Source organism: Cricetulus griseus, chromosome 3 (assembly GCF_003668045.3).
Source record: "Cricetulus griseus strain 17A/GY chromosome 3, alternate assembly CriGri-PICRH-1.0, whole genome shotgun sequence".
NCBI lineage: Eukaryota > Metazoa > Chordata > Mammalia > Rodentia > Cricetidae > Cricetulus > Cricetulus griseus.
This window is the reverse complement of record NC_048596.1, coordinates 93218294-93286447: the sequence shown is the minus strand read 5'-3', so window position 1 is coordinate 93286447 and position 68154 is coordinate 93218294. Positions and strand designations below refer to the sequence as shown.

Below are 68154 nucleotides of genomic sequence, written 5' to 3'. Positions count from 1 at the left end.
TACAGGGATCTGAGATACTACCACTTGACATAACCCATAAGTTTAAATCATATTGGGCCAAAAACCATAGAAAATGGTTTCAAGTGGGAAGCTCACATATAAATGTGAAGATTTTTGAGAATTGTACAATTGTTTATATTCAAGATATGTTGTTTTAATTAAATTATTGAAACTCAATATAACTTTAATGCTTGTTATAGTACTAAATATGTTTAAGACCACAAAACTTGCTGAAATGTTGTATATACAGTGGCAGCTTTGTCTAGAGTTTAGATTCTGTAAATTTCCATCATGTTTTCCCTTCTCTCTTGCCAAGTATCAACCTTTCTAGATGCCCTGATGTATGCTAGTTCCTTGGATCATGTGTGTTTATACTTTTTTATTATTAATTATAGTAATGGGAGGTGTGGCAACTTCTATCCTTTGAATAATAGAAGATAAGAGCAGAATAAAATCCTGCTGTCCCATTTTTTCATGAACACATCTCAGTCATTGCTAAGGGTCCCTATGTTTGGTGCATGGTAACTAACTGAAACATACTATGATATTTATATTGTCAAAACATTTATGGTACTCCATGCTTATGCATATTTTTATGTTTTGTATCAATTCATAATAAAGTTTAGAAAATAGGAGAAAAAACAATATAACTGTTCTCTTGTTAATTTTAATTTGTTGTACTAAAAAGCTGGGTATTGCTGTTTATGGAAATTGACTAATTCTTTCCTGAAACTTTTTATACCCAAAGAAAGGCATTGTAACTGCTTTATTTATAACACTATAACATGTTATTTTAAGCTGATTTCATCGAAATTGGCAATATAATAATTTTAACTACATTATGAAGTGTGTGGCAGTAACAAGAAGATTAGGAAACTATGGATCAATGAGTGCTGCGTCAACAATGGAGACCATCAAGAGTTTCTAGAGTCACACTTCACAACAGGGTTACTATAAAAAACTACAATGTTTAGTGTATTATAAAAGTCAGAAGGAATTTTGAAAGTGTTTGCCAGAAATGATAAATATTTGAGGGGAAAACACACTAATATTATTTAAATATTATATAACATATACATTTCTGAAAACATAATATGGCACATCATTAATATATGTAACTTTTATGTTTTGAAAATATTTTATACATTCTTTGAAGTTTTCATATATTTTGATCATATTCACCCCCTTCCCCAACTCCTCCTAGATTTAGCCCACATCCTTACCCACTCAAAATTGTGTCCTATTAAAAAAAAAAACATGGTGTCCAATATGTGCTGCCCATATACTCCTGTGTTTGTGGTCAAACACTGGAGTGTGGTCAACCTTCTAGGGGCCACTCATTTAAAGGAATGTGACTCTTCATTTCTCTGAAGCTGGAAATTGCCAATACCTTCTCAGCTAGGGGTGGGAATTCATGCCTACTTGCCTCTTCCATGCTGGCATTTTGTCTGACTTAAGCTTGTACAAGCTTATGCATGTTGTCACAACTGTTGTGAGTTCATATATGCAACCTACCTATTGTGTCTAGGAAACACTGTTTGCTGGTAGGCATTCACCACCTCTGGCTCTTACAATCCTCCCCACCTTTTCTGATGATCCCTGAGTATTGTCAGAAAAGGTTATAATCCAGATGTTCCATTTAGAGCTGGGCACTCTGCAGTCTCTTATTCTCTGCACCTTGGCTGGTTTATGTGTCTCTGTGTTAATTGCCACCTAATTGCAAGAATTTTGACAAGGGCTAAAGGATGTAATTATCTATCGGTATAGTGATAAGTCACTAGAAGTCAGTTTAATAACAAGTCCCTGTGTCCTTTCAGCATGTGAATAGCAATGACATGGACTAAATCTAAAGGACTTGAAAACCTTACACAATGAAAATTTTAAAACACTGAAAAATGAAATGAAAGAAGATTCAAGAAGATGAAAATGCCACCTATGCTAATGGATTGGTAGTACTAATATTGTGAAAATGGCCATCCAACCAAATGCAATCTACAGATTCAAACACAATTCCTCCATCAAAATTCCAATGCAATTCTTAACATAAATTAAAAAGTAACCTAAATTTCATATGGGAACATGAGAGATTTAGGATATCTAAACAATTCCTATTAGAAGAAACAAACAAAACAGGTAGAAGTAGCCATCCCTCCATCTTAGATTTCAGTTATACTGCAGAGCTATAGTAATAAAAATATCATTGTACTTACATAAAACATACACACTGATCCATGGTACAATATTAAGAACCCACATATAAAACTAAACTCTCTCAAAATCACTTGACTTTGGACAATGCTGCCAACAATGTATATTTGAGAAAAGACAGCATTTTCAACAAATGGTGTTGGTCAAACTGGATACTTGCATGTAAAAGAATGAAATCCATCCTAATCTTTCACCCTGTCTAAAACAACTCCAAATGGACCTAGGGGAAAGTCGAGCATATACTTGATCATATAGGCACAGGAATTTTTATGGATTTAATTTAATAGTTAATACAAGTAAAATAAGTTACTTTGAAAAATAATAAAAGTCCTTGTGCTAGAAGTAAGCAAATCCTTATACAATGTTACATTAGTATAAGCTCTCATTTAGATGGATTTCCTAATGGACACTTGTCCTGAGGTTCATGTAGAGGTTTCTTGCTCCATTGCTGACAGTGATGATTACCTCCACTGCATTCCCTTGGGCCCTTCTTGTTACCTAGCCTCTCTGTGTCTGTAGATTTTAGCATGGCTATCCTTTACTGTGGTTATATATTGTTTATGATTTAATAAAGCTGGAGGTCAAAATGCAAAGCTAGCCACAGCCATAGAGCCAGGCAGTGTTGATATACTACTTCAATTCCAGGACTTAGGAGACAGGCAAATGGACCTTTGTGAGTTCAAAGCCATGCATGGTTACACAAGAGTGAATCAATCTAAAAGATCAACAAAGCTCAGGCCTTTAATCCCAGCACTACAGAGGTATATAGGGAAGAAGCAAAAGGTCTCATGTGGGAATTAGTATCAAGCTACGTTGAGGAGAGAATTGCAGACTAGGATTCTGAGGCCTGGTGGAGAGCAGTGCAGTCTGGAGAGTCAATCTTAGGATCAATGGATCGCCTCTTTGGTCTGAGCATTGGTAGAGGTAAGAGTTAATGACTGGCTGCTTGGCTTTTCTGATTTTCTGATATTACCCATTCTGAAAGGTGTAAGATGGAATCTGAAAGTGGTGTTGATTTACATTTCCTTAATGGTTAAGGATGTTGAACATTTTATGTGTTTCTCAGCCATTGAGATTCTACTGTTGAAAATTCTATTTAGATCTGAACCCCAATTTTAACTGGATTGTCTGTTTGTTTGAAGTCCAGTTTCTTGAGGTTTTTTTTTCTCTTTTTTGGATTTATTTATTTGAATTAGAAACAGGTTTGTTTTACAGGACAATCCCAGTTCCCTTCTCCATCATGTCCTTCCCCACCCCCACCCCAACTAAAACCCTACCTATCACATATCATTTCTGCTCCCGCTGGAAGGTAAGGCTTTCCATATGGTGTCATCCAAGTCGATCATATCCTGTGGGATAGGGCCTAGGCCCACCCCCATGTATCTTGGCTCAGGGAGTATTCCTCTATGTGGAATGGACTCCGAAAGTCCACACATATGCTAGGGATAAGTACTGAACTACTATAGGAGGTCCTGTAGATTCCCGAGATTTCCTCACTGAAATCCATGTTCCTGAGGTCTGGATAAGTCCCATGCTGGTATTCCAGTTATCAGTCTGGGGAGCAAGAGTTCCCCGATTTTCAGGTCAGCTGTTTCTGTGGGTTTCACCAGCCTGGTCTGGACACCTTGCTCTTTTCTCGTCCTCTGCATCTGGATTCCAGTTCAGTTCGGTGATTAGTTGTGAGTGTCTGCTTCTACTTCCACCAGCTGCTGAGGACTATCGGGAAGCATTTAAGTCAGTTATCAATCTCATTATCTGGACAGGGCATTTAAGGAATCCTCTCCTCTGTTTCTTAGATTGTTACCTGGTGTCATATTTGTAGGTCTCCAGACATTTCCCTAGTGCCTGATTTCTCTGTAAACCTAAAATGTCTCCCTCTATTATGGTATCTCCATTCTTGTAATCTTCTGTTATTCCCCTGACTCAACCTTTCGGCTCCTTCATGTTCTCTACACCCCTCCTCTTCTCTCCTTCTCATTCTCTTAGCTCCCATCCCCCTCTTCCTGTGCTCCCAATTTGCACAGGAGATCTTGACCCTTTCCCCTTCTCCAGAGGACCATGTATGTCTCTCTTAGGGTCCTCCTTGTTTACTAGCTTCTCTGGCAGTGTGGATTGTAGGCTGATAATCCTTTACTCTATGTCTAAAATCCATATATGAGTGAGTACATACCATGTATGTCTTTTTGTGATTGGGTTATCACGCTCAGAATGGTTTCTTCTAGTTCCATCCATTTTCCTGCAAATTTCAAGATTCCATTGTTTTTTTTCCTCTGAGTAGTACTCCATTGTGTAAATGTACCACATTTTCTGTATCTATTCTTCATTTGAGGGGCATCTAGGTTGCTTCCAATTTCTGGCTATTACAAATAGTGCTGCTAGCTATGAACATGGTTGAACAGATGTCCTTGTTGTATGAATGTGCTTCTTTTGGGTATATGCTTAAAAGTGGAATTGTTGGATCTTGTGGTAGACTGATTCCCATTTTCTTGAGGAGTTACCATACTGATTTCCAAAGTGGCTGTACAAGTTGGCATTCCCACCAGCAGTGGAGAAGTGCTCCCCTTTCTCCACATCCTTTCCAGCATGAATTGTCATTGGTCTTTTTAATTTTGGCCATTCTGACAGGAGTAAGATGGTATCTCAGAGTTGTTTTGATTTGCATTTCCCTGATGACTAAGGATGTTGAACACTTTCTTACGTGTCTTCAAGCAATTTTGGATTCCTTTATTGAGAATTGTCTATTTAGTTCTGTACCCCACTTTTTAATTGGATCGTTTGGTGTTTTGGAGACTAGCTTCCTGAGTTCATTGTGTGTTTTGGAGATCAGCCCTCTGTCAGATGTGGGGTTAGTGAATATCTTTTCCCAGTCTGTGGGCTGACATTTTGTCTTGATGACTGTGTCCTTTGCCTTACAGAAGCTTCTCAGTTTCATGAGAGTCCATTTATCAATTATTGATCTTAGTTTCTGTGCTACTGGTGTAATGTTCAGGAAGCGGTCTCCTGTACCAATTATTCCAAGGGTATTTCCCATTTTCTCTTCTAATAGGTTCATTGTAGCTGGATTTATGTTGAGATCGATTTTGACTTAAGTTTTGTGGAAGGCGATAGGCTGGGGTATCTCTGCAGTATTCTACATGCCGGCATCCGGTTATGCCAGCATAATTTGTTGAAGATGTTCTCTTTGTTCCATTGTATAAATTTGGATTGTTTGTCAAAAACTGGGTATTCATAGGTTTGTGGGTTAATATCGGAGTTTTCAATTCTATTGGTCTACCTATATATGTTTGTGCCAATACCAAGCTGTTTTCAGGACTATAGCTCTGTAATAGAGGTTGAAGTCAAGGATGATGATGCCTCCAGAAGTTCCTTTATTGTAAAGGGTTGTTTTGGCTATCCTGGGTCTTTTGCTTCTCCATATAAAGTTGAGAATTTTCTTTCAAGGTCTGTGAAGATTGTGTTGGGAATTTCATGGGGATTGCATTGAATCTGTAGATTGCTTTTGGCAATATTGCCATTTTTAATATGTTGATCCTACCTATCCAAGAGCATGGGAGATCTTTCCATTTTCTGGTATCTTCTTTAATTTCTTTCTATAGAGACTCAAAATTCTTATGGTACAGGTCTTTCACATTTTTGGTTAGTGTTACCCCAAGGTATTTTATGTTGTTTGTGGCCATTATAAAGCGTGATGTTTCTCTGATTTCTTTCTCCACCAATGTGTCATCAGTATATGGTAGAGCTACAGATTTTTTTTTTGAGTAAATCTTGAAGCCTGCCACTTTGCTGAAGGTGTTTATCAGCTGCTAGGAGTTCCCTGGTAGAGGTTTTCAGGTTACTAATGTAGCCTATCATATCATCTACAAATAGTGAGAGTTTGACTTCTTCCTTTCCAATTCGTATGCCCTTTATCTCCTTTTGTTGTCTTATTTCTCTAGCTAGAACTTCAAAGACAATATTTAAGAGGTATGGAGAGAGTGGACCACCTTGTCTTGTCCCCGATTTTAGAGGAATTGGATTGAGTTTCTCTCCATTTAATTTGATGTTGGCTGTGGGCTTGCTGTATATTGCTATTATTATGTTAAGGTTTGTTCCTGTTATCCCTGATTTCACCAAGACCTTTATCATGAAGGGGTGTTGGATTTTGTCAGAGGCTTTTTCAGGATCTAGTGAAATGATCATGTGGTTTTTTTACTCAGTCTGTTTATATGGTGGATTACATTGATGGATTTTCGTATGTTGAACCATCCTTGCATCCCTGGGATGAAGCCTACTTGATCTTGGTGGATGATTTCTCTGATGTGTTCTTGGATTCAATTTGCCAGTATTTTATTGAGAATTTTTGCATCAATGTTCATGAGGGATATTGGCCTGTAGTTCTCTTTTTTAGTTGTGTCTTTGTGTGGCTTGGGTATCAAGGTTATTATAGCCGTTTAAAAGAGTTTGGCAATGTCCCTTCTGCTTCTATTGTGTGGAAAAATTTGAGGAGTATTGGTATTAGCTCTTCTTTCCATTTCTGGTTGAATTATGCATGGAATCCATCTGGTCCTGGGCTTTTTTTGGTTGGGAGACTTTTGATGACTTCTTCTATTTCCTTAGGGGTTATAGGTCTGTTTAAATTGCTTATCCATACTTCATTCAATTTTGGTAAGTGATATCTGTCCAGAAAATTCTCCATTTCCTTTAAATTTTCAAATTTTGTGGAGTACAAGTTTTTAAAGTATGACCTGAAGATTCTCTGGATTTCCCCAGTGTCTGCTGTTATGTCCCCCTTTTCATTTCTGATTTTGTTAATTTGCATCTTCTCTCTCTGCCTCTCAGTTAGTTTGGATATAGGTTTGTCCACCTTGTTGATATTATCAAAGAACCAACTCTTTCTTACATTGATTCTTTGAATTGTTTTCTTTGTTTTGACTTTATTGATTTCTGCCCCCAGTTTGATTATTTTCTGGCGTCTACTCCTCCCGTGTGAATTTGCTTCCATTTGTTCTAGGGCTTTCAGCTGTGATGTTAACTCTCTGGAGTGACTATTCTCTAGTTTCTTCACGTGAGCACTTAGAGCTATGAACTTTCCTCTTAGTACTGCTTTCAAAGTGTCCCATAAGTTTGGGTATGTTGTGTCTTCATTTTCACTGAATTCAATGAAGTCTGTAATTTCTTTCTTTATTTCTTCCTTGACCCAGGAATGGTGCAATTGTGTGTTTTTCAATTTCCATGAGTTGGTAGGTTTTATGCCAATTGTGTTGTTTTTGATTTCTAACTTTAAAGCATGGTGGTCTGATAAGACACAGGGGATTATTCCAATTTTTTGTAACTGTTGGGGTTGCAATATTGCCAAAGTGGTAGATTTTTGAGAAGTTTCCATGTGATGCTGAAAAGAAGGTATATTCTTTTCTCTTTCAATGGAAAGTTCTATCGATAACTGTTAATCCCACTTGGGTCATAACTTCTGTTAGTTCCTTTGTCTCTGTTAAGTTTCTGTCTGGTAGTCCGGTCCAGTGGTGAGTTGGGGTGTTGAAGTCTCCCACTATAACTGTGTGAGGTCTTATTTGGGTTTTAATATTTCTTTTACAAATGTTGGTGCCTTTGTATTTGGGGGATAGATGTTTACATTTGAGAATTCTTCCTGATGGATTTTTTCCTGTAATGAATATGAAATGACTTTCTCCATTTCTTTTGATTGATTTTAGTTTGAAGTCTAGCTTGTTAGATACTAGGATAGCTACCCCAGCTCGTTTCTTGGGTCCATTTGATTGAAATATCTTACCCCAACCCTTTACTCTGAGGTAATGTGTCTGTCTTTCAATTTGAGGTGTGTTTCTTGTATGCAGCAGAAGGATGGATTCTGTCTTCATATTAAATCTGTTAGCCTGTGTCTCTTTATAGGCGAGTTAAGACCATTAATATTGAGGGAAATTAAGGTCCATTGACTGTTTATACATGTTTGTTTTTTATTTATTGTTGATAGTGTTATTGTATGTGGATTTACCCTGCTTTTTCTTTTGGGTTTTCATAAACTGGGATTATCTATTGCCTATGTTTATGTGAGTGTAGTTAATTTCCTTAGGTTGGAGTTTTCCTTCCAATAATTTCTGTAGGGCTGGATTAGTGGTTACATATTGTTTAAATATGGTTTTGTCATGGAATGTCTTGTTTTCTCCATTTATAATGATTGAAAGCTTTGCTGGGTATAGTAGTCTGGGCTGGCATCCATGTTCTCTCAGAGTTGATAGAATATCTATCCAGGTCTTTCTGGCTTTCAGAGTTTCCATGGAGAAGTCTGGTGTAATTCAGATAGGTTTGCCTTTATTTGTTACTTGGCCTTTTTCCTTTGCTGCTCTTAATATTCTTTCTTTATTCTGTGCATTTGGTTTTTAATTATTATGTGACAAGGTGACTTTCTTTTGTGGTCCACTCTATTTGGTGTTCTGTAGGCTTCTTGTAGTTTCATTGGCATGTCTTTCTTTAGGTTGGGAAAGGTTTCTTCTATGATTTTGTTGAATATGTTTTCTGCACCTTTGAGTTGGGTTTCTTTACCTTCTTCTATACTTATTATCCTTAGGTTTGATCTTTTCACAGTGTCCCATATTTCCTGGATATTTTGTGTTAAGATTTGTTGGTCTTAATATTTTCTTTGCTTGATGAATTTATTTCCTCTAGTTTGTCTTCAGCATCTGAGATTCTGTCTTCCATCTCATTTATTCTGTTGCTTATACTTGTATCTGTGGTTCCTGATTATTTACTCAGCTTTTCCACTTCCAGCATTCCATCTTTTCTTTATTTATTGTCTCTTATGTTTTCTTTGTTGTCTCTATTTCAGTTTTCAGGTCCTAAACTGTTTCCTTCAGCTGTTTAATTGTATTTTCTTGGCTTTCCTTAATTTTTTGCATCTTTTGATTTGTCTTTTCTTCCATTTCTCTGAAGGATTTTCTGATTTCCTCTTAGGGTTTCTATTACCTACATGAAGTTGTTTTTAAGGTTGCTCTCTTCTGCTTCTTCTGTTTTGGGATATTCATGTCTTGCTGGTGTAGAGTCCCTAGTCTCTGGTGGTGTCATGTTGGTTTTCCTGTTGTTGGGTGTGTTCTTATATTTTTGTCTTTCCATCTACTGTTGCAATGGATACAAGTGGTATCACTTCCTTTCCTGGTATGTATGGGTCTGGTGTTCTCTTCATGTGGGTGCAATTGGCTCTGATACTCTGATGGGTCTCAAGGTGGGTGCAGGCAGGTCTGAGGCACTTGCTCTCCATGTATGCAAGAGCAGGACTGGTGCAGAGATGTCAGCAGACTCTGGGTTGCTTGGTCCTCAGTGGTTGAGTCGTCCTGTCTTCAGACCCTTTAGCAGGACTGCCCAGAGTGGGCAGGCAGAAGTTGGGCCCAAGACAGGGGCCAAAGCAACTCACTTCTGCACTCTCTGCCCTCTGCAGTCTGCACTGCCAGGGGGTGGAGTAGCCCAGTGTTCTCAGCAGAGTCAGGGTCCCTGGGTCTTCAGGGGCTTATTCACTCTGCCTGCAGACCTTGGGGCTGGATTTCCCAGAATGGGCAGACCAAAGTTGGGCCCAAGGCAGGGGCTGAAGCAGCTCACCTCTGCACTTTGTGGGGGCTGGAATAGCCCAGAGATCTCAGCAGAGTCATGGTCCCTGGGTCCTCAGGGACCAATTCAATCTGCCTCTCTTGAGTTCTTTATATATTTTGGAAATCAGCCCTCTGTAAGATGTGGGGTTGGTGAAGAATTTTTACCATTATGCAGGCTGCCATTTATCCTGTTGACAGTGTCCTTTGCCTTACAGAAGCTTTTCAGTTTCAGGAGGTCCCATTTACTAATTGACTGTCTTAGTGTCTGTGCTCATGCTATTTTATTCTTGAAGTTTTCTCTTGTGTCAGTGCATTAAAGGCTATTCCCCACTTTCTCTCCTATCATGTTCACTGCATCTTGATTTATGTTGAGGTCTTTGATGCACCTGGACTTGAGTTTTATGTAGAGCAATAGACATGGATCCATTTACAATCTTCTACATGTCCACATCTAGTTATACCAGCATTTTTTGTTGAAAATACTCTCTTTTCTCCATTGTGTAATTTTGGCTTCTTCTCCATTGTGTAATTTTGGCTTCTTCATCAAAATTCAAGTATCCACAAGTGTGTAGTTTTATATCTGGGTCTTAGATTATATTCCATTAATCCACCTGTCTGCTTTTATGTCAACACCATGCTGTTTTATTACTATAGGTCTATAGTAGATCTTGAGATTAGGGATGGTGAGACCTCCAGCAGTTTTTTTATTGCTTGTTTCAGTTTTCCTGAGTTTTTTGTTTTTATATATAAAGTCGAATATTGTTCTTTCAAGGTCTGTAAATGATTGTGTTAATTTTCTTGGGTATTGTAATGAATCTGTAGATTGCTTTTGGTAAGATGACCAAATTTACTATGTCAATACTCCCAAATCCATGAGCATGGGAAATCTTCCAACCTTCTGATACCTCCTCAAATTTCTGTTTTCAAAGACGAAGTTCTTGCCATGCAGGTCTTTCACTTGCTTAGTTACTCCAAGATGTTTTATATTGTTTGTGGCTATTGTGAAGAGTGTTATTTCTCTGATTTCTTTCTCAGAACTTTTTTGTTTTTATATAAAAAGGCAACTGATATTTTTGAGCTAATCTTTATCCAACCACTTTGCTAAAGGTATTCATCAGCTGTAGGAGTTCCCTGGTAGAATTTTTGGGGTTGAATATGGAATCTGTCACATCATCCACAAATAACAATACTTTGACTTCTTTTCCAGTTTCTATACCCTTAATCACCATTCCTTGTCTTATTTTTCTAGCCAGAACTTAAAGTACTATATTGAATAAATAATAAAAGAGTGGACTACCTTATCTTCTTCATGATTTTTGTGGAATTGCTTTGAGTTTCTCTTCATTTAATTTGATGTTGACTATAGGCTTTCTATATATTGCTTTTATTGTATTTAGGTATGTTCCTTGTATCCCTGATCTTTCCAAGACTTTTATCATGAAAGGGTTGTTAGATTTTGTCAATGGTTTTTTCAGCATCTAATGAGATCATCCTGTGGGTCATTTCTTTCAATTTGTTTATATTATGGGCTATATTCACAGATTTGGGGGGTATATTGAACTATCCCTTCATCTCTGGGATGATGCCCACTTGATCATGGTGGATGATATTTTTGATGTGTTCTTGGATTCAATTTGCAAGTATTTTAGAGTATTTTTGCATCAAAGTTCATGAGGGAAATTGGTCTGTAATTCTCTTTGTTGAGTCTTTGTACAGTTTGTGTATCAGGGAAAACTGTGGCCTCATAAAAAGAATTTGGCAATGTTCCTTCCGTTTCTAATGTGTGGAACAATGTCAGGACCACTGGTATTAGCTCTTCTTTGAAAGTCTGATAGAATTCTGCACTAAAACCATTTGCCTGGGTTTTTTTTGTTTGTTTGTTTGTTCGTTTGTTTGTTTGGTTGGTTGGTTGGGAGACTTTTAATGACTGTTTCTATTTCTTTAGTAATTATATACTGGTTTAAATGTTTATCTTTTCTCGGTTTAATTTTGGTATGTGGTACCTATCAAGAAATTTGTCCATTTATTTTAGATTTCCCAATTTTTTGGAGTAGGGGTTTCTAAAATACAACCTAATGATTGTCCAGATTTCGTCAGTGTCTGTTATGTCCTGCTTTTCATTCTGATTTTGTGAATTTGGAAATTCTCTGTCTCTGCCTTTTAGTTAGTTTGAATAAGGATTTGTCTATCTTGTTGATTTTTCTCAAAGAACCAACTCTTTCTTTCATTGACTATTCATATTTTCTCTTTGTTTCTATTTTATTGTCTTCAGCCCTCCTTTTGATTATTTTCTGCCATTTACTCCTCTTTTTGTGTGTTTGCTCATTTTGTTGTTGTTGTTCTAGAGCTTTCAGGTTTACTGTTATGTCATTAGAATAAGATTTCTCCAAATTCTTTTTTTTTCCTGGACTTTCAAAATTCAATTTAGAATCAATTTTATTTTATGTATCAATCCCAGTTTCCTCTCCTCTCATCCTTCCATACCCCTCACTAACACCCCAATTTCATCCCCCTTCACTCCTCAGGGAGGATGAGGCCTTCCATGGGGAATCATCAAAGTCTGTCACATCATTTTTGGGAGGGTCTAGGCCTTCCTCCTTGTATCAGGGCTGAGAGAGTAGTCCTCCATGGTGAATGGTCTCCCAAAGCCCTTTTATGCACCAGGGATAAGTACTGATTCCACTTTCAGAGGTTTCATAGACTGCCCATGACTCATAACTGGCACCCACATTGAGAGGGCTTGGTTCAGTCCAATGCTGGTTCCCTAGCTTTATGACTGGGGTCCATGTACTCTCACTTGGTCAGGTCAGCTGTTTCTGTGGGTTTCTACAGCTTGGTCTTGACCCCTTTGCTCATCACTTCTCCCTCTCTACAACTGGATTTCAGGAGTGCAGTTCAGCACTTAGCTGTGGATGTTTGCTTCTGCTTCCATCAGCTACTGGATGAAGGCTCTAGAATGACATTTAAGGTAGTCATCAATCTCATTTTAGGGAAAGGTCATTTAAGGTAGCCTCTCCACTATTGCTTAGATTGTTAGTTTGTATCACCCTTGTATATCTCTGGACATTTCCCTAGTGCCAGATTTCTCTTTAAACCTATAATGGCTCCCTCTATTAAGGTATCTCTTTTCTTGCTCTCCTCTATTCTTCCCTGGACTCAGTCTTTCTGATCCCTAATGTTCTCCTTCCCCCTCCTCTTCTCTCCTCTTTCTATATCTCTTGGGGTTTTTTGTTTTGTTTTGTTTTTTTTGAGACAGGGTTTCTCTGTGGAGCTTTATAGACCAGGCTGGCCATGAACTCACAAAGATCTGCCAGCCTCTGCCTCCTGAGTGCTGGGATTAAAGGCATGCACCACCACCTGGCTCCCTTCTCTTTCTTCTACCTCCCTCCCCCCATGCTTCCAATTTACTCAGGATCTATTGTCCCTTTTTCCTTCTCCAGGGGACCATGTATTTCTCTCTTAAGGTCCTCCTCATTTCCTAGTTTCTCTGGAGGTATGGATTGTAGTCCGGTAGTCCTTTGTTCTATGTCTAATATCCATATATGAGTGAGTACATACCATGTTTGTCATTCTGTGATTGGGTTACCTCACTCAGTATAGTTTCTTCGAATTCCATCCATTTGCCTGTGAATTTCAAGATTTTGTTGTTTTTTTCCACTGAGTAATACTCCATTGTGTATATGTACCTCATTTTCTCCATCCATTCTTTGGTTGAGGGGCGTCTAGGTTGCTTCCAGGTTCTAGAGGTACTTGGTACTATGAACTTACCTTTTACCACTGCTTTCATTGTGTCCCATAAATTTGGGTAAGTTTTACATTTCATTTTCTTTGAATCCTAGAAAGTCTTTAATTTATTTATTTATTTATTGCCCAGTGATAATTCAGTTGAGAGTTGGTTTTTTTTGTTTCCATGAGTTGTAGGCTTTTTGTAGTTTGTGCTGTTGTTGAACTCCAACTTTTATCAAAGGTGATCTGATAAGATATAGAGGGTTATTCCAATTTTTTGTTTCTGTTAAGACTTTGTGACTAAGTATTAGTCAATTTTGGAGAGATTCCCTGAGGTGCTCAGAAGAATATATATTCTTTCGTGCTTGGATGGAATATTCTATAGATATTTATTATGTCCATTTGAGTCATAACATCTGTTTTATTATTTCTGTTTGGTGTCTTTATTTGGAGGACCTGTCCATTGGTGAGACTGGAATGTTCAAGTCTCCCACTATTAGTGTGTATGTTTTGATATGTGATTTAAGTTTTAGTGGTGTTTCTTTTACTAATGTGGGTGCCCTTATATTTAGGACATAGATGTTCAAAATTGAGACATCATCTTGGTGAATTTATCCTTTGATGAATATTGAGAGTTTTTTCCATCTCTTTTGATTATTTTTGGTTAGAACTCCATTTTGTTAGATATTAGGATATCTACACCAGCTTGCTTCTCATGTCCATTTGATTGGAAAATCTTTTTCCAACACTTTAATAATGAGGTAAATTCTGGTTTTGATGTTGAGGTATATTTCTTATGCAGCAGAAGGATGATCCTGTTTTTGTATCCATTCTGTAAGCTTGGCAAATTGAGTCCGAAGTTATTTAGAGATATTAATGACCAGTGATTGCTAATTCCTGGTTTTTTTGTGGTGGTGGTGGTAGTGGAAGTCTCTCTCTCTCTCTCTCTCTCTCTCTCTCTCTCTCTCTCTCTCTCTCTCTCTCTCTGTGTGTGTGTGTGTGTGTGTGTGTGTGTGTGTGTGTGTGTGTGTGTGTGTGTTATATTTCCTTCTCTGGTTTTTCCTGGTGTGAGATTATCTATTGTCTATGTTTTCATGGACATAGCTAACTTCTTTGGGTTGGAATTTCCTTCCAGTACCTTCTGCATGGCTGGATTTGTGGATAGATATTGATTAAATTTGACTTTGTCAAGAAATATTGTGTTTTCTTCATCTATGGTGATTGAAAATTTTTGCTGGGTATAGTAGTCTGAGCTGGCATCTGTGGTCTCTTAGCTTCTGCAAGACATCTGTCCAGGCTCTTCTAGTTTTTAGAGTATACATTGAGAAGTCAGGTGTAATTCTGATAGGTCTATTTATATGTCACTTGGACTTTGTCCTTTGCAGCTCTTAATATTCATTCTATATCTGTATGTTTAGTGTTTTGATTATTATATGGCAAGGGGACTCTTTTCTAGTCCAATATATTTGTTGTCCTGTAAGCTTCTTGTACCTTCTTAAGTATGTCCTTCTTTAGGTTGAGAAAATTTTCCTTTATGCTTTTATTGAATATATTTCCAATCAGGCATTCTCCTTCTATTATTCTTAAGTTTGGCGTTGACATGATTTTTTTCATTTTAAAACAATCTTTTCTCATTCTACATACCAATTCCAGTTCCCACTTCCTCCCCTCCTCCTACTCTCTCTTCCTTCTCTAACCGGACCCCATCCACTCCTCAGAGAGTTTAAGCCTTCAAACGGAGTCAACTTTGAAGTCTGACACATCTGTTTGAGACAGGACCCAAGGGCATGCCCTCAGGCTGAGAAAGGTATCCCTCCAAAAAGAATGGGCTCCAAAAAGCCAGTTCAAGCACTAGAAATAAATCCTGCTCCTATTTCTAGTAACCTCACAGACTACACAACTGTCACCCACATTCAGGGGGCCCAGTTTGGTCCCATGCAGGTTCCCCAGATGTCAGTCTGGAGTCAGTGAGCTCGCACTAGCTCAGGTTAAGCTGTCTCTGTGGATATCCCCAAAATGGTCTTGACCCCTTTGCTAATATTATCACTCCTCCTTCTCTTTGACTGGAATCTGGAAGCTCAGCCCATTGCTTAGGTGTAGATCTCCAACATCTGCCTCCATCAGGTGCTGGATGAAGGTTCTATGGTGATAATTCAAGTAATCATCAATCTGATTACAGGTGAAGGGCAGTTCGGGCACCCTCTTCACTTAATGCTCAGGGTCTTAGCTGGGGTCATCCTGTGGAATCCAGGGAATTTCCTTACTGCCAAGTTTCTCAGTAACCCCATAATGACCCCCTCAATCAAGATATCTCTTTCCTGGCTCTCCCTCTCTGTCCTTCCCCCATCTTAACCATCCTGTTCCCTCATGTTCTCCTCCTTCTTGCCCTTTCCCCTTTCCTACAGACTACAAAAGATAGAAGAGAGAATCTCAGGTGTGAAAGATTCAATACAGGAAGGTAGAAATTTGGCCTTTTCATAGTGTCCCAGAGTTCCTGGATGTTTTGTGCTAGGAATTTTTTGGATTTAACAAAATTGATTGATGATTTTGTCTCCTATATTGAATCTTCTATGACTGAGATTCTGTCTTCTATATCTTATATTCTCTTGGTGATGTTTGCATCTGTAATTCCTGTTCATTTACCCAGGTTTTCCATTTTTAATTTCCAGAATTCCCTCAGTTGTGTTATCTTTATTGAATCTATTTCTGCTTTCAGGTCTTGAACAATTTTATTTGTTTAGATTTATTGATTTCCTCCAGGGCCTTTGTTGTTGTTGCTGTTGTCTTTTCTTCCATTTCTTTAAAGGATTTTTTCATTTCCTCTTTAAGGATCTCCATAATCTTCATAAAATTATTTTTAAGGTCATTTTCTTGTGCTTCAACTGTGTTGGAACATTCAGGCCTTGCTTTCGTAGAATAGCTGGGTTCTGGTGGTGACATATTGCCCATTTTATTGTTGATTATGTTCTAATACAAGGTTTAGGCAGTTGAATTTGGAATTATTATAAGTCTAGGAATAGACTGCTTATCAACTGGTGAGGGTGGTTGTGGCTGGTGTAATCTGTACCTCAGTAGAGGAAGTCTGCTGGGAGTGGGGATAGGGACCCAGCAGCAGCAGGTACAGTGATTAGCTGGGATGGTACTGGCCTGGAGAAGGATCATGGGGACCAGAATCCAGGAAGCAGTACAGTTCTGCTCACAGACAGAACTTATATCCATTTTGAATTGTGTGGCCTGAGCATGCTAGGTGGAAGTCTTCTGGGCCTGGGGAGAAATCCCAGCACCATAGCAAGAACTTGCCAGGACTGCATGGGCTTGTGGGACGGTTGCCATGGGCAGAATTCAGAGATGATGCAGTTCCTCTGGCAGATAGGTCACTCATCTGTTTTTGGCTGGTATGATCTGTGTCTCAGTGAAGGAAGTCTGCTAAGATTGGGGGTGGAGACCCAGCCGCTAAATACTCTTGATATTAAGGGACACATTGTTTCTTAAACACAATAAACATCATGCATTAAATTTTATATTAAAGGCTTTTTATTAAATTTTTAGTTATAATAATTAAGTCTATCATTTTAATTTGTATAGCTCAGATTTTTATAATTTTACAAATTCAAGATTGAGAACACAGAGAGTTGTACTTGTAGTAATAGTTTTCTAATGTATTTCTCACTTTGTTTTTTATTATCTATGATCAGAATTAAAAATATTTCTTTTATTTTTTTGGATTGGAATGTAATTACTTAGTTTACAACTTCTCTTTTCCTTCCTCAAAACTGTCCCACATTCCCTTCCTTGCTCTTTTTGAACATTCATAACCATATATATATATATATATATATATATATATATATATAGTAGCTCTGTAAGTATCCCTATAGTAAAATGTGATTTGAAATTAATGAGGAAGGAATCAGTAATCCCCAGCATTAGATTAGCTGATTATTTTGCATATACTAACTTACTAACTCACATAAACAAATCCCCTAAAATCAGTTGTGTATATGTCTGAATAAATTAAATTCTCCATCATCTTTCACTCTGATATCCACTCCTTTTGTCCCTGAGCCTTTGTTTGCAGTCTGTGGAGCACCATGGTTGTGTTTTACTACATGGAATATGAGCATGTGGTTTGAGCTGCTCTTAAGACAGAAAACAGTGTTAAAGAACCACCAGAGCACCACTGTTTGGATGCTGAGGCAGCTATTCTTGAAGTCTCCAAAGATCAGACCTCTGTCAGTTTGGGTCCACATTCAACTCTCATCTGAGATTTTTGTATGCAAAACATAGCTTACTTTTCCAGCTATTAAAATTAAAGATTTATTGGTTTCAGTAGTGGAGATGGGTTCATAAATGAAAACACTAAGGTCACAGAAAGCCTTCCAGGTTGGTAAATATTGTTTTATTGGTTTTGCATGCCATGACTACTTCCCTGCTGTTACAGGAGAGATGATCCATGATTTGGTCAATATGATCCCCAAAGCTTTAAATATTTATCAACCTGTAACAGAAAATGTTTGCTCATTGCTATGTCAGAGCAAGTATGTTGCATTGAGATAAAGTAAATTTAACTTGAGGATAATGTTGTTATGTAATATTTAACTAAGCAAAGATGTGTTACATTTCTTTATACTGCATTTGTTTAACTAGGTAAAGATGTGCTGCATTTGTATTAATCAAATAAATTTAACCTGGGCTCAGAGAGGCAGGATTAGCAACCAGTTGACAAGAAGGAAGTAGCGTAGAGTGGGGTTTTTTTGTTTTGTTGTTTTGTTTTGTTTTGAGTTGGGGCTGTGTGGGAAGAGGAAGGCTTCTGGGAAAACCAACAAAGAAAGAAATTTGGCCTGTTGCTACTCTAACTCTCTGCACTCCAAGGTTTTCACCCTAGCCTTTGAATCTTTATTGTTATTAGAACAATAGAGATTTAATTAAAACTATCTTTAGTGGCAGTTACAGAGCCATTGTCTGGGGGAACAGAATTCCATCTAGACTAAGGGCCTGATTAGGCAGCTGCTTATAGTTTAAGATGTAGCCATTGTGAAGATAAAACAACATAATGCAGTCAATGTTTTTATTTCATTAGTTGGCAATCTAAGAAGGTTTCAAATGTAAGCAGATAAGAATACATGTCAATGTTATTTTGTTACCCACAAAACATGTTTTTATTGTGTTAGGAAACATGAAGGATTCATTTTAAAGAGTATTTCCAATTGCCAACAGCAACATTTTTCCACTGCTTTAAGAACTTATTGTCAATAAGTAATTCAGGAACCTCTAAATTCATGTTATATAAACTATAGTTTATAGGATAAAATTCAAATGTCTGCAGAGGTATGAGAATCTACAAGAATCTACATTATCGTCTCTTTATTTTCTTGTCCATTCCAATAATGTCTTCAGATTATTTTTACATAAGGACACATTTTTAAATATTGAATTTAAAGTATTTTTCAATATAGACTTTCTGGTTTATATTTCATTAGTTTCCAAGCTATTTGCATACTCTCAGAATCTGCCACTTGAGCTAGGTTAATACAACTCAATAGCATGGCTCTTGCCTAATACCAACCAGGCCCAGGATTTGACCCTTGCCATTATAAACATGTTATGTCACACTCAAAAGGATCCAGAAATGTACCTGGGATATATAAACATATTCCAAAGAAATGTTGGAGGAATAAAAGAAATACTTTCATTTTTTAACACAGTCTCATTTGTTATATTTGCTTCTTATTATGGTTCATGATTTACTTTCTGATACATTATGATATGATTATTTATAGTAATTTCATTTCCAGATAGTGCAATTTTAAAAACAATCACTGCAAATGGTGTGTAATAATCCTCCTTATCTCCCCTCCCTTCTTTCCTTTCTTTTTTCTTACTATTTTTTATCTTGTGATCTTTAAAATATTAAAAGCCTTTTGTTTTTAGTTTTAAGAATGTTTTAAGAGTATTTAGTGGGGGCTGGAGAGATGGCTCAGAGGTTAAGAGTGCTGACTGCTCTTCTAGAGGTCCTGAGTTCAATTCCCAGCAACCACATGATGGCTCACAACCATCCGTTATGAGATCTGGTGCCCTCTTCTGGTATGGAGATATACATGGAAGCAGAATGTTGTATACATAATAAATAAAATCTTTGAAAAAAAAAGAGTATTTAGTGTTTGTATTTTATTTTTCAGATTCATAATTTGATTACAACATTTATTTCTTCCTTTTCCTCTCTCCAAACTATCTCATACATCCCTCCCCTTCAAATTCATGACATTTTTTCACTAATTGTTATTGCATGCATATATCTATATGCATATACACATATAGAGCTAGTATATACATTTATATTGCTAAATATAACTAGACTAGTTCATATGTTACTCCCTGAAAACATGCATATAAGCACAGCTTTTCTAAAAAAATTAACATATACATAAATAAATATGTGTATGGTTTTAAAAAATGACCATATAAAACATTGGAACCTATGGCCAATACTGCTCAGACTTTGATGGGGTGTTTCCATCAAACCCTTCACCTCAGTGCTCAGGGAACTCTGTAGAAGAGGGAGCAAAAAGATTTTAAGAGTCAATGAAAAAGGAAAACACCAAGGAAACAAGGCCTTCTAAATATAACAGGAGTGACACATATAGGAATTCACACATTGTGGAAGTGTGCATAGTGCCTGAAGAGGTCTAAGCCAGATGGGGTCCCAGCACTGAGAGGGGGAGCAGACATAAACCCTATCCCTACCCAAAAGCTATCTCCAATTGATAACTGCTCTCAAAGGAAAATAATTAGTTTTCTCCAACAGAGTCTCACAGGGTAAACAAATTACATTTAATGAAAGGCTCTATGCTCAACAGTAGATGACCAACACAAAACAAGCTCATTTTATTTTTGGAGGTTTATTTGTCTCCTAATTCTTTTTTCTTATTCTTACTTGGCTCTTACCCTTTTTTCTCCCTTTTCCCTTTATTTCAATTTTGCTATTTAATTTCCCCTGTTTCCCAAGATGCCTTGCTTTGCTTTTTGTAACTGTTTTGATATTTTTAATTAAGAATTAATTATATTGAAGACAACTGAACTTTTTAAGAAGAGTTACAGGAAAAAAGAATTTAAAATGGGTGAATAGCATGCAATCCATGGTGATTTAGAGGAGCATCACGTCTATTATCTATTCCACTGTACTATGGTGATCATAAGAATTCACTTTAAAAAAACACAATGAAATGACTTAGTATTTGGTGATTCTGCTCCTTAATTATATAAAATCTGTCATGGCTTCACCTCAATTAACCAGGCTGTGGTCTAAATGTGGATGTTTATTAGCTGATTAAATCTACTGGAAGCATAAGGTCCAACTTTACAGGTTTACAGTAATAATCATTTCAAGAGAACAGCAAACTGAGGCACAAAAATATTTAATTCCAAGTATGAAGATATACACAAGATAAAGAAAACCAGATTTCAAAATCAGGAGTTCTTGCCTCATCTTTATCAATATTCTAAAATATCCCATTATGATAATTAATAACCAAACTATATGGTGAACACAGTTTAATTATCATTTACATTTAGATTCAGTAAAATGCATGTGCATTACAAAACAAAAACACATAGTTGATTTTTTATTAATTACTGATTTTTCTGTTTTTTTTTTTTTTTTTTTTTTGGTTTTTCAAGACAGGGTTTCTCTGTGTAGCTTTGGAACCTACCCTGGGACTCGCTCTGGAGACCAGGCTAGCCTCAAACTCACAGAGATCCACCTGCCTCTGCCTCCCGAGTGCTGGGATTAAAGGTGTGCACCACCAATGCCTGGCTGATTTTTCTGTTTTTAATGAAGAAATTTATCCAATTAATTTTAGCTATTCTGTGATACTTAGCAAGAGATTAAGTGGCCTTGGTAAAGATAAAAGAAATTTCTCAGCACTGTCATCAACAATTGTAACATTTTCAGGAGCCAAAGTACCTTGGAGCTTCTAACCACATGAATTAAAGCTCTCATCTTTAAATCTTCTCATGCAAATGAAGTGAGCAACTGAAGTCTACTTAAGGTAGAGAATAAATGACATATTTTCTAATTGCTTTATTGTGGTCACAGACATAAACATACACCCACTTTGGGAATAAGGCCTCCTTGTGACTGTTCTGATGTTCCTAAATACATTTGTATATCTAAAAAGATATATTTTTAAAATAATGCAAACAATATATACAACAGATTTCTCTTGATAATATTGTTTTAGTACTCTTTTTAACCCTAGATATTTTCTATTCTAACTTCATCCATTTTTTTTCTGATTATAATTTCACAAAAAGCAAAGCTCCACTTCTTGACACCATCTACTGTGTCAACATTGGTATTTCCCTCTGGGCTACCAAGGTGAACATTGCCTCAGGTTAGAAATGCAAATGTAATCACACACACACACACACACACACACACACACACACACACACACCCTTCATTTTTCTACCAACTTCATTCTTCCAAAGAAGTATAAACTATATTCATTGCATCCCCCTGTCTACTAGTAACTAAAAATGTGCATCAAGTAATGTTAGGGGCTACTAGAGATTTCTCAGGTCAAAATGAATGGTGTATCTCAGTCCTGTGTGAGTTTGAAATGCAAAGTGAATTCTGACCATGTCTTCTTGGTAATATGTTGGAATAGTGCCCAGCTATAAAGTGAGACTTAAGACATACCTCTTCAAAGGTTTTTTTTTTTCTCTAAGCTCCTTTGTGATGTGGGGCTCATAAGACAACAGTGGTATGTGCCAGGTGAGTTCAGCTTAAAGATTTATACTCACATTAGTTCCATAGAAGAATATGAAACTTTAGAATATGTATCCTCTCAGACTATGACATTAAAAGGGGGCTTATATGAAACTGTTTGGAGAAGAAATAGTGGACATCATGTCATGATCCCTTCCTAGAGGGTAGGGTTTGCTGGCATGATGTACCTGCCCAGGACCCTTATTAAAGCCCCAGTGACTTCCTTATTCCTCAGGCTGTAGATGAGGGGATTCAGAGCTGGGGTGACTATTGTATAGAACACAGAGATGATATTGTCTTGTCTGGGGCTGTGAAAGGAACTGGGCAGAACATACATGAATGTGGCAGCCCCATAGAACATTCCAACCACAGTAAGATGGGAAGAGCAGGTAACAAAGGCTTTCTTCCTGCCCTCGTTTGAGGGCATATGGAGCACAGTGAAGAGAATTAGTGTGTAGGAAACCAGGATGGCAGAAAGAGGGGGAATAAGGAAGGTCACGCCCATCACATAAACCATAAGTTCATATGTGGAGATGTCTGCACAGGCCAGCTTCAGCAGTGGAGGGATCTCACAGAGCAAATGTCTGATCTCCCGGGATTTGCAGAAGGGATACTGCATGGTGTAGGTGGTATATCCTAGGGCCATCAGAGATGCAAGGATCCATGATGTTGCCACCATGAGCCAGCAGATGCTTGGCCTCATGAAGATCATGTAGTTCAGAGGATGACAAATGGCTACATACCTGTCATAGGCCATGAAGGCCAGAAGGAGGTCCTCTGCACCACCCAAGGTTAATGCCAGGAACATCTGAAGGGCACAGCTCTCAAAGGTGATGGTGTTATCCCTGAGCAGAAAATCTATGACAGCTTTGGGAGTGACAACAGAAGTGAAGAGGAGATCCATGAGGGACAGCTGCCCAAGCAGGAAGTACATGGGCACATGAAGCCGGGCATCCAGTGTGATGACCAGGAGCAGCAGTCCATTGCTGGTCAGGGCCAACATGTAAAGGGCTGTGAATGCAGCACAGAGCAGTTCAGGAGAGCCACTGTTATCCAGAATTCCCACCAAGATAAAGTCACTTCTCAAGGTGGAATTCCAGGGCTCCATTATATGTCCCCTTTTTAGTTGCCTAGAAAGAGATAGAGTCTTAGTAGGAGCCTTTCTAAGGGAGTTCAAACTACCTTAGGATTGTTGCAGGGCATTGTGTAGTGGTCAATAAGAGAACTATATAATGTATCTTATTTTCCATCATTAGCTAAGTTAGTTACATGATTTCTGAGTGTCAGAATGTTTTTATTCAATTTTGACATTCCTATAATATCAATAGCATAGGTTAAAAACAATTTTGAGAATTTAAAATAATAAATAATTTCTTTTTAAAGTATCAATACAATACTTACAAACAAATATCTATGCGAATAGATGTAAGCATGTATATTTTCATATACACAAATACACAGACATTTATTTAAATTTTATTTCTGGTCAAAGTGTACTTGTGATTAGAGTTCAGTTTTTAAGTTTGATTCATAAACTTTGAAATTTTGTTCCTTTGTCCTGAGTTCTTAGACAATTAGGGAGGTATTCTTCAGATACCTCCCTCTACTAATTCAATTGATTGTACTGCTCATTTGGGGCAGGGGGAGGAGGTGGAGTAGAATTCTGAAGTGACAGAAATCAAAGGTGATTTTATCATAAAGATAAAATAGTAAGATTGGCACCAAAGATTTTTGTTCATTTGAAGACAAAGATAACATATTTAGGAAGGGGAGGTTGGAAAACAGAAACAGATGGGATTCATGGAAGATTTTGTGTTCATACATGATAAATGGAGTGAGTTACCAGAAAGATATTGTTTGAAAGGACTCAATTTATGCCATCAGCTAGGATTCAGAGCATCAATCTGAGCACGGAAAATGGTTTCCTGAACTCACAAGTCTTAGAAGTACAAGGGAAGACTCCACTAATTGACATCAAGAAAGAAATAACATAAAGTGTGTAGGTGTGTAATTGTTATTAATGTGCATTTTCTTTGTTTTATAGTAGGAAACAGTCTAGAAGACAAAAGGAAGATTCATCACCACATGTGTTCTCTTCTTTACATTTTCTATAGCAATGCTCCTGCACTCTTGGGTTTTTTTTTTCATGGTTATCTCAGATAACTGTATCTCAGATAACTGTATCTTTGAAAAGATACAGTCCTAAACCCCTGACTTTGTGAGGTAATGTGATCCACTTCTGTCAGAATGAACTTCAATGCATCAAGAACTGTACTTGATTCTAGGGTACTGCACAGGTCTTACCTAAGAAACACTATCTGGAAAAGTGTCTTTGCCTGTTTAAAGATGAAGCAGGTGACATTAAGTGTGACTGTTGCTTTTCCAGGAGACCTGAGTTAGTAGACACATACATATAAATAAAGAGAAAGTAAGCATTTAAAATATAAAATATATCACCAGGCATAGTTATATTGACTTGTTTTTTCCAGTCATGTTTGGTTCTATCCTAGGTCTCTGGATTATCCAGCCTCTGGGTCCAGGTCCTCCAGGAAGGGTCAGGCATGGGCTCAGTTTCAAGGCATGGGTCCCAGGCTAGACCAGTCTTTGGATGGCCACCCCCACAATTTTTGTTCCATCTTTGCCCCAGTACAGCTTGTAGGCAGGATAGATTGTAGATCAAAGGTTATGAAAGACTTTCCTGATTACAGGAGATGGCCAGTTAAAGCTACATATCCTCTATTACTAGGAATCATCTACATTGGTGCCTAGCCCAGTTGTCATCAGAGACTTCATCCAGCCACTGATGGAAACAGAAGCAGAGAGCCACAACCAAACATTAGGCAGAGCTCAGTGAATCCTTCAGAAGAGGGGAGGAAAGATTGTAGGAGTCAGGGGGATCAAGAAAACCTACATAATCAACTAATCTTGGCTCAAAGGGGCTCATACAGACTCAACTGACAACAGGAAGCCTGCATGGGACTGACCTAGGATCTCTGCATATATGTTATGGTTGTATAGTTTGGTCTTCTTGTAGGACTCCTAAAACTGGAAGCAGGGTCTGTCTCTGACTCTTTTCCTGGCTTTTAGCACCCTATTCCTCATACTGGGCTGCCTTGTCCAGCCTTAATATGAAGGGAGATGCTTAGTCTTACTGCAAATTGATATGCCATGTTTTCTTGATATTCTTGGGAAGTCTGCCCTTTTCTGAATAGAAATGGAGGAGGAGTAGATGGGTGGCAGAGGAGAGTTGGAGACAGGGAGGAATGAGAGGAGTGGAGGAAGGAGAAAGAGCACTCGAGATGATATATATATATATATATATATTATATATATATATATATATATATATCAAAGAGGCACAATCAAGGCCAATTCTGAACATTGTTTCTGTTACATATGAGATTTCAGATACCATTTTTTGAAACAGGATCTCACTATGTAGGTTGGCTTTGCCAAGGAGACTGGCCTAAAACTTCTGATAAATTCCTTTCTATATATCCAATAGAAGATGTGTGGATATAGAAATAAAGTGAAGAAGATAGTTACCTGGAACATTCCTTATATTTTTCTGTCCCAGTCTCTAGATAAGTTTCAAAGAGGAAAAACAAAAACTGGCCAGGTGTTAAGTAGTCACCAGTACTCCAGATCCTACCTCTCTGCAACTTCCTATTTGTCAAGACTCAGCTTTCCTTCTTTTCAGTTTATTTTCCCTTCCCTGTGCTCTCTAGAGAGAAATGGCAGGACATACACACTATGCCAGCAAGAGGGAGATCAGTTTGGCCTGATGGGGACCTTATGGCAAAAACTTCAGCATAGTCTGAGATAAACATAGAAACAACTACCATGCTTCCATTTCATGGAAATGGTCAGAGGAAATTAAACAGATAAAGCTACAATTTTGGAAACACTTTTGCATGAGTGCCCTTCTCTGTGTCAATGCTCAGTGTGGTCAATAATTTTAATAGATTTCAATTAGCTTTTCTGTGTTATTTTCAGAAGCAGGTATATAGGGGACTTCAAAATAACATTAGATAGCCCTATTTGGGGGTTTTATTCATTCAGGGTCCACATCAGACTCCAGGAACCCATGAAAATCCAGCTGAACCAAAAGTAAGCATTGACAGCTTTATTCAGGAAGCAGTCTGAAGAATTCTCACAATTCAGTTGTGGCCAGAGGGGAAGAATGATTTCAAGTGTCCACAGATGTAAGAACAATTAACGTTCTGAAGCCAGAGGAACTAGAATGTCTGTGACAGAGATGTGTGCATCTGATGCTGTTTCTCAAGGCTTTTAACCCCCACATATTACCTCAATCAGACACAGAGCCCTTACCTGCAACACCAGCAGGCACAACTTCCAAACAACAGCAAGTGCTGTGGGGTTCCTTCTCAAGCTGAAGAGGTTCACAATGTTCAAGAGAATGGATGTGTTTCTTGTAGCAGCTGTCATTAGGATCATAATTCACACAGCCCTGCAGTCACTGCCACTGCTGGTCATTCCTTGCTGTGAAGGATGTGGGTGCAAGCTGAGATTTCTCAGAGAATCCTGAGGAAGGGAGTGACTGAATCCCTTAGCATTGTTCTCACCTTTTCTTTCAGAAAAGAAGATTTTCTTAGCCCTGAAATCAGTGTCCATAGCTGTCAGTGAAGTGTAAGTCAAGACTACATTGAGATTCCATCTGGCTACAGTCAAGTCATCAAAAAAACAATAGTCAAATCTGGTGTTTTAGTCCATAAACTGACTTTTATATCTCTTTTCCTGCAAGGGCCCATGATATAAGATGAAGACACAAGGAATTTGGAGAAAGAGGGCTAGGCAAGGCTGTTCAAAGAAGAGCAATCGCCGCCTAGACTGATCATCCCTGGAGCACAATAAATACTGTACTTGCCCTGAGGGAGATTTGACTGTCTTCATCCCAAGCGGCATGACCTTCCCTGAAAATGTTGCCCATGGAAAGTAGATTTAATGAATCCTCCCAGGCACATCCCCGTTGCCTAGAATTTCTGTATAATTCATCCTTTAAAGTAGCTTCAGGCTCTGAACACCTGTTATGCGCCACTTGGCTTTGCCCAGGAGCCCCTGACTAAATATACTGTACTAGAAAGTCATAAGAATCAAGAGACCACTGTACAGCCTCCCTCTTGTAACAAAAGTATCTTCCTCCCCCTATGAGGGCTCCATCTCTACTTGCCTCCTGTGCTTCTTGTGTGGGGACTATTACCAGCTGCAGGGAGGTAGCCAAGCAATCAGCTGATACCAAGTCTTCCTTCATTGATCTCTAAGTAGCTTCAACACTGGTTTATTGAAACTTCTTTGATACTTTCCAATCTATTATGTCTCATTTCTCCCCTCTCATGCATGTACTCGTGTGAGTGTGTGCCTGTGTAGCCTGCAACTACAGATCCGTTGCTCAGAATTCCCAGGTAACACAGAATACCAGCCTCAGCTCTCACTGCTCTAGGTCAGGATATTATACTCTCTCACCCAGTTCTTTACTTGTACTCATACTCTTTTCTCAATCTTTAGTCACTTGTTTCTCTAGAAAGCCCTGGAAACAGCTCCCAGAGACTCTGTGACTTTTTATTTTTAACTTAATGAAAATTAAATGCAAACATTCACTTGCTGATATCAAACATGACTGCACAAGGTCAGTAGAAGAATATAAAGTCTCTTGGCTTTATCATAGTAAAACTGATTTAGTCTTTCTGGTGAATCACAGTCCTGCTGTGATTATTAGATTCTGCCAATACTACGTTAGCTCCATGCCTGATATTTCTTCTTAGAACACCATCCACATTGCTATGTTCAAGTATAGCAGACACTTAGCCCTGTCAGTTTTAGAGCATTTGTTTAATGGGTACATTTCTTTCCTTTGTAAAATTTCCTGTTGTATATTTATTGGATTTAAAAATTGTTTCATGCAATGTATTTTTATCATATTCTTTCTATTCCCCCAACTCCTCCTAGATCCTCAGACCCTCCTCTCTTCCCTACTTACCTAATTTAATGTTCTCCCCCCCCTCTCTCTCTCTGTGTGTCTTACACACACACACACACACACACACACACACACACACACACACACAACACACACACACACCAGCAACAACCACTCAAAACTCAAAGCAACAAATAAACAAACAAAAACAAAATTAAAAAAGAACACATAAAAACATGGAGTCCATTTTATGTTGGCAAATTACTTCTGAGCATGTGGCCTCCCATGAAGTATGGTTGATATTGATATACCCAGTGTCACTTCATTTTCTTGCAGCATGTATTCATTGAAAATAGCTTCGTGTTTAAGATTGGGAATTTGTACCCACTTTCCCAACTCTCAGAATTATTTTCTGAATTGAACCTGTGCATGTCCTGTGTTTGATGTCACAGTCTCTGTGATTTCATTTGTGAACCAGCCCTATTGTGTTCTTTTGAGTCTCCTTTCACCTCTGACTCTCTCAACTTTTCTACCTCCTCTTCTGCATAGGGAAACCATATTGCTATACCTCTCAGAGCCACTCATGTTCCCCTTTTATGAACAATTCACACCTTTGGTCTCATCTGACAACACTGTCCCATACTTCATTTAGAACAGTGTTCAGTTGAAGATCCCTCTCCTTTCCCCTCTTGGAGTCTCCTGTACACCTGCATCTGTGTTTAATGTTTAGTTTCTTCATCACAACTGTCTATAAATGACTAATATCCTCTACGATCTTGGTTCTAAATTTCACTGACATCCCCCTAAATTTTGCTCCTTTACAACAATTTCCCCCTGAAACTGTTTCTTCCATTGCTCTTAACTATGATTATTAAAATATAAATGTGTGCTAATCACCCCCAGAATCAAGCATCAAAGCTCCTACAACCTCATCTCTTTCAGTTACTGGCACAATTTTTCAACCTCTCTGTATAGTAAAGGAAATATGATGATTGGAAAGGGGGTCTTTATAGAGTTGGGTAGAAGCCTAATGCAAGGGAAACTCCCACAAGTCTACAAGGATGCCAGCTAAGACTCCTGGCAGCAGTGAATGCATAGCCTGAACTGGCTATCCCCTGTGGTCAGATTGGTGACTACCCCAGTTGTCATCAGAGATTCCTCATCCAGTAAATGATGGAGGCAGACTCAGAGACCCATGGCCAAACATTGTGTTGACTTCAGGGAGTCCTGCTGAGGAGAGGGAGAAAGAATTCCAGACACAAGGAGGATCAGGGACATTGCAGAAAACCCACACAGATATGCTTTCCTGGCTCAAAGAAACCCTTATGAGACTGACCTAGGCCCTCTACATATATGAGACTGCTGTGCAGTTTGGTCCATTTGTGGGACTTCTGGTAATGGGAGCAGGGGATATCCCTGGTGCATTGGCTGGCTCTCAAGAACCTGTTCCTCATGCTGGATTACCTTGACCAGACTGGATACAGGGAAAGGTATTTGGTCTTATGGCAGCTTTGGTCTTATGGCAGCTTGATAGGCCATGCTTCTTACAGGTGAAGTCTGCTCTTTCTGAGTGAATATGCAAGACAGGTGTATTGCAGGAGGTAGAGGAGAGGAAGGGGAAGTAACAAAAGAGGAGGGAAGGGAGGCTGTGGTCAGGATGCAAAAATACTAGCTAATTTAAAAAATATATCACAAAATGAGTTTATATTCGCTTTCTTCTCCACTAATTATCGAGTCACATGAACTCAATCCCCAGGAAGTTCTTGCCTTGTGCTTCTTCCTAATTTTGTTCTTTTGACAATTTCATAATACAGATATAGTACATTCTAAGTACCATCACATACAACCCTCTTTTATCTCACTTCTATCCTCATTATCACCCCAAAATTTCATCCACACTTTCATAGCTTTTTGTTTTGTTTGTGACTCACTGAGTTTAACCGCGGATCTACAGGTTTGCTACTATTCACGAGAGCATGGTGAGCTCATCAGTAGGTGCACAACTGAAGACATTGTCTGCTCCTCTCCCAGAATTCATCAGTACCTCAGTTTAGCAAGAAACTGTTTAGCCACATGGACCCTTCCCTGATCTGTGATTAACTGGCCAAGTACTGTCCAGGTTCCTTGTTATTAGCAGCTGCTGCCGTGAGGTTGTTATTGTATTAGCTCTATTCTGCACAAAAGTTAACCACAGTCCAACCTCTCTTCCTACTATTACACTCTTCCTGCCTACTCTTCTATACTGTTCCCTGAGATATAGAGTGAGTGGTATGACTGTCCAATTGAGGGATGTGCACTCTAACTTACTCTCAATGTCTTCAGCATCCATGTGTCTCTACATTCAGTGTCTTTAATTTCAGAGAAGAGTTTCTGTGATTAAGGCTGATAACATTATTTGTCTATTGGCATAAATATAAATATTTCAAAGGCAGATTGGGTCTATGACAACTTATCTAAACAACAATAATATTTATTTTATTTTAGGTGTATGAGTGTTTACCTACATGTATGTATGGCCACCACATGAACACAGAACTGACATATGGAAGGTTGTGAGCTACCATGTGGGTCCTGGGAATGAAATCGGAGTTCTCTGAAAAAGCAGCAAGTGCTCTTAAATGCTGAGACATCTCTCTACATTTATTGTGACATATTTGATTTTGTATTGTCTGTGACCCTGAGTTGAGCAATTATTGAGACAATATGGCCCAGAAAGCTTAAAATGTTTATTATCTGACCCTTAACAAAAAAAAATTTGCTTATACCTATAACTTTCTTAGCAAAAGAAACCTAAAATTAAAAATGCAGACTATTTTTATTATATTAACTTAAAATCTAAGGAAATTTTATCTATAAGAACATAATTACATATTTAAATTATGTCAAAAGCTTTTCAATCTAAACTAATGACAAATTTTAATTATTTGAGTATTTTTAGTTGGGATATAGCAACTGTACATACTTATAGCTAACACTGAGAAGGAATATATTTAAAATATATAATCACCCCAATTCTGAAATCCAATATACAGTAGTGATTCATGTCAAGCATTAACTTATTATTTTCTAATATTTTATTTTCTTTAGGAAATTTATACAGTATATTTTTAGCATATTCTTTCCTAACTCCCAACTCCTCTCAGATCTTCCACCCACTGCATACCCATCCACCTTCATGTTCACTTCTTTCTTCATGACAAGAGTATTGAAAGTCTTCTCTTCTGGTAGTTCAAATTTCATAACACAATATTACTGACCATAATCAACACATGAGTTAACATAGCATCAGCATGTATGTCTCCTAAGTATGACACTATTAAATAATATTTTATTCTTTGAGTATTTCATACATATGTACAACATATACTGGATTATATTCCTCTACCATTAGTTCCTTTCAACTCCCCATAACACCTCTTCTCCAAAATCCTTCCCAACCACACATCTTTTTTGTATGTTATTAATAACCTTTGAATATAATTACTGCTGCATAATGTGCTTGGGTATATGGCCATGGCCTGGCGTATGAGCAACATATTTGCAGTAATAATTACAATTGATTTGTTTCAAACACAAATTTTAAGGGTCAACTGCATCACCTTGTCCTGTTTTTAAGAAATACAATTTTTAGTAACTCCATGATCTCTCTTGTGTACAATGTTTAAAAAGTCACAAAGCATCTCCTAGTCATCATTTTCTCAACTTATCTTCATTTCTACACCTGCCCCACGAAATTGCCAGTCTTCAGCTTTGTTTCATCAGCTGGGCACATTTTTCAGTATAGAATTCAAAGACCTTTTCAGTTGAGGTCTTTCAGGTGTGTTTTTCAGTATTTTCCTAACTACATACTCAAAAGTATCAACCATTTTGACCATGTGAAGCTCAGTGGCAGAGCAGCAGCACAACATTGTGTGTTTGACTACCAGCACTGTAAATAAAGACCAATTCTTCCATATCATTTTCAACACTTTGTGTTCTTTCTCCAAATGTAGAAATTGTTACACAGAATCTTTCAGAGAAGACATGTAGGAAAATACAAGTAATAAAAAGGTAGAGCAATATCATAAAATTGGAAAGTTTACAAGAAACCCCTTATTTCCAGTCTACTTAACTACTTATCATAAAGATTATATTTTCTCTCTGAGAAGTAACAATATGAGAAACTTTATTAAGATTCTTCAATTCATGCACTTAACAGTCAACATGGATTAAGTACAATTTGTGAGGCCTCAGTATAAGTATGATATATCATTCATTCAAGCTACTCAAAAAATCATAGAATTAGGCTTGCAGTGTTCACATTTTAAAAAATCAGCAACCTAAGATACACAAATTTAAAACTAATGTCCAAAGATTCCAGATGACAAAGAGAACAACATTCAGTTATAGACTCGGTACCCCCATTCATCAATATTCTAAAATATTCCATCACAATAATGGATAAAATTCCCTGAATTTTAAACAATAAAACTCACTTATTATAGTTATACTTAAATTCAATAGAACATGTGTAGGTGTCATAAAAGTAAAAGGTAAGCATTATAGTAGGTATTTCAGTATAAACTGCTTGACTTTTATTGATTTAGGGAATTTGCTTTAGTTCTTAAATTTTTGTCTAGTTTTGTAGATTAAGCAACTTAAAATGACTTTGGTACAGATAAGAATTTCTGAATGCTAAGTACTATTGTCAACAATATGGAATCTGCATATTTCAAGGTATTTGGGGGTTCTACACTCACAAATGTTCTCTATTTTTCCTACATCTCTTCCTACCTATGAATGTTATAATAAAGTGAAACGGCATTTATTTAGATGGAGAGAGTATGTTAAATAGTTTATGTTCCCATTCCTGTGGACACAGACACATAATACACTTACCTCACTGATATGAGCTTCCAAAGCCTGAAGAGGTATTTAGTGGAGTGCATATACTGCTCCAGCAGAGGACCCAGGTTCACCTCCTAGTACCAACATTGGTAAGCTCACAACTCTAGCTCCAGGACATCAGGCATCTCTAGCTTACTCAGACACCTGTACTTATTTATACATACCTCACACATGGAAAGAGAAAATTAAAAATAAAACATTTTTTTTTAATTTTTAGTTCAAATTTAGTGATTCAAATTTATTTATGTATCTGTAAGGCTACACTTTTTTCAAGACTTCAAAAGATAGATAGATAGATAGATAGATAGATAGATAGATAGATAGATATAAAACATATTTCAATGTTACTGTATTTCTAGACTTAAAAATGGATGCTTTCAATTATGTGTTATCCATTTATTTTTTCACCTGTAATTTTATGCCACTTTTAAAAATGACTCAGTTAAATATTTCAACTAGAAATGATATGTTCTATGTTTAATCTTTTTGTACTGTGTTAAGTCTCATTCTTGTAACATCAATGTGAACATCTTTCAGATCAGGCATGCAAATGTAACCATACACCTATTATTTTCTTCACAAACTATTTTCTTCTAAAGAAATCCAAAATTTCTTCTGTACATCTTCACCACTATTTATAATTAAGAATACAGATTAAAGTGAGTAGTATACTTAGAGGTTACTGGGGACTTCTCAGACCCAAGATAATGCTTTGTCCCCATGCTGCATGAGGTTGAAATAGAAAATGAATGCAAACTGTTCCTACTTGGTATTTATCTGGGTGCTTCCCAACTACCTATCAAGGCCTTTACGTACACCAGTTACACAGTGAAAAGTAAAGGAAAATTTTAAAAGTATAGGTATCATTTCAGACACCTATTATAATTCTTTAACATTATGTTAAAGAATGGTCAAATATGACAATAGGTTGGAGAAGAAATGGTGAAAGGCAAGCTGCACATCTCCTTAAAGAGTGGGGTGTGCTGGCAGGATGTACCTGCCTAGGACCCTTCTCAGAGCCCCAATTACCTCCTTATTCCTCAGGCTGTAGATGAGAGGATTCAGAGCTGGGGTTACAATTGTGTAGAAAACAGAGATGATATTGTCTTGCTTGGTGTTGTGCAATGAACTGGGTAGGACATACATGAAGGTGGCAGCTCCATAGAACATCCCAACCACTGTCAAGTGGGAAAGACATGTGACAAGGGCTTTCTTTTTCCCTTCATTTGAGGGCATGTGTAGTACAGTGAACAGAATTAGTGTGTAGGAAGTAACAATGGCAGAAAGGGGGAGTAAGAGAAATGTCACCCCTGTCACATAAACCATGAGTTCATATTGAGAAGTATCTACACATGAAAGCCTTAGCAAAGGCAGGATCTCACAGAGCAGGTGTCTAATTTCCTGGGACATACAGAAAGGGAAGTGCATAGTGTACACAGTATGACCTACTGCAGTCAGAGATGCCAGGATCCACGATGTGGCTACTATGAGCCAGCAGATCCTAGGACTCATGAAGATCATGTAGTTCAATGGATGACAAATGGCCACATACCTGTCATAGGCCATGAACGCCAGAAGGAGGTCTTCGGCACTGCCCAGCATCAATGCTAGAGCCATTTGAAGGGCACAGCCTCCAAAGGATATGGTGTTGTCTCTCAAAAGAAAATCCATGACAGCCTTGGGAGTGACAACTGATGTGAAGAGGAGATCAATTAGAGAGAGCTGTCTAAGTAGAAAATACATGGGCACGTGGAGTCGGGCATCCACTGTGATGACCAGTAGCAACAGTCCATTGCTGGTCAGTGCCAATGTATACAGGGCAGTAACTGTGACACAGAGCAGTTCAGGAGATCCACTGCCATCCAGAATTCCAACCAAGATGAAGCCATTTCCCAATGAGGAGTTCCAAAGCTCCATTATAAGTAGTCTCTTTAGTTGCCTAGAAATAGATGGATTCTCAGGGGAAGCCATTATAAGGGAGTTAACCTACATTTGAATTATTGCAGGTCATTGTGGTATGGCCAACAGGAATAGCATTCAATGTATTTTCTGGCTTATGAATTATAATCAGCCATCAGATAAATTGGCAGCAGGCATGTCAGTAATTGCTAGTCATTGAGAATTTCCTTTATGCAAGGCATCATAAGAAATAGACAGGTTAAACCATGTCTGAACTGGAAAGATTGTGAAGGACATCAGTGGTTGAAGGGTATGTAAATACATAACCCGAGTGGGAGATTCTTTAAACATTAAATTTCAAAAGGAAAACCAGAACTCTCTTCGTATATAACTAGATATTGATTCAAAATCAATATGTGTCAAACTTTAAAAACTTTTAAACAGGTGAAACAAAGCAGGATAAAGTAAAATAGTGATATCTAGAACCCTGGATCCTACAACCTCCCTCTGCATCTAGACTCATGCACTCCCTCCTATTGTCTTCAATGTCCATCTGACCCCCTAAAGAGAAACACTAGATGGTTCAAACTTGACCAGCTGCAGAAAGCTTTATCTAGGAAAATGATGAATATACTGGGGACCTAACATCAAGAGCTGTCAACAGAAGCTGAGACAGATGGAGAACCATTGCTAAATTTTATAAAAAAAAAAAAATAGTCAAAGGAAACTGAGGAGCTGAAAATTTGAAATCATGCTTACATAAATATTGCTCCATGTCACTACTCAGTGTTTTTAAATTTCAAAATTTATTCCTATTGGCTTTCCTGTGTTTCTTTCAGAGGCAAGCAGTCATATAGAAAGAAAAACTCCAAATGATATTTAGAAATTTTGCTTTGAGGTACTATTAATCTAAGTGTCTTCATTAGACTCTAGGAGTTATAGAAATCTAGATTTATCAAAGGGAAATTTTGATATTTCATTATCTGAGGCTTAGAATTCTATTAACACAGGTCTGATCAGCATTTCACAATGACTAATACTGTCCCCCACTAGTACAAGCTGATGTGCATGCAAGGTGTCTAGAGAACAGATGGGAATGAATAAAAAATCAGAGAAGGTCATAACTGACAGGCCACTGAGGTCTTGACTCTGTATCGGGATACCCAAAGGCCCCATATACATTTGCCTAAATCTTACCTACCTTCAAAACCAAAAGGCACAGATTCCAGACCACACTAAGTGACTTGAAGTTCTTTTGAGGATGAAGCTATCTAAAATGCTGAGGAAAAGAAAAGGTGGTTCTTCTAAAGGGTGGGATGAAGATTTGTTGCTATCATTAAGATCAAAGAACAAAGGCTCCTCTCTGCTGGCATTGATACTCCTTCCTGGAGGGAGACTGGTGGGGATGATCAGCTGAGAATTCGGCATTTGATCCCCAGGAAGCAAGAATATAAATCTTCCATTATATCTCCCATCCAATGTCTATGTTGGGGAGTCTTATTGAGTCCTGCAGTTCGGGATGGATTTTTGAGTCTGAGTTGAGGTTTTCATGTCTCATCTCCTGGCAAGTTTATGATCTAAGATAAGCACAGTGGTAATTAGGAGTTAGAAGTATGGGTAGGGCTGCTAAAAGAAGACCAGTGCTGCCTAACCTCACTGTCTCAAGGGCAGCATAAAAGCTCCAGCTTTGTCCTGAGGGAGGTTTGACAGTGTCATCCTCCCAGGCGACAAAGTCCATGAAAACTACTGGAAACTGTATTTTAATGAATCCTCACAGGCATGTTCCCTAGCCTGCTACTCTCTACACTTAATCCATAGATTTGGATCTTGATGTGAAAATCTATTCTGTCTCACATGGTCTTGATGAGGAGAAGACTATGGAAGATCTGGTGTTGGAAACTGGCCCAAACAAGTGACCTCGGTGGGGCCTTTGTCAAGTTACAAGGGATTTATCAAGTCCTCCATGAGGACTCCACTCTCCATTCCCCTCTTGTACCTCATGAGTGGGCTGTTGTCAGCTGTATGGATGCAGACACACACAACCTGCTAATACTAAGTCTTACTTCAATGACTCTAACTTATTTTGCCTGCTCTTGTTGTTTCAAGTCTCATGCTGTCCATTTCTGTACTCTCATGAATGTTCCTTCTTATGCTCTTTTTTCACTTTTGGTTCCCTTTAATCAATAAAGGAATCAATACCTGCAAATTTTTAGGAACTGCCTCTGGAAAGTTCATACTTTTGTTTCAACTTTAAGAAAAAATAATTAAGTCTGTTCTTTTATTGTTCTAAAGGGAGAAATACAAGTAATTATTATACAAAACCAATAGAAGAAACAAGTTAAGTATTGATTTTTACCACTATAAAGGCAACATAGACAAAAGGAAGCATATTAATTAAACTCCAATTTACAGTAACAAAATACCTGAAAATAGTATTCAAAAGGGTAGAGTTTGGGTTGGGGATATGATTTAGTATCTGAGCCCTTAGCTCAATGGCTGGTCACGTGTATAAAGGCATAAGTCCTACCCGAACTCAGTGGCAGCATCCAACCCACCCAGAGACTGCCAAGGCCCCAGTAACAATCCCACCTCCATCCACAAGAAGAGGACAGACATCACAGTATTGAAACTGTTTGCATCTACCAGAAGGGAACCTTGGCTCCATACCCACCAGGAGAGGAAAAGACTCCTGCTACACCCACTGAGAGAAAGGATGGGAAGAAGACAATATAAAAGCACATTCAACAACAGAAAAACCAATATGACACTGTCTGAGACTAGGGACCCTATACCAGCAAGACATTAACATCACAATGCAGATAAAGCAGAAGAGAATGACCTTAAAAACATCTTCATGAAAATGATAGGGAGTCTCAAAGAGGACATGAGAAAATCCCTTAAAGAAATAGAAGAAAAAAACAAACCAAAAATACAAGATACCAAATTTCTCAAGGAAATAGTACAAGACCTAAAAACTGAAAAAAAGACAATAAAGAAAGTACAATCTGAGGGGATGCTGGAAATAGAAAAGCTGGGTAAACAATCAGAAACTACAGATGAAAGCATAACCAACAGATTACAAGAGATGGAAGACAGAATCTCAGGAATTGAAGATACACTAGGAGAAATAGACTCATCAACCAAAGAAAATCTTAATTCCAAAAAATCCCTAACAAAAAATAGCCAGGAAATATGGGACACCATGTAAAGACCAACCTAAGGATAATAGGTATAGAAGAAGATGAAGAAATCCAACTCAAAAGTGCAGAAAACATATTTAACAAAATCATACAAGAAAACTTTCCCAACCTAAAGAAAGATATGCCAATGAAAGTATAAGAAGTCTACAGAACACCAAATAGACAGAACAAAAAAAAAGTCTCCTTGACACATAATAATCAAAACACCAAATATACAGAATGAAAAGAAAATATTAAGAGAAGCAAAGGAAAAAGGTCAAGTAACATACAGAGGCAAACCTATCAGAATTACACCTGGAAACTCTGAAAGACAGAGGTCCTGGGTAGATATTCTAACTACACTAGAGACCAAGGATGCCAGCCAAGACTACTATACCAGGCAAAGCTTTCAGTCATTATAGATGGAGAAAATAAGATATTCCATGACAAAACCAGATTAAAACAATACATTTCCACCAATCCAGATCTATAGAAAGTTCTGGAAGGAAAACTGCAACCCAAGGACGTGAACTACAACCAGAAGAATATAGGCAATAGATAACCCCACCTTACCAACAGCCAAAAAGAAAAAAAGGATAGAATCACACATATAATTTCACCACCACCATCAAATCCAAAACAAACAAGAGTGAGAAATCATTGGTCATTAATATCCCTCAATATTAATAGTCATAACTCATATATAAAAAGACAAAGGTCAGCAGAATGGATAATAAGACAGAATCCATCCATCTGCTACATACAAGAAACACACCTCAACTTCAAAGACAGACGGTACCTGTCTTTAAAGGTTGGGAAAAGATTTTCCAATCAAAAACACCCAAGAAACAAGAGGGGGAAGAAATTCTAATATCCAACAAATTGGACTTTAAACTAAAATCAATCAAAAGAGATGAAAGAGGTCACTTTCTATTCATCACAGGAGAAATCCATCAGGATGAAGTCTCAATTCTGAACATTTATGCCCAAAATAAAAAGGCATCCACATTTGTAAAAGAAACATTACTAAAACTCAAATCATATAAAACTGCACACACTTATAGTGGGAGATTTCAACGCCCCACTCTCACCACTAGACAGGAGCACCAGACAGAAACTTAACAAAGAAACAAAGGAACTAATAGAACTTATGGGCCAAATGGCCTTAACAGATATCTATAGAACATTCCATCCATATACAAAACAATATAACTTCTTCTCAATTCCACATGGAACCTTCTCTAAAATTGACGACATATTTGGCAAGATTGCAAACCTCACCAGGTACAAAAAATTGAAATAATCCCCTGTATTTTATCAGACCACGATGTTATAAAGTTAGAATTCAACAACAACACGAATTGCAGAAAACCTACAAACTCATGGAAATTGAGTAATGCCCAATTGCACAATTCCTGAGTCGGGGAAGAAATAAAAAAAAGAAATTAAAGATTTCCTAGAATTCAATGAGAGTGCAGTCACAACATACCCAAACTTATGGGACACTGAAAGCAGTGCTAAGAGGAAAGTTCATAGCATTAAGTTCCCAAATTAAGAAACAGGAGAACAATCACTCTAGAGAATTAATAGCACAACTGAAAGCTCTAGAACACAAAGAAGCCAACACACCCTGGAGGAACAGATGCCAGGAAATAATAAAATTGAGGGCTGAAAACAATAAAGTAGAAACTAGGAGAACAACACAAAGAACCAATATAATGAAGACTGGTTCTTTGAGAAAATCAACAAGATAGACAAATCTTTATCCAAACTTATCAAATGGCAGAGAGTGAACATGCAAATTAATAAAATCAGGAGTGAAAAGTGGGATATAACAACAGACACAGAGGAAATACAGAGAATCATCAGGTCATACTTAGAAAACCTATATTTCTCAAAACTCGAAAATCTAAAGGAAATGGACATTTTTCTGGACATATTTCACTTACCAAAATTAAATCAAGAACAGATAAGCAAATCAAATAGTACTATAACCCCTAAAGAAATAGAAGCAGTCATCAAAAGTCTCCCAACCAAAAAAAAAAAAAAAAACCCAGGGCTAGATGGCTTCAGTGCAGAATTCTACCAGAAATTCAAGGAACAGCTAATACCAATTCTCCTGAAAGTATTCCACACAATAGAAGCAGAAAGATCATTGCAAAACTCTTTTTACTAGGCTTCAATAACCTTGATACCCAAGCCACACAAAGACACAACTAAGAAAGAGAACTACAGACCAATATCCCTCATGAACATTGATGCAAAAATTCTCAATAAAATACTACAAAATCAAATCCAAGAACACATCAGAGAAATAATCCAACATGACCAAGTAGGCTTCATTCCAGGAATGCAAGGATGGTTCAACATATGAAAATCCATCAATGTAATCCACCATATAAACAGACTGAGGAAAAAACCCACATGATCATCTCAGTAGATGCCTAAAAAGCCTTTGACAAAATCCAACACCCCTTCATGATAAAGGTCTTGGAGAGATCAGGGATACTAGGAACATACCTTAACATAACAAAAGCAATATACAGCAAGCCAACAGCCAGCATCAAATTAAATGGAGAGAAACTCAATGCAATTCCTCTAAAATCAGGGACAAGAAAAGGCTGTCCACTCTCTCCATACCTCTTCAATATTGTCCTTAAAGTTTCTAGCTAGAGCAAAAAGACAACAAAAGGAGATCAAGGGGATACAAATTGGTAAGAAAGAAGACAAAATTTCACTATTTACAGATAATATGATAGTCTATATAAGTAACCCAAAAACCTCTACCAGGGAACTCCTAAAGCTGATAAACACCTTCAGCAAAGTGGCAAGGTACAAGATTAACTCAAAAAAAATCAGTAGCCCTAATATATATGCATGATAAATGTGCTGAGAAAGAAATCAGAGAAACATCACCCTTTACAATTGCCACAAACAACATAAAATACCTTGGGGTAACATTAACCAAAAAGTGAAAGTCCTGTGTCATAAGAATTTTGAGCCTTTAAAGAAAGAGATTAAAGAAGATACCAGAACTCTGAGATACCATCTTACTCCTGTCAGAATGGCTAAAATCAAAAATACCAATGACAGTTTATATTGGAGAGGATTCGGAGAAAGAAGAACACTCCTCCACTGTTGGTGGGAGTGCCAACTTGTACAGCCACTGTGGAAATCAGTATGGCAACTCCTCAAGAAAATGGGAATGAGTCTACCACAAGATCCAGCAATTCCACTTCTAGGCATATACCCAAAAGAAGCACATTCATATAACAAGGACATATATGTTCAACCAGGTTCATAGCAGCATTATTTGTAATAGCCAGAAACTGGAAGCAGCCTAGATGCCCCTCAACTGAAGAATGGATAGAGAAAATGTGGTACATTACACAATGGAATACTACTCAGCAGAAAAACAATGGAATCTTCAAATTTGCAGGAAAATGGATGGAACTTGAAGAAACCATTCTGAGTAAGGTAACCCAATCACAAAAAGACAAACATGCTATGTACTCACTCATTTGTGGACCTGCTTTATGATTCATAGTAGTGACCATGCTTTATCAGAGCTGTTTTTAATGATGTTGCTCAGAATGATTTCCTCCCAGATGATGACTGAGAAACTAATTTAAAAAAAAAATGGTGCCAAGTACCACAAGAGTAACAGAACTGTACTGTTTTCTGGGATTTTTTTTACTTTTTTGTTGTTGTTTGTTTGTTTGTTTGTTTTTGTTTGTTATTTGTTTTTTTTAATGGAGTGTGTTGGATGTCTCTACAATTTTCTTCAAAGGACTGCAGAACCTGGAAAAGCTGTTGTTGCTATTGATGCATAACATATTGCCATTATTGCTCTTTTTATAAAAATATAAATATATATATAAGCTAATTGAAACTTAAATTTAAAAAAAGAAAAACAAAAAGAAGATACCAGAAATTGGAAGGATCTCCCATTTTCTTGGATAGGTAGGATCAACATAATAAAAATGGCAATCTTGCCAAAAGCAATCTACAGATTCAATGCAACCCCCATCAAAATCCCAGCACAATTCTTCACAGAACTTGAAAAAACAATTCTCAATTTTATATGGAATAACAAAAGACCCAGGATAGCCAAAACAACCATGTACAATAAAAGAACTTCTGGAGGCCTCACCATTCCTGATTTCAAGCTCTATTATAGAGCTATAGTCCTGAAAACAGCTTGGTATTGGCACAAAAATAGAGAGGTAGACCAATGGAATTGAGTTGAAAACCCTGATATTAACCTGCACACCTATGAACACTTGACTTTTGACAAAGAAGCCAAAGCTATACAATGGAATAAAAAAGCATCTTCAACAACTGGTGCTGGCGTAACTGGATGCTGGCATGTAGAAGACTGCGGATAGACCTATGTCTATTGCCATGCACAAAACTTAAGTCCAAATGGATCAAGGACCTCAACATAAACCCAGCCACACTGAACGTATTAGAAGACAAAGTGGGAAATAACCTTAAATTAATTGGTACAGGAGACTGCTTCCTGAACATTACACCAGTAGCACAGACACTGAGATCAACAATTGATAAATGGGGCCTCCTGAAACTGAGAAACTTCTGTAAGGCAAAGAATACAGTCAGAAAGAAAATACAGCAGCCCACAGACTGAGAAAAGATATTAACATACCCCACATCTGACAGACAGCTGATCTCCAAAATACACAAAGAACTCAAGAAGTTAGTCTCCAAAACACCAAACAATCCAATTAAAGATTGGGGTTCAGAACTAAATAAACAATTCTCAATAGAGGAATCTAAAATGGCTGAAAGACACATAAGAAACTGTTCAACATTCTTAGCCATCAGGGAAATACTACTCAAAACAACTCTGACATACCTTCGTACACCAGCTCGAATGGCCAAAACCAAAAACACCAATGACAGTTGGTCTGGAGAGAATGTGGAGAAAGGAGAGCACTCCTCCATTGCTGGTGGGAGTACAAACTTGTGTGGCGACTTTGGAAAACAGTATGGCAGTTTCTCAGGAAAATGGGAATCAATCTACTTCACGACCCAGAAATTCCACTCTTAGGCATATACCCAAAAGGAGCACATTCATACAATAAGGGCATATATTCAATGATGTTCATAGCAGCACTGTTTGTAATAGCCAGAAACTGGAAGCAGCCTAGATGCCCCTCAACTGAAGAATGGATAGAGAAAATGCAGTACATTTACACAACGGATTACTATTCAGCACAAAAAAACAATGGGATGTTGAAATTTGTAGAAAAATAGATGGAACTAGAAGAAACCATTCTGAGCGAGGTAACCCAATCAAAAAAAGATAAACATGGTATGTACTCACTCATATGTGGAATTTAGACATAGAGTAAAGGATTTCCAGCCTACAATACACACTGCTAGAGAAGCTAGTAAACATGGAAGACCCTAAAAGAGACATACATGGTCCTCTGGAGAAGGGGAAAAGGACAAGATCTCCTGAGCAAATTGGGAGCAAGGGAAGATGGGGAAAGGATCTAGGAGAATGAGAAGGGGAGAAGAGGAGGGGTGAGGAAGACATGAGCGAGGAAAAAGGTTGAGTCTGGGGAAGAATTGAAGAAAACAAGAGAGGAGATACCATAATAGAGGGAGACATTTTAGGTTTACAGAGAAATCAGGCACTAGGGAAATTTCTGAAGATCTACAAAGATGACACCACTAACAATGTAAGCAACAGAGGAGAGGCTACCTTAAATGCCCTCCCCTGACAATGAGATTGATGACTGACTTATATGCCATCTTATAGCCTTCATCCAGCAGCTGGTGGAAGTAGAGGCAGACACTCACAACTAATCACCGAACTGAACTGGAATCCAGATGCAGAGAAGCATGGGTGAAGAGCAAAGGGGTCCAGACCAGGCTGGTGAAACCCACAAAAACAACTAACCCGAACATCGGGGAATTCTTGCTCCCTAGACTGATAGCTGGGATACCAACATGGGCCTGATCCAGACCCCAGGAACATGGGTTTCAGTGAGGAAACCTCGGAAATCTATGGTACCTCCTGTAGTAGTTCAGTACTTATCCCTAGCATAGGTGTAGACTTTGAGAGCCCATTCCACATAGAGGGATACACCCTGAGCCAAGACTCATGGGGGTGGGCCTAGGTCCTATTCCAAAGGACACAATAGACTCTGATGAACCCTATGGAAGGCCTCATACTCCAGGGGGAGCAAAAAGGATATATGATATGTAGGATTTTAGTTAGGGGGTGGGGTGTAGGGGAGGAGGGGAGGGAGAGGGAACTGGGATTGACATGTAAAACAATCTTGTTTGTAATTCAAATAAAAAAAGTATTCACCTAAAAAAAAGACCATAAGTGACAGACGAACTAAGAATAATATAGGTTTATTTTTTTTTCACTGACTAATTTCTTAGAATCCCTAATGAGAGATGCTGGATGGCTACTCTAGCAGGGGTTATGATTGAAACCTTATCACAGGCATGACTGGAAGGAAAAGAAGGAAAAAAGTAGACATAACAATTTTATTTCTAAAATATAATCCCAAAACAAGACTAATCAGAAGAAGATACTAAATACTCATTGTAACAAAAATCTATGAAAGAATATTACAATTCTAAATATTTATTCACTGAACACAAGAGCACCCAAGTTCACAAAAGAAATACTACTGCACCTAAAATCATATATTGACCCTCACACAGTGAGAGTGAGTGACTTCAAACCCAACTGTCAAGAAAAGACAGGCCATCCAAGAAAAAACACAGAAATGATGACGTTACCTAACATGATACATCAAAAGGATCTAACAGACATCTATAGGACATTTCACCCAAACACGAAACAATACATTTTCTTGTCAGCAGCCCATGGAATTTTGTCAAAATTAACTACATTCTAGGACACAAAGAAAGCTGAAAGCTATAGGAAAATGGAAATAACACGCTAAGTCTTATAAAACCACCAAAGATTAAAGCTGAATGTTAAGACCAATTACTATGGCAAAAAAGTACACGAAATCATGGAAATTAAACAACTCAAAATTGAAGAAAAATTAGGTCAAGATAAAAATCAAGAGGAATTACACACTTTTGTGAATTGAATGGAAATGAAAACAAAGTATATGCAAATTTATGTGAAACAATGGAAGAAAGTTCAGAGCAAAAGTGATTTTTAATTCAGCATTTTTGTAATTACATACTCAGAAGTTTACTAATGACTTAAAAATCACTTCTCAATCCACACAGCATTCTTTGCTTTTATTGCTTATAGCCATTTGCTTAACTTTATTTTTTAACTTCTGAAATTGTAATATAACTAAAAACTTTTTCCCTCCTATCCTACATAATTCTCTCATTTCTTTTAAGAAAAATTCTGCTATTCATTTCAATTTCAGAAAGTATTATTACAGACAGTGTTAATAATACAACATTATTTTATGTATATATCTGAAATTTATAAATGTACTTGGGATATATAATATGCCTTAGAATAAATTTCACAGTTGAAGGAAAGAAAAAGGATATCACTGCTAATCTAGAAAGATGTTGCATTTGTGTTGATTGTTTTCTGTAATTGACTCTTATTTGTTGTTTGATATAGTTACATGCCTAGTTACTCCACCCCTCATTTTTCCTTCCCTTTTTCTTTGTATTACCTTTGATTTTTTTCCTTTAGGTCTAACAATATACCATGCACTAGAAAAGCAATCTATTGACCTAGTTGGAGAAGCACTACACAGAAACTAAATTTAAGTTAGAGGAATGGAAGAATGTGGAAAAATAGGAAACCAAAACTGACTTATTTCGTATTCCTAATGATAAGCAAAAAAATTCCCCATTCCCTCCACCAGAACTATTTTGCAGTTATTTTCCTGAGAGCCCCTTTGACATCCTTGTTCCTCAGACTATAAATTATGGGGTTCAGCATGGGGGTCACTGCTGAATAGAACACTGAAATCATTTTATCCTTCTCATTCATTATCTTGGAGTTTGGTCTCATGTATGCAAATATGGCTGAGCCATAGAAGAGAACAACAACAATGAGGTGAGAACCACAGGTGGAGAAGACTTTGAGTCTACCCTCCCCAGACTGCATCTGGATCACAGTGGAGATGATGTTCCAGTAGGAGATGAGGATGAGGGAGACAGGTGCTAGGAGGATTATCACACCCATTGCAAAGATGGCCATTTCTGTGCTGTAAGTGTCTGCTGAAGCCAGCTTCAAGAGGGCAGGAGGTTCACAGAAAAAGTGATTAATGACATTGTTTCCTCGGTAAGGAAGACGCAACGTGAATGTGGCATCTACCAGGGACACAAATGCACCACTGGCCCAGGACCCTGCAGCCATCTGGACACATACCCAGTGTGTCATGATGGTGGAGTAGTGCAGAGGCTTGCACACAGCCACATACCGATCATAGGACATCACTGCCAGGAGTGCACACTCTGTACATCCCACCAGAAGTAACACGACTATCTGTGTTGAACATCCAACAAAAGAAATGGTCTTTCTCTTCACCAGGAAATGGATGAGCACCTGGGGTACTGTGGTGGTAGAAAAGCAGAGATCGGCAAAGGATAGATTTCTGAGGAAAAAGTACATGGGAGTGTGGAGTCTGGGGTCTGTGTGGATGAGGATGATGATCAGTAGATTTCCCAACACCGTGAGCAGATAGATGAGGAGAAAGAGGAAGAAGAGCAGGACTTGGGTCTGTGGGTCCTCTGAGAGGCCCAGGAAGATGAATTCTGTCACGGAAGTTCTGTTGTCCTCACCCATGAATCATTATTTGTCTCTGTAGAGGAGCATCAAGAGAATAAGCACATAAACCAGTTATTTCAAAACATCTACATAACTGGTTATTTGATTAATTCACAATTTGACTATTGAGTTCTTTAAGGCTATTTCCATGTTTTGAAAGTCTGAATTTTCTTTTGGACTGTGTGTGCTGACAACAGAGAGCCAAAGAATATTTTTGTTCTCCCCTTGCATCTTTTAGTGACACCATTAAGGAAAATAACATTCTGAGTGTGTGGCATCACTAATGGACCTCTGTTCCTCCTAAGAGGTGGGAGGCCTGTGGTGCTGCTCAGAGTACATCCACCTTTTGTGTCGGTTTGAGGAGAGAGCATCTTGAGGTGACCTTAACTAGTTGTGTCTGACATTGTGAACTCCATGATTAGGTTTATGAAGCCTGTCTGTTTCATTGTTTGCAAAATAATTCTATAGAATCCCACATTAGAGTGAGGAATAATTAGAAGGTTATGATAAAGGGGTTAGTATTCTCTGATTCTGTTTATCGTAAAGAAATTTCTGTGAGTTATCAATAAAAATAGCTGCTTCTTTGGTCATTACTCTTAGCATTCTTCAAGTCTCTAAATCTGTTTCTGCACGATTTCATATTTTGGGAACATAGTCCTTTTGAACTCCTGACACCAGTTTCCATCTATTGGTATCACCTGGTGGCCATCATTGGTAACAGTTTCATTTCATTCCTCCCTAATCCACTTTACATAAGTAATATGTAGTTAATATCATTCCTATTTTACAGAATATAAATATTAAAGTGGTCTCATGCTAGTAATTCTGAGCATTTCAGACTCTCTGCATCCCAAGAGCTTTCTTCTTCAAGCATTACATGCATAGAAGGTTAAAATCTTGTGAGCCGTTTCTCTATGTGGTTCATATCTACACTTGCACAAACACAGACATCTTATCTTTCTCCACAGTGTACACCTAACCTTCCAGGAAGAGTAATCAACTGGCAACAAATAACAATCAGGCATACCTTTAGTTTATTTTCCATGTTTTAGTGATGCAATTAAAATTATTAAGAAAGTAGACATTACAAAATGAGACAAATATCACTTGAAGATAATTTGGTTGTCTTTGAAATATCCAAGCCAAATCTAGATATATGTGATGCAGTAGGACGTCATGGAAGGAATCAGAGTGAAAGAGACGTGAAATGATAAAAACACCATAGTTGTGTAATTCAATCTTGTTTGTAATTCAAATATATAAAAAATAAAAAAATAAAATAAAATAAAATTTGAAAAACACCATAGTTGCGTATGAAATTTCCAGAAAAAATAAAATTTTATAAAACTCTACTACTTTAACCCTTCTTTATTATTGTATCTCTGAAAGAGAAATCGACATAACCATGTCAGTATTAAACTGCACATTAAGATTTGCTTCCTCCCAAAAATATTTGCCCAAAGTTAGAAATAAAAACATAATTTTTTACTATATATTATGGCTACCAGTTGTATCTTCATGGGAATTTGTGTGTTTCTACATCTATAGGAGTTTATTGTGCTTTTTATTTAGATTTTTCATTTGTTTGTGTGCTTCGTCCTGCTTGGGGTGAGGAACCTAGCGGGAACAGGAAACAGCATAGGAGACATTTACTCTACTTTGTGCTTATATAAAGTGATTACTGTAGTTTACAATTTAGTATACATATGCCTGGTAAAAAGAGATAATATCTTGAAATAAGTAAGCAATTATAAGGAAAATATACAAGAATTATAAGTACAAGGTCACAAATAAAATAATGTCAGAGAATTTTAAACAGACACTGTAAGTTGGAGCAGGAGTCAGTCACAAAAGAATGCCTGAGGACTAGGACTTAACTCTAAGATTATCATTTCTAGTAAGCAAAACTAATCTGCATCATTAAGTACCCATAGTTGAATTATTGACAAGGTAGGGAACAAATAATAGGTGTTTATATGACTTATCTCAGTGAAAACATATCACTAGTTTTCAGCATGTTTGCCCATAAAAAGGACAAAGAGAAACATATATAAATAGGCATATATCTTTAAAAATAAGATTGTGATTGGTTGACGCCGTGGAGTAGAAGATGTTTAAGCCTGACTACAAAGATTCAGAGTTCAAATGGAACTGATAACTTTGAATCAAATGGTTTTAGTATATATTTGTCACAAATCACAATGGGAATAAAGAAGTGAAGAAATTTCTGTGATAGATGACAGAGCAAACATTTAAAACTTTTTAGGAACCTGCAGTAAATTAAAAGATGATAAATACTATGGGAGAAATACATTTATGAACTGGCAATTCATAGTAGATTAGAATCTCAGTACAATTTTTTTGTTTGTTTTTCAAGACAGGGTTTCTCTGTATTGTTTTGGAGCCAGTCCTGGCACTCACTCTGTAGACCAGGCTGGCCTCAAACTCACAGAGATCCACCTGCCTCTGCCTCTGGAGTGCTGGCATTAAAGGTGTGCACCACCAATGCCCGGCTGAATCTCAGTACAATTTAACACAGCAAAATAAAATTAGATGCCTCAGTTCTTCACCTGATGGACAATATTTTAAATATATGTTATGAGGTTCCTCTAATGACTGAAAATGCTTAATACTATGATTAGTGTAAGTATGATTTATATATGTAGAAAACACATTAAAATGAACATTTTCCTCTGAAATTCTCTCTTCAATATTTGTGCTTTCAAATATATAGTGATCGTGTACTTCTGAGAGTGATGGGATTGCAACTGACAATTCTCTTTTCAAGTTTCTATGATTTTGTTATCCGAATACTTAACACCAAAAGAAATCTTTGTATTTGTAATCAGACAATCAATAGTAATTTCTACTGGATCCTTTAGAATCTAGCTCTTGCTTATTCCATCACTGTCCCTCTTTCCAGCCTCACCTCTGTGTTCTGAATCTTTGTAAACATCTAGTATAAAGCTAATGTTGTGTAGAGATCTACTTTTGAACTGTCTGTATCTTCTTGTCTACTCTTCAAAAGAAGTTACTCTGTCTACATTGTATGTAGATAATGAAAATAAGCATCAAATTAAAGACCTGAATTTTCTAGAGCTTCAATGTCTAGAACAGAATCAAATTCCCTAGATGGAAGTCTTGTGCTCTTGATCACAATATTCAGTCTCTTTTCCTGAGAACCTGTTATGTCATACAAGGGTTAATGGTGACACCCTGCAAAGAGAAATCAAACCTACTTTCATTATCCTCATTATGACATCAGTCCTGTGATTGCAGGCTTCATACCGTCAAGGAGAGCTAGGAATGAAGCCCAAAATGAAATCCTAAATATTACTTTTAATGTTATGAAAATGGTTGAGATTTTTTCTGTCACCCATTTATGTTGTTTCCTATAATATATTTGTAGGTGACAGCATGGTGTTGCACAGTCAGAAGGCTGGCACCTCTGCAGGTATTAACACACACACACACACACACACACACACACACTAACTCCCTTTCTTGAAGAATTTCAATATTTCTTTCACTCCTTGATAGGATTCTTACTAATTCTACTCAAACATTGTTAAAGAAAAAAATAAAAACATCAAAAGTTAAATAGGCAATTGGTTGAAATAAGCCCATTGTGCAATAATAGAGAAATGTTCTGTTTTGTTCTGTCTAGCTATAAAAAAGGAAATTCTGTCATAATCTACTTTAGAGATGAGCTTTAAAGATCTGTTTGCTATTGTACTGAGTGAAATAAAATAGTCACAAAAGACAAACACTGTGATTCTCTTATATGTGCTGTCTAAAATGGCTATATTCACAAAAACCAGTAACTATACAAGGGAAGAATAATGTAATTTTTTCCAACCTGTAGAATTTCAGATTTATAAGGTGAAAAAGTTAGAGAGATTAGTCACATGGTATTAGTATAAATAAAACACTACCAAATTCTATAATTGATATGGAAAAGAGGTTAAATATTATATTTTAATCACAATGTGAGAAAGTAATTTTGGCTGAAATATTAAAGCTACATGAATCTTTTAATCTGTGTTTTAAGTATTGAATTAATCTTGTATGCATTCAGTACTCTCTGCTGATATTTTTATGATGCACACTATATACTCCTAAACATTTTCTACCTCATTTGCCCCCTAAGTATACTATAATCATGATCATTTTTTTTAACCAAAGCAAAACTCTCAACTCATCCTATAGCTTCTTCATTTTCTATGGTATTTGGTATATTTAAGTGAAAACATTTAAAATATTTCTTAAAACCTCTGCTGGCTTTGGTTGTTGGAAACCTGCATTAATGCCTTTGTTTTTGTAATCTACCTCACCTTCACCACTATCATCTAATATCTCTTTAAACATTTGATTGATGTTTCGATGTCATCTTGTCACAATCATGATTAGACAGATAAAACACTATAAAATACTAATGGTACTGCTCCAAACTGTGAAAATTTATCTGAGGTTATAGAACATTTGAGGCATTATTGAAAACACTGAACTTTTAGTGTTTAACTTGACGGTGATTGGGTTATTTAGTATTCACATAGTCAGCATTCCCTTTTTCCCTCAAGTAAGAAGACTTGACATCCAGATTATAGCACAGATAAATCATCTGTCTCTAACATGACAAATAGTAACTCCAAAGGACAAACACCCTCTAGAAAGGAGGTTTAACACTTTTTATCAGCCTCATCTACATCTTTTCTTTACTTCATGCTTTCCCACAATTGTGCCATAGTTTGTGAGTGTCATGACTTTAGACAATAGACACAGGATAAATGCATACCTACCCCTCACTCTCTACCCCAGACAAACATGCTCTCTGACTCTTCAAAACTGTGATTCAAAGTCTTTAAAGGGATTTGAGGGTCACATTGGCAGTAAACTTTAATAGAACTGCTTTCTAAAGTTTTCTACTTAATACACGGCAAGTTGGCTATTATTTTCATAGAATCCATAAAAATATGCACATAGTTCTCAGTTTCAATTTTAAGACTATCTAATACATGTTTTCATGATCTTGGAGTCACTTGTTGCCTCCACATTCTTTAAACATGCATTTATTTCTATCAGTTGTAGTTCTACATTGTCTGACACATGCTTCCGGTTAAATAAAAGCCAGCTTAATGAAACAATACAGTCTCATGCACAATAGCACAGTAATAAAAATACTGCACTAGAAAAGAAGGTAAGGTACTTTTTAACTCATTTCCTACATATTTTTCCAGTGTAGGAGCATCAGGTTGTGTACTGAACATGTCTGATTCCAAATTCAAAAACCAAAAGAAACTGAGGAAGAAACACCAAAGTGGAGACATTGGCAGAATAAGAGCCATAGGAGAATATGGGAGCTCAGATGTAAAAGCCAAGAAGAGCACAGGATAAAGCCTCTTCCTATGGGAAGGGAATCAAGAATCAGACTCCTTGGAAAGAGTTAATCCCCCTCAGCACCTTCACTAGTCTCACCTGGAGCACTGATAGTTGTGAACACAGGGCAATAAGACCAGTGATGGATGAAGAGTGACAAATGGAGGTGTGGTTTCTGCAGCCAGTTTTCTTATCCTAATAAGTAAACTCCATTGTTGTTTCCCAAATATGGTGAGACTTTGACATCACCTGGGCTTCTAGTCTTACTCTATCCTAATGCAAGGAGTATTGTTTATGAAGTGATTCAACTTCAAATCCACTAAGAACCACCAGCCTGGAGGAGGCTCCTCCAGGAAGTCATCAAACCTGAGGTCTTAAGAGCTGCTATTACCAGAACATTCCCTGGAGCACTGGGGCTGTTAACTTTTTAAAATGATTCCACAGGAAGAGATCCCACGGGAGTTAAAAATAATCATCTGTGACTGAGTTACTTTACTCTCTTCTGATGTCAAACCAAGATCATCTGGGATCTTCAAGTCTTTGAACTCTTAAAGTAGAGCATTCATTGGGATGGTAACATAAAATGCATCTGAAAGAATTACATTCATGCCTTAGTATTTGCAGGGAATTTGTTCTAGTATGTTTTCAGTTATCATCTCTTGCATAATTAACTATTATTTTCTTATAACCTGTGCATACACTCCTGTTCACTTTAAGTTCTCTAATTATTAGTTATAATAGATAAAATAATCTTCAAAAATCAATTTTGATTTATAGTTGGTTAATCCGTGCATGTAGAATCTGTGGGTACAAGGGACAGATAGTGGACTGTTCAACCTCTGAATGGTTCTTCCAAATTAAGATCTTTCACAGAAATCTAATCATCCATTTTTTGTAGTTGTGCCTAAAAAGCCCCAATCTCTTTATAGTCACATGGAAAAATCATGCTACAGGTACATGGTACAGAACAGGATGACTTCACTTTTAGATGGAGGATTCACTAGAGCCCCTGAAACAGATTAGAAAGAGAACCTGGTCAGGACACAAACTTCAGTGGTGAGCCACAGTCTGGACAATGTTTGAGTCCACAAATATTTAAAACTAGCAAATTAACTCTCTAGATGACAAGAAAAATGTGTCGGGGCCCACAGAGATGGCTCTGCTCAACTTAAGGTCAGAGAGTTCAAATTCACTATTGGTCTTTCAAGGTTAAACAACAGAATGTTTGGCCTGAGGTCTGGCTAAACTAATAGATATCTTACCTTGACAACAGGATATTTGTCCTAAGAAGTAACTAATGGATGTCTTATTTTAACAACATGATATTTAGCCTAAATTTGTGTGGCTATTGTCTATCTTGACAACAGAATACTTGGTTTAGGGTGTGACTACTTGATGTTTCGAGTATTAAGAAGGTAATTATGCTTGCTTGTTCTTTATATCTCTCAAGAAGTTTCTTTGACTCCCCCCAATTTTGATTGCAATTATAAACATTGTGTGTAATAAAGTTGTGGCTTTTTTCCCAATATATACTGAAGTTCCCTCCCAATTCTATCCAGTGTCTCTTTCTTTTCTTTAGCATCTATAATTTTTCTACCTGCCATTTCTTAATCCACATGCTTCCCTCCAAGCAACAACTGGATTTGTAAGTGGGGCAAGACACAGCTGTTGTGGTCCATTCACCCTACATGAATGACAACATCCTTGATAATATTAAGAAATACAGGAGAATAGAAAAATTGATTAGTTCTAAATGAAGTGATAATATAATAAACAACTATAAATTCCAAGGCAAGATCAGTGGGGAGGTCCCATAGGAAACAAAAGGCACAGAAAGAAATTGTAAAATGAGGTGAATATGGGTTAAATGAAAAACACCAAGAAGCATTATTCCCACACACAGTAATTTGTGCCACATAAAGACAACATCAAAAATTTCTGGGGGTAATCACTTCTATCATGATATTAAAAATATTACCTTAATTTTTCATTCTAACTTTTACTTTTCTGATGGTACCATCGTTTACCCTGTTGTACAATGTATAAGTCAGAGATCTCCTAAACTTATTAAGCTTATTGTCTAGGATGGCAGCAGTTCCATTAGCTGTATTTCAAAACAGTGTAAGTCACTAAGAAAGAACCCAAGTAAAACTAGCAGAGATATCCAAACCAAAAGATGAAACATGAACAAGTAAACACTGTAAATTCTTCAAAAGGTACTTTTCACTCCTCAACTAATAAATTCATAGATGCCAACATGTGAAAAATGCTAGATGAAGGTCAGATGAAGTTTAAAAAAGTTTAGTACTAAAAGTTACCTATGTATGCTGTGAGAGGGGTAAAATTAGCACATGAATGAAGTAAGAAAATTGGCCAATGATTGACAGGAAAACCAGCAAGGAAAGAAAACATTCAGCAAAAATGGTGTGAAATCAGCAACAGGAATGGAAAGACAGCAACAACTGCAGAAAGTAAACAAGGATATTTAGATTTGTAAACAAAACAGAAATGTTGTAAATAAAATGGCCTCTGTGAATCAAATAGAAGCCATAGTGATGGGGGATGTCCTTCTGTGTATATGTTTATCTTATTGGTTGATAAATAAAATACTGTTGGCCAATAGGGAAGCAAGTTAGGTGGGACTAGGAGTCAAGGAGGATTCTGGGAAAAGTAGTAAAGAGAAGTCTTGTGATCCAGGCAGGAAGTGACATAGTAGGCAGACTCAAAATATAAGCGGGGACAAGCAGGAAATTGCTCTCTTCTTCCTCCTCTCTTCTCTGGGAGCCACCATGTGAGTCCAACAAGAGAGGACACATGCCACCAGTATCCTCAATCAGATAAGTCTCTGATAAAAATGTATAGATTAATGATTATGGTTGATAATTAAGACTGAGCTAGCACATAAGAAATCCTAGTCATTGGCCAGCAGCATTGTACCTAATATAAGTCTCTGTGTATTATTTTGGCCGCCCACCTGGTGGTGGGGCTTGGGTCGCTTGGTGGAAAGATTTCTTTTTACACCATAGTATAATCACAACCAACAGACTCACCCAAATTAAAGCATGTAACTATAAACATACCTATGAATTCCTGCCCAAAAGTCAGAGTACCAAACCTACCACACTTACCTTGAGTGACCTGTGGACTTCCAATTGCTATGGTTACAAAGCTATAATGCATACACAATAGCCTAGAAGAAGACCTAGACTAGGTTCCTATCAAAATCTGAAGAGGTGAAGAAATGTTTCATATAAGCATGGTGGAATTTTATTCAGCCATAAAGAAGGATGAAATTATGCCATGTGCAATAAAATGCATAAAACTTGAATTCACATGTTAAGTGAAATAAGAGTAACTCAGAAAGACAAATATTACATGTATTCAGTCCTATGTAGAACCTAAATCTGATAATATTAAATAGCAGAAGGTGAAATAACAGCAATGAAATGTGTTAGAGAAACAAGAAGAGGGCAATAGAGTGAAGGAGGACAAAATGCTGCATGTCTTCTTTCATGTGCAAGGATCTGTGTGTGTGTGTGTGTGTGTGTGTGTTTGTGTGTGTGTGTGTGTGTAAAGCATAATGGGGGACTATTTGGAGGTGAATAGGATCAGTAAGAGAGGGAGTGAACAGGTGGGGAGATTTGGGCGGTGAACTTAAGTGAAGTGCAATGAAAATGTTATAATAGAACATTAGTTTGTATCCTAATTAACAAACTTTATTGTAAAACTATCCAGAACAAAACAGTGTTTGTTCCACAGTTGTCAGATTGTGTGAAATGTATATTGTATATAACAGTTCAGGGATAGTCTGTAGTCATCAGCAAGGCACATTTGAAGGTACACTCACATGCACGCACATGAGACACAAAGGTACTCATTTGCTTTTGTTGGTTCATTTGCTTTTGTTTACCTGCTTTTTCAAAGTGAGACAGAAAGAATAGATGTGGATATGGGTGAGTAGAGAGTGGGGAAGACTAGGAAGAGTTGGGGGGGAGGTAAAAAGGATGAACAGGATATATTTAATGAAAAAAATTGCAAAACAATTATAAAAAGCAATTGTCTACATTGTAATTTCCAACATGAGGTTTTTTAATTATTTAATTTTAATATCATTTTATATTCCCACCGTAGTTCTCCCTCTCACCATCCCACCTCCCCTCAGCCCACCCACATCCACTCCTCCCAATGGGTAAGGGTTCCCATGAGGAGTCAACAAAGTCTAACACATTAATTTGGGGCAGGACCAAGCCCTTCCCCCCTGAATTAAGGCTGAATGAGCATGGCATCCCACCATAGGGAATGGGCTCCAAAAAGCTAGCTCATGTAATAGGGTTAGATCCTGGTCCTACTGCCAGAGGTCCCTCAGATAGTCTGGGCTTCACAACTGTCTCTCACAAACAGAGGGCCTAGTTTGGTCTCATGGAAGCTCCACAGCTGTCAGTGTAGAGTTCATGAGTTTTTTCAAGGTTGGTTCAGCTGTCTCTGCAAATTTTCCCATCATGATCTTGGCTTCCCTTGCTCATATATTCCCTCCTCCCTCTCTTAAACTGAATTTCCACAGCTCAGCCTGATGCTTGGTTGTGGATCTCTGCATCTGGTTCCTTCAATTACTGGATGAAGGCTCTATGATGATAATTGAGGTATTCTCCAATCTGATTATAGGGGAAGGCCAATTTGAGCATCCTCTTCACTATTGCTTGGAGTCTTAGCTGGGGTCATCCTTGTGGATTCTTGGGAATTTCTTTAGTACCAGGTTTCTCCCAATCCCATAGTGGCTCTCTCTATCAAGGTATCTCTTTCATTGCTCTCCCACTTCACCCCTCCCCCTTAATCATCCAGTTTCTTCACATTCTCATCCTCCCTTATCTCCCCTTACCACCCCACTAGCCCCCAGTTTACCCAGAAGATCTCATCTAATTCCCCTTCACAGGGGCATACATGTGTCCTTCTTAGGGTCATCCTTGCTATCCATCTTCTCTGGAGCTGTGGATTGTAGTCTGGTTATCCTTTGCTTTACATCTAATATCTATTTATGAATGAGCACATACCTTGTTTGTCTTCCTGAGTCTGAGTTACCTCACTCAGGATGGGTTTTTTCGAGTTCCATCCATTTGCTTGCAAATTTCATGATGTCATTGTTTTCATAAATGAGTGGTCCGTTATGTAAATGTAACACAATTTCTTTATCCATTCTTCAGTTGGGGACCATCTGGGTTGTTTCCAGGTTCTGATTATTATGAATAATGCTGCTATGAATATTGTTGAGCAAGCATCCTTGTGGTATGACTGAGCATCCTTTGAGTATATGCCCAGGAATGATATTGCTGGGTCTTGAGGTAGATTGATTCCCAATTTTCTGAGAAACTGCCATAATGATTTCAAAAGTGGCTGTACAAGTTTGCACACCCAACAGCAGCACTCCATATCCTCTCCAACATAAGATGTCCTCAGTAATTTCGATCTGAGCCATTCTGGCAGGTGTAAGATGGTATCTCAGAGTCATTTTGATTTTCATTTCCCTGATGATTAAGGATGTTGAGCAATTCCTTAAATGTCTTTCAACCATTTACGATTCTTCTGATGAGAATGCTCCAACAGTAAGGTTTTTCAGTTTTAATGCTTGCTTGATTCTGGCTTATTATATTTTATTGAGACAGGGTCTCACTACCTAGCATAGTCTGTCTTTAAACTTAAGGTCTGCCTACCTCAAATTTCTGAGTGATGGGATTATAAGTAGTCATAATTATGCCCCATTCATTTTCTCTTCTATGTCCAAGCAGATTGCTGGGTTCTGAATCAATAGTGGCATGAAAACAAAGTGAGAAAATCAAAGGTAGTAAATTTTTATCATTCCCTGGAAACTGATCTCACATTCTGTCTTGTACTCTTGAGCAGAGTACAAGTAAGTTGCCCTGTTATCATCATGGTCTGAGATCTGGAACTGCTCTAAGGCTTGTTACATTCTGATGACTAGAAGTATAGAGTACCTATCAGAACAACTTTATCTGGTAAGTGTTATAGTTTCTAAACTGTGGTACTTACTTTTTCACCTTTTCTTCTATTTTTCACTTTTATTTTATATTTGAGGAACATACATGTATCTTTTATGGAAGCATGGGTCCACAGACATCCAATTTAAAAATAGACTGGTCCAACACTGGAAATGTCATAAATGTGCTATAAGCAGCTAGATTTCAATATAGTGTAGTCTACTTATTATTAAAAACTTACTGTGCTTTGGTGGTTATGTCTCAGAAATCACTGCTAAGATTAAATACACAGTTAATAAGAGGAAAAATAAACAAATAAATGGAAACAAACTAGTGGATGTAAACCAGTGAAAGTGGATTGTAGAATGACAAACCACAGAGACAATGAAATGTGAACCACCGCAGATTTTAAACCACATATGTAAAAATAGGATGTGATTTTTATTCTTGAGTAATAAAGTAATACTTATATACTGACAAATCACTTTCAGTGTTGAACAGAGAAGTGCTAAGAGGACACAACTGGTAGTAAAAAAAAAAAAAAGATCAGTGAGACCAAACTTTGGCTCAGAGATTGGGGTCTAAAAAGGGAGTATAGTAATAGAGAGGAGGTGTTGAGGTGGCTAAGCACATAGGCTGTGTGTAAGGTAAAATCAACACACCCTGCCCAATCTCAGTCTGTAGAATCCATGCTTGGTGCAAGAGACTAAAAAGCTAATTGGGTAGGCAATGGACAGTTCTCTGTTCATTTGTTTATGTGGGTGTGTGTTGTATGATGACTTGGCTCCTATTCTAATCTGTTTCAGCAGTGATATGAACCCTCTATAGAAATGGTCAGGATATCTGGTTGTGTACATGTGACTCCAGTATGGCTTTCCCATATGAGCAGAAGGCAACGGAAGTGTCTGGAGCACAAAGGCAGACACAGGATGTATTCCTCTGGGAGTTAGTGGTTTGGGAGATTTGCACAGAAGTCAAAGGGTTCACAGCCTGCTCCTCCTGTCCATATGTTCTGCACCCTCAGTTGCACTACATAATTGACCTTAGTTTTTTAATAATGCCTTTCCTGACTTGTGAAGATATATCAGATAAAAACTGTCACTATAATATTTAAAATGGAAGAAAATGTGTGCATGAGTTATTGGTAAACATGAGTTAATTATGAAAGATGCTCAAATATTTATGGATTTTTGTATCTGTGGAGATAAGAAAGGAATTGTTTCACATTGGGATAAATATAGAGGGATTAATGCACTTTTATCAGCTACATTTTACACTATCAATTTTGAAAATACTCTTAAATTTATCAGTGCAGACTTGGAGACCAGATATCCACAGAGTACTTTAAGAGACATTGGTGCAGTACCTGGCAGAAAATGAGACTGAGTTATATCACTTAGGAGTTATAATATTCATTGCCATGGGTTCTCTTATTGTGAAATATTTTTTAAGTTAAACACTGGGATTATGGCAGAGAGTACCCTATGAGAACAGCACTAGGAACCTCAGGTTTGAAGACTTCCTGGAGGAAAGTCATTTTGCAGTAGATTTGGGATTGAATCCTGTTGCACATCAGCATCCTTACATCAGGAGAGAGTAGGACTCACAGCCCAGATGATGCCCCAGATTCATCATATTCAGAAAATGCCAATGGAGATCACTTATTAGAATAAGCACAACCAGGCTACAGAAACCATTTCCTTCATTTTTGACTCTCTCCATCCCTGGGCTCACTACCTTATGTTTATACCTATTACAGCTACCAGTGTTCCTGGTGAGAGTGGGAAGATGCTAATGGGTTATTTCTCCTTCCAATCAGCCTGAACCATGATTCTCTTCACACAGTAAGAAGCTTTTCCTTTGCAGTTTACTCCTGTTTCCTAGAGTCTGTAAAGAATGGGTGATCTTCATGAACCTTGTTCTGAGGAATCTCTGGCTGGGGCTGTAAGCATGTGTAGCTATGCTTAAATATGATCCCATTATTAAAACAAGACTTTATATTATATGGTGAACTACTTATTATTGTCTTAAATTCTTTAAATAGCTTACATTTTATGAATCTTTATATCAACACTGTTAGATAAGTATAGTTTGTTTTATCATTTTACATTGAGCTAAACTGAGCAAAGCAAACTGGGTTATCTGCTGTTGGCCACACATCAACTACATAAACCAATATTGAAAGACTTATTTATTCATTTATTTGATTACTTGTGTGTGTTCAGACATACATGAGTGCATGTACTGTGTTTGTTTGTTTGCGTGTGTGTGTGTGTGTGTGTGTGTGTGTGTGAGAGAGAGAGAGAGAGAGAGAGAGAGAGAGAGAGGAGAGAGAGAGAGAGAGAGAGAGAAGAGAGAGAGAGAGAGAGAGAGAGAGAGAGAGAGAGAAATGTAAAGAGGATGTCCATGTAACTCAGTGAAATTTCCAGATTTTCTTCTGGTTCTGCTGTTACAGGCAGTTGTGATCTGACAATGAGTGTTCTGGGGATTGAATTCATATCCTCTGGATGAGCAGAAGGCCTAAATAAGCAAGGATCTAAACACAGAAGTTGAGCTATAGAGATCCAATGCTAATCAGTAAGTTATGCTGCTTCCTTTATCTTACAGCTGCTCATGGTCATTGAATACTTACTAGAGGAGAAATGTGTATAAAATAAATGCATATTGTGAGTGCACATATAAACCCAAACAGATCCATTGACATTTCATATAAAAATTTAAGTGACATGGCATATACAGAGTGGAAATGCTTTTCACTTAATATTCCATCACAGTTACCTTGCCATGGTAACTGTGGATGGAAATTGCAACTTTTAAATTTTTACTCAGAAGGCACAATACCATATCTGATATTTTGCTGTTTAAGTAAATATGTTTGATTCACACTTTCTGTGTGGCTTTGTTTTTACAAACAGGGGTTAACTGTTTTATTTATTTACACAGAATTTTGTGTATTCATTATTGATTTTAATAAATTATCAGCAATTAGTAATATTACAAACTTCTCTTACATGTATTTGGAAATACATTCTAAGTTCTAAAACATGTAAGGGTGATTTTTATTGTGTATATGTTAACACCTATTGTACTTTATGCTATGCGAACTCTCATCTGCACTACAAAGTTCAAGTGAATAAGTGTCCCGCTAGGGTCAAGAACAGTTTGCCAGGCTTCATCCTGTGATATTATCTTCATTCTCTACCATTACTGCTGTGAATCTCCCAATCTCCAGTTGCTTATACTAGATAAAGTCTGTAGCAGTAAACTCAAGGGTCTTCTCATCCAGATATCTTGATATAGCCATATATCTAGTCTCTTAAAATTATAAACACTAATGATATCTCCTGTTATTCTGCTAATATACTACCACTACAATTTTAGGAATTAATATAATTTCTATTAAAAAACATGCCAGAAATACAACATCAGTTTCCATGTCTATTTCCCAAGCTTTGTAAAGGGCCTCACAAAATAAAATATATCTGCAAAAATAAATGTAAAATGCATGTATAAATGATTCTAATTAACTTCACTGCTAGAAAAAATTCCTTTTTGTGAAAGATTACTATTCCTTTCTTTTTGTTTTGTTTTGGTTTTATTTTTTACAGACACTACTATGGTTTTTAATTTCCATATTAAATGTGTAAGATAGAAAAGAAGAATTGCCTCCCTTTCCTTCTTTTTCCCTCCTCCTTGCAAAACAACTTCCTTGCTTCCTTCATTCCAGTTTCTCCCTTTCTCCATTTGCAAATCAAAACTTGCCTTTCTCTTTTCTCCCTTTTTTAAGCTAAATTTCTTCCCATGATCTATTTAGATCACTTTCATTTAAATGATAATTAGATGAAACAGATAAAATATATGAAAATGTAAAAGAATGACATAAAAGGAGAAAAATGTCAGAGAAAAGCCCTTCTCTCTACCTCTATGTCATTCTCAGCACAGTCACATTGCCATCTCAGAAAATGTTATCTTGAAGTTATTCTTCTGAGAGCCCCTTTGACATCCTTGTTCCTCAGACTGTAAATTATGGGGTTCAGCATGGGGGTCACTGCTGAGTAGAACACTGAAATCATTTTATCCTTCTCATTCATTATCTTGGAGTTTGGTCTCATGTATGCAAATATAGCTGAGCCGTAGAAGAGACCAACAACAATGAGGTGAGAACCACAGGTGGAGAAGACTTTGAGTCTACCCTCCCCAGACCGCATCTGGATCACAGTGGAGATGATGTTCCAGTAGGAGATGAGGATGAGGGAGACAGGTGCTAGGAGGATTATCACACCCATTGCAAAGATGGCCATTTCTGTGCTGTAAGTGTCTGCTGAAGCCAGCTTCAAGAGGGCAGGAGGTTCACAGAAAAAGTGATTAATGACATTGTTTCCTCGGTAAGGAAGACGCAACGTGAATGTGGCATCTACCAGGGACACAAATGCACCACTGGCCCAGGACCCTGCAGCCATCTGGACACATACCCAGTGTGTCATGATGGTGGAGTAGTGCAGAGGCTTGCACACAGCCACATACCGGTCATAGGACATCACTGCCAGGAGTGCACAATCTGTGCATCCCACCAGAAGTAACACCACTAACTGTGTTGAGCATCCAACAAAAGAAATGGTCTTTCTCTTCACCAGGAAATGGATGAGCACCTGGGGTACTGTGGTGGTAGAAAAGCAGAGATCGGCAAAGGACAGATTTCTGAGGAAAAAGTACATGGGAGTGTGGAGTCTGGGGTCTGTGTGGATGAGGATGATGATCAGTAGATTTCCCAGCACAGTGAGCAGGTAGATGAGGAGAAAGAGGAAGAAGAGCAGGACTTGGGTCTGTGGGTCCTGTGAGAGGCCCAGGAAGATGAATTCTGTCACAGAAGTTCTGTTGTCCTCACCCATGAATCATTATTTGTCTCTGTAGAGGAGCATCAAGAGAATAAGCACATAAACCAGTTATTTCAAAACATCTACATAACTGGTTATTTGATTAATTCACAATTTGACTATTGAGTTCTTTAAGGCTATTTCCATGTTTTGAAAGACTGAATTTTCTTTTGGACTGTGTGTACTAACAACAGAGAGCCAACGAATATTTTTGTTCTCCCCTTGCATCTTCTAGTGACACCATTAAGGAAAATAGCATTCTGAGTGTGTGGCATCACTAATGGACCTCTGTTCCTCCTAATGAGGTGGGAGGCCTGTGGTGCTGCTCAGAGTACATCCACCTTTTGTGTCGGTTTGAGGAGAGAGCATCTTGAGGTGACCTTAACTAGTTGTGTCTGACATTGTGAACTCCATGATCAGGTTTATGAAGCCTGTCTGTTTCATTGTTTGCAAAATAATTCTATAGAATCCCACATTAGAGTGAGAAATAATTAGAAGGTTATGGTAAAGGTGTTAGTATTTTCTGATCCTGTTTATCACTAAATTAATTTATCTCCTTTGTAAAGAAATTTCTGTGGGTTATCAATAAAAATAGCTGCTTCTTTGTTCGTTACTCTTAGCATTCTTCGAGTCTAAATTCTGTCTTCTGCAAGATTTCATATTTTTGCACATAGTCCTTTTGCGATCATTACACCAGTTTCCATCTATTGGTATCACCTGGTGGCCATCATTGGTAACAGTTTCATTTCATTCCAAGTTATTTCTTTTGAGACATACATGAACACTGCATTTTTACTCTTCTTTTCCCTCTCCTCCATTTCCTATGTCTCCCTTCTGTTTCACATTAATGATCTCTTCTTTAATTATTGTTGTGTGAATATTCATGTATCTGTGAGGATATCAACCAATTGATTCCTGATGCCCTCTTCTTGCATGCAGGTGTACATGCAGATAGAACACTATATACATAAAATAAAAACTTATTTTAAAAAAAGATGGGGGACTGGAGAGATAGCTCAGAGGTTAAGAGCACTGGCTGCTCTTTCAGAGGTCCTGAGTTCAATTCCCAGCAACCACATGGTAGCTCACAACCATCTGTAATGAGATCTGGTGCCCTCTTGGGCCTGCAGGCATACATGCATGCAAAAACACTGTATACATAATAAATAAATAAATCTTAAAAAGCATAAATAAATGAACTAGAAAATGCAGAGTATAGATGACTGTGGGCAGTTTAGCACATCTGATCAATCTGGAATATAATCCTTATACCTAAGGCTCAGGAAACATGGAAGCAAAGGCTGAAAGGCTGTAAGAGCCAGAAGCCCAAGGTACCTGCTGCTAAATTGTATCCCTTAGACATGACATGGAAAATGCATTCATGAAATCTCAACAATATGGTTTCTTGAACAATATCTGCATAATGATATCCATTGACAACCCAGTGTAAAAAGGAGAAATTCCACATGGCCCCACCCATAGATGAAGTGCTTCAGACAATGGCTACTCATACAGAGAATCAGTTGCCTCCAGGGATGATCTACTACACAGGTTGTCCAATCCCAAGAGATCAGCCCAGGACACATGTACATATGGGCAACAATAGATAAATTCTGTTTCTTTAATGTCAGAAAATAATTTTTGCCTAAAAGACAGAGTAAAGCTGATTTTGCTACACAATACTTTTATTCCTGCATATCTGTCTTGTTGTAATTATTGAATCCATCAAGTACATATTCAGCACTCTCTGCTGATGTTTTTATGATGCACATCATTAAGTTGTTAAACATTCTCAAGCTCATTTACTCCCTAAGTATACTAATTGTGATCATATTTTTATCAAACAAAGTTCTTCTCATAGCCTCTTCATTTTCTATGGTATTTGGTATATTGAAGTGAAAATACTTCTTAAAACCTCTCCTGCCTTTGGTTGTTGTACATCCTATATTAGTGTCTTTCTTATTTTGCAATCTACCATATCTTCACCATTATCATCTGATATCTTTCAACATTTATTGATGTTTTATGTCATCTTGTCACAAAAATCACAATAAAATTCTAATGGTACTGCTACAGACTTTGAATGTTTTCTGACATTATAGAATATTTGAGGCATTATTGAAAAGGCTGAGCATGTGGTGTACAGCTTGATAGTGATTAGGTTACTTAATATTACTTAATATTCATATAGCCATCACTCCATTTTATCCTCAATTAATAAGCCTTAACATCCAAATTATGACACAGAGTAAATTATCTGTGGCTAACATGACAAATAGTAACTCTTAAGAAATAAAAAACAAAACTACCTACATAAAGGAAGTTTAAAACTTTAATCATCCTCGCCTACTTCTCTTTTCAACTTCATGGCATCCCCTAATTGTTCCACAGTTAGTAAATGTCATAGCTTTAGACAATAGACACAGCATAAAATTTTACCTATCCCTCACTCTGTATCCCAGACAAAAATAATCTCTGATATTCCAAACTGTGATTCACAGTCTTTGATTAGATTGTTCTGATAACATTGACTTTTTTCCTTTACAGTCAGTCTCAGTGTTACTCCTGAAAAGTATTCTTAAATTTCCTACTCAGTATACAGGCAGGTTGGCTATTATTTTCATAGAATCCATAAAAGTTTGCACATAGTTCTCAATTTCAATTTTAAGACTATCTAATGTGTTTCCATGATCTTGCACTTAGTTGCTTCCCCTGCGTTTCTTAAACATGCATTATTTCTATCAATTGTAGTTCAACATTGTCTGACACATACTTCTGGTTAAATAAAAGCCAGCTTAATGAAACAATAGAGTGTCATGCACAATAGCGCACTAATAAAAATACTGCACAAGAAAAGAAGGGAAGGTATGGACTAACTAATTTCCCACATGCTTTTCCAGTGTAGGAGCATCAGGTTGTGTACTGAACATGTCTGATTCCAAATTCAAAAACCAAAATAAAGTGAGGAAGGAACACCAAAGTGAGACATTGACAGAATGAGAACCAGAGGAGAATATGGAAGCTCTGAGGTAAAAGCCAGGAAGAGCAGAGGATAAAGTCTCTTCCTATGGTAAGGGAATCAAGAATCAGACTCTTTGGAAAGAGTTAATTCCCCCCAACACCTTCCCTACCCTCACCTGGTAGTTGTGAACACAGGAGATTGAGACTGGTAATGAGGTGTGGTTCCTGCAGCCTGTTTCCTTATCCTAACAAGTAAACTCCATTGCTGTTTCCCAAATATGGTGAGCCTGGGACATCATCTGGGCTTCATGTCATACTCTATCCTAATATAAGGAGTACTGTTTGTGAAGAGATTCAACAACAATTTCAACCACCAGCCTGGAGAAGGTTCCACAAGGAAGTAATCAAACCTGAGGTCCTAAGAGCTGTTATTGCCAGAGCTTTCCCTGGAGCATTCAGGTTGTTAACTTTTTGAAAATAATTTTACAAGACAAGTTCCCAGGGGGGTTTGAAATAATCATCTATAACTGAAATACTGTACTCTCAACTGATTGGAAACTGAGGCATCCTGAGATCATCTGGGATATCCAAATTTTCAAACACTTAACATTCAGCCTTCAATATTGATAGCAGCATAGAATGCACCTGATAGAATTGTATTCATGCTTAGTATCTCCGGAATTTTTCCCAGTATATGTTTATATATCAAAATCCTGGAGTACGCATCTCTTATCTAATTAACTAATATTGACTCATAATATATGCATGCACTGTATTCCTCTTTAAGTTCTCTACTTATAACTTATAATACCTAAAATTAAGCTTCAAATTTTCCATATACATATATATATTCAAAAATCAATTTATATTTATAGTTGGTGAATATGTGTGTAGATAATGAATATGGAAGTATCAGGGGCAGACTGTGGCTTATTCAACTTCTGAATGAATCTTCCCAAATTAAGAGCATTCAGAAGATTCTAACCATCCATTTTTTGTATTTGTGGCTAAAATGCCCCAATCTCCTTACAGTCAAATGGGAAAATCATGCTACAGGTAAATGGTACAGAATACATTGTCCTCACTTTTAAATGGAGGACTCACTTGAGCCTCTGAAAGAGATTAGAATGAGAACCTGGTCATCACACAAGCTTTAGTTATGAGCCACCATCTGGACAATGTTTGGTTCACACACATTTAAAACTAGCAAAATGTGGTTTTATGCCAAAAAATATTGGAAAAATAGCCCTCTAGGTGACAAGATGAATAACAAACCCTTAAAAATATTAATAAATACAGGAGAATAGACAAATTCACTAGTTCTAAATGAAATGTTAACATAATAAACAACTGTACTTTCTGAGGCAAGATAAGGAGAGAGGCCCCATGGAATACAAAGAGCAAGAAATGAACCAGGGAATTGGAAAATGAGGTAAAGATTTAGAAAAACAAAAAAACACCAAAAAACATTTTCCCACAAACAGTATTATGTGATATGTAAGTGCAGCATCTCACTTGATTGTGATATTCAAAACATTATCTTAATTTTTCATTCTAACTTTTTACCATTGTTTACCTTGTCCACTGTGTAAGTCAGAGATATTCTGAACTTCTTTTTGCATATTTTTGAATTAGAAACAAGATTGGTTTGCATGTCAATCCCATTCTCTCTCCCTCCCCTCCTCCCCTACCATCTCCCCCAATTAAAAACCTACCTATCACATATCTTTTCTGCTCCCCAGAGAGGGTAAGGCCTTCCAAATGGGGTCATCAGAGTCTATCATATCCTTTCAGATAGGGCCTAAGCCCACCCCAGTGAGTCTTGGATCAGGAAGTATCCCTCTAAGTGGAATGGGCTTCCAAAGTACACACCTCTGCTAGGGTTAAGTACTGATTTACTACAAGAGGCCCCATAGAACATAGGAACTGAAACCCATGTTCCTGGGGTCTAGATCAGTCCCATGCTGGTATACCAGCTATCAGTCTTGGGACCAAAAGTTCCCCCTTGTTC

The 68154-nt window shown here is 37.5% G+C and overlaps 4 protein-coding genes across 4 annotated transcripts; all 4 read right to left on the bottom strand.

Annotated features, from left to right (window-relative positions):
- Positions 1 to 22432: 22432 nt before the first annotated feature.
- Positions 22433 to 23383, bottom strand: LOC100752260 (olfactory receptor 2AG1). Its single transcript, XM_027405000.1, has one exon. The coding sequence runs from the start codon at positions 23381 to 23383 to the stop codon at positions 22433 to 22435; it is 951 nt and encodes a 316-aa protein (XP_027260801.1).
- Positions 23384 to 34066: 10683 nt separating this feature from the next.
- On the bottom strand, positions 34067 to 35017 carry LOC100756290 (olfactory receptor 2AG2-like). The gene has a single exon (XM_027405001.1). The coding sequence runs from the start codon at positions 35015 to 35017 to the stop codon at positions 34067 to 34069; it is 951 nt and encodes a 316-aa protein (XP_027260802.1).
- Positions 35018 to 46036: 11019 nt separating this feature from the next.
- Positions 46037 to 46960, bottom strand: LOC113834605 (olfactory receptor 2D3-like). The gene has a single exon (XM_027405002.1). It carries the CDS (start codon positions 46958 to 46960, stop codon positions 46037 to 46039), a length of 924 nt encoding a protein of 307 aa, XP_027260803.1.
- Positions 46961 to 62273: 15313 nt separating this feature from the next.
- On the bottom strand, positions 62274 to 63197 carry LOC100752557 (olfactory receptor 2D3). The gene has a single exon (XM_027405003.1). The coding sequence runs from the start codon at positions 63195 to 63197 to the stop codon at positions 62274 to 62276; it is 924 nt and encodes a 307-aa protein (XP_027260804.1).
- Positions 63198 to 68154: the final 4957 nt, after the last annotated feature.

Bases quoted from the DNA above. Each gene is read 5' to 3' on its own strand.
- LOC100756290 (XM_027405001.1), bottom strand. From the start codon at position 35,017: ATGGAGCTTTGGAACTCCTCATTGGGAAATGGCTTCATCTTGGTTGGA.
- LOC113834605 (XM_027405002.1), bottom strand. From the start codon at position 46,960: ATGGGTGAGGACAACAGAACTTCCGTGACAGAATTCATCTTCCTGGGC.
- LOC100752260 (XM_027405000.1), bottom strand. From the start codon at position 23,383: ATGGAGCCCTGGAATTCCACCTTGAGAAGTGACTTTATCTTGGTGGGA.
- LOC100752557 (XM_027405003.1), bottom strand. From the start codon at position 63,197: ATGGGTGAGGACAACAGAACTTCTGTGACAGAATTCATCTTCCTGGGC.